The sequence below is a fragment of the Amblyomma maculatum genome, chromosome 6 (genome assembly GCF_055883805.1).
Source record: "Amblyomma maculatum isolate TAMU_Amacu chromosome 6, ASM5588380v1, whole genome shotgun sequence".
Lineage (NCBI taxonomy): Eukaryota > Metazoa > Arthropoda > Arachnida > Ixodida > Ixodidae > Amblyomma > Amblyomma maculatum.
This window is the reverse complement of record NC_139349.1, coordinates 109,306,259-109,378,347: the sequence shown is the minus strand read 5'-3', so window position 1 is coordinate 109,378,347 and position 72,089 is coordinate 109,306,259. Positions and strand designations below refer to the sequence as shown.

The 72,089-nt window shown below is 47.1% G+C and overlaps 1 protein-coding gene across 1 annotated transcript; it reads left to right on the top strand.

Annotated features, from left to right (window-relative positions):
- Positions 1 to 17,697: 17,697 nt before the first annotated feature.
- Positions 17,698 to 51,559, top strand: Np (serine protease notopleural). The gene is made up of 7 exons (XM_084607263.1): positions 17,698 to 17,866; positions 24,746 to 26,539; positions 26,625 to 26,704; positions 27,080 to 27,180; positions 29,501 to 29,769; positions 38,880 to 39,034; positions 49,079 to 51,559. Exons 1-7 carry the CDS (start codon positions 17,776 to 17,778, stop codon positions 49,241 to 49,243), a joined length of 2,655 nt encoding a protein of 884 aa, XP_084463389.1. The 5' UTR covers positions 17,698 to 17,775; the 3' UTR covers positions 49,244 to 51,559.
- The last annotated feature ends 20,530 nt before the right edge of the window (positions 51,560 to 72,089 follow it).

Below are 72,089 nucleotides of genomic sequence, written 5' to 3'. Positions count from 1 at the left end.
GACATCGAGGGATCTAATGATGCTCCAGAACGGGCTGACACACCTGCATACTCATGAGCTCTCTCTTTAATTTCTTGAACTGCCTCACGCCTCGAGCAACGTTTTCGGTCAATAATCCCCAGAATTTGCATTTCATGTGCTCTAGAAGGGCATTCCAAAGAATTTACTGAGTGAAGTCCGCGGCAAAGACAACATTTGACATCTTGATCAGAGCATAAATGTGCTTTATGGGCATCGCCGCATTTGCAACACCGCAAAGTGGATTTGCAACCACCAGCAGTATGACCATAACGCCAGCAGTTGTTGCACTGCAGAGGCTTTGATGGTAAGGGATCCACTCTGAATATTAAAGGCCACGCTTGTGCCTGCAAAGGTAGCAATTACCGACTCTGTCGGCACACGAACATTATTGACCTCCCGGCTACAGCGATAGAGCGCAACAACGCCTGCCGTGGAGAGAAGGTCAAGGGTTTCTTCTGGACTTAATAAGGAACCTACACCTCGGACTAGACCTTTTGTGCAGGCCAGGTGCGAAGGGATAAAACTGCTTACCTGATGAGATGCAAAAGTAGAGCATTTTAGCAGATTCTTTATACATGACAGGTCTGGTGAACGGCAAAGAATCCCGCCGCGACCAAATTGGCGGACCTCGACTATTCCTTCGTAGAAGGAAGTGGTTTCCTTAAGGGCAGCTCGAACAGCTCCTGGGTTGTTCATTTTAATGGTCCTTAGGAACGAGCGCCACAGGGATGTTGCGGACACCGGAGCTCTGAAAAGCTTCCAAGGGCAGATCATCGGTCAGAAGGGAAGCCGACCAAGGGGAGCGCCCTTGACCGTGAGACTGCGTCGACATTACTTTAAAATGACAACGTCACCGCGTGCGTTAGTCAACAGAGAAAAAAAGACGCATAGGGGAAAGACAAAACCAGGACCAGCAACTCAATACTTAGTCGATCATCAAGCGAGCTCAGCACAGCGTAAACCTCGTCTTCGCAGTCATGAGCCCGAGCTCCTCCCTCTTCTTTTCCTTTCTTCTCTATTTTCTCTTCTGTCCGCATGAGGCAGCGGAGGTGGCTCAGCTACAGAGCCATAGCAGGCCCGTGCATTTTCTTTTCCTTCTTCCTACAGCCACAACAACAACAACAACAACAACAACATCGCCGCAGCATCCCGGATCACAAGAAGAGCTCTATGTTTTTCATCTAGTACATATGGATGACCAACGTGTACTCGCTAGAGGCGCTACTTCTGACGCAACTAGCACCACGAACGCCAAGGTTCTGCTTGCATCTCCTCAGGAAAAAGCTGGACATATTTTGTGGGAAAGAGTGCCTAATTTAATATTTTTTCATATATTAAGAAGTTCGCAATAAAATCAGTATATCCGCAGATCTCACTCTACGGACTTTAGTTTCTCGTTAATAACAAAAAGCACATTCCATAGGTTTTCCATGGCTGTCTGACTTATTTTTGGTGAACGCACGGAAAAATTCGGAGGCCAAGTTTGCTACGCATCCGAAGCTTAAACCATTTATAATGCATTCATAAAATAGCTTACAGTAGCCTATAGTTGCCTAAATATTATTGAGAAACGCACTCCAATGGTGTTCTAAGGCCTCGTGCAAAGATCGGTTAATGTATGTTGTATTAATAGAACATATTTGACCTTTCATCGTCAGCAATTGCACAATCCTCATCAATATGTTCTTCCTAATACCGTTGTGCCTTCCGTCTCTACCAGATAATATTTATTTGGACGTTACCCTTCTCATATATTATTATCACATATAAGATATAATCGACGTCAGTGCACATTAATGAACCACAGGTGGTCGAAATTTTCGGAGTCCTCCACTACGGCGTCTCTCATAGCCTGAGTTGCTTTGGGACGTTAAACCCCGCAAACCAGACCAACGAAACCAAACATCGTTAGTGACTCTAATCGCACCCTTAGCTTCTTACGCCGAGAGCTTCCATTAAATGATAGCATACTTGACTTTTGTTCGACATGAAATCAGAATCCGATCCAGCGGCATAGGAACCTTATCTGACAAGCCTTTCTGGTGTCATCGAAAAAAAAAATCAAAATCACGCTACCCCTTCGTTTACTCCGATTACTCACATTATTCTAATGTACTTACCATAAAATCGCGAGCCTCCTTTCCTAATCTTGAATGATGACGGAAAGTGTTTTGATTATGCGCTTTTTTAAGTTTTATCGCTCATCTTTAGGAGTATCGATCATATCACCATGTTTGTGCTAGCGGGCCCAGAAGAACGTCTACCCACCCCTGCTAGAACCTCTGCTCATCTCCGATCAACCTATGTCAAATCATTTATGGATAGGAACGAGCTTCTGGTGGAAGCTGCTCACCTTATCAACCTCATCTAATTCAAGAAAAAAAAATGGCATTTTCTAAATGCCACATTCATTCCTCACGTAATGTCTCTTACTAAGGGCCGTCGAGGTATAGTTAGTTTTCAATGGCAATATTAAATGCTCGCTATGAGCTCATGAAGAACTTTAAAAGCAAATTTGGACACACATCGGAACCTTAGACAATTCCTAACAAAATGTGCGTAACAGGATCTTATAGCATCCCATAGTTATTTCACAAATAAAAAAAAAAAAGTCCCAGAATCCTGGACTTGGAAAGTCTGCAGTTCCCTGCCAAGTGAAAGTCGCCGGCACTGTCAGTGATTATTCAAAGCTACTGTTTGCACTGCGGCATGAAAGAGATGCCAAAACTATAAAGCACACTGTCACGCTATTATCAGTTCTCGTGTATGCTACGACAGCACAATAGATGTACTGTGACTAAAAAAAGCATTGAAAACACTGCAGAGATCTGTTTTGGAGAAATGCGAAAGCATGTGCGTCGGCTGCTCTTTAGTGTTGTGATTGTGACGACTAAGCACTTTTTTGAGAGAGAGAGAGAGAGAGAGAGAGAGAGAGAGAGAGAGAGAGAAATACAGTAGAAAGGCAGGGCTTTTAACCAGGCGATGCCCAGTAGGCTACCCTACACGTGGGGATGGGAACAAAGGGAGAAAAAGGAAAGAAAGAGCGCGAAGGGAGGGAGTCTATAACACGGATCTAGTTAAAAGGGGTAAAGAGCGTGCAGTTAAAATCTTGAACTCAACTTCACTTTCAGCACTTCTGAAAGTCATGACTAGGTTCTTGTCTGGTTATGATTTCGACTGACTTACACAACTCATGGACTGCATAGTCATGCACATTGGATCTCCGATCTGGCTGACCCATGGCAAGTGACTATGACTCCTGACTAAACTATAATGACTGACATGACATGACGGGCATGACATGACATTTATATGAGCATAATGAACATAGAGCAAAACTATAATGACTGACATGACATGACATGACGGGCATGACATGACATTTATATGAGCATAATGAACATAGAGCATAATGTAGGCCAGCGAAGTTGGCATTAGGAATTAAAGAACGTTATCCGAGTCACCGTTATGCTTCAAATGCAATGCAATTGAATGTATTGATGCAGTTGCATATTGTTCTCGATGGCGTGTCATTAATAAATTACTTGACTTCTACTTTTCATCTCCCACGAACCCCTGCTGCGTATCAGCATTAAGTCGGCTGAAAGTTGCTGAATACAAACTTTTTACAAGGCGCAAGCTGCTATCGGTGTTTTGTTCAAGTGAATTCATGCAATACAAAAAATCGTAACGTGCATGGACTCCGCAACTTCGCAGTGTAAAATATGAAACCAATAGCGAAAAGGGCAATCAATCAGTCATTGGCACTACGTTCATGTGGTGCCTGCCCACAAAATCTAGAAGAGAAATTATTTTTGAAGCATTTGGTTTCCAAGACTCCATATTAACGCGACCAAAATACATGGACCCTAATGGTATCTGTGCATTTTCTCCGTGTCCATTGTCCGGACAGCGAGTTTCCATATTAACGAGACGTAGTAAATGCGTGTGAAAAGTTTGGTCCCCCGAAAAACTGTCCATAATTCGAGTCGTCCATATTAATAATAATAATAACGAGGCACGACTTTATACACATAAGTGACTGCAGTCTCATCTTAATACGTGACGTCATATCACACGTTACATTTTTTTCCCGATGTTTTGCGGACACGTTTTCGCAAGCATCGCCAAGTAAGACTTATAATAATGCGCACCAATAAAAAATAAAGTTAGTGGTTCAAATCACTCGCCGTTTTCTATTGCTTGCTGCACGCTTGCGATAAGCCCCTTCGCTTTCAGTGAAGTGGCGATGTCTTCAAATTTCAGCTTGGCCTTGGGATAGAAGCTGATAAACACGATGACATATACAACAGCGACATATACTGACAATTAACACGTGGGATGCTATAGGCTGCGGCGATGGCTATGATCTGATTATTTTAGTCAGGCTACTAAAAAAAAAAAGAAGTCTGTGCAGATATATACTCAAGTTTCCTCCACCATTGTACAGGACCATGTATAGTACAGGTCTTAGGCAAGATGTATTAAAGGGAGTGAAAAAATAAAAAACAAAACAAAGCCGGTAATTTCTGCTAAACCTAAAAACTTCGTTTTTCTGCTACTCAGCAAAACTTTACCTGTTAAAACGTGCTTCCATGTGAAATAATTATTTGTAACGTTGAATTTACACTAATTTTTGTACAAAAAGAATGAAATAACTATTACGCGTTTTCTCGTATTCCTGCGATTAAGCTTTTTCGGGGACCACTGATTGAAGGAATTTAATGGAAAAGAATGCAACTGTGCAGAGAACCCAAACATAAAGCAGCGTTTGCGCAAAGTAAGAATTTGTTTACATTTATGTTTGCAAATGTTTCGTTTGCTATTTCCCCGAATTAATTTTTGTACTATGCTGCGATGCACCGCCTCATCGCATTCGCCTTGTACTGGCCCATCGGCGGCGGTCCAGGTGAATAACCGCAGCTGAAGAACTATACAGACAACTGGATAAGGAGGCGCTGGCATTTGTGTCAAGTGTGCTAAAGCTTCCGCGGAAGGTCATTCCAAATTTTCACCAAATTCGAGCCTTGCTGGGACTGTTCGACGGGAGAGACGCGGCTTCAAACTTCACAAACTTGCTACAAAAAGAAAAAAAATCTGCATAGCAGCGGTGAACTTGGAAATACAGACGATATGCGTCGTTTGCCACTTCCAGCGGCCTTCGCTCTTGGCCTTTGCCGGAAGCACGTACAATGCACACGGGCCGTTTTGTTCTCTCTGACCGTCGTTGTTTGCGCTGGCGTTGTCGGCTCCAGTCATCTTGGGGTATTGAGACGTGTCGTTTTAAGTTCCAAAACTGCTCGTCGGCATCTTTGAGTAAATTCCAGTACCTGTAGATAGCGGTGTCGCAGTCGTTAGGACCCACGACAAATTCATCCAAAGATCCGGCCCAACATGAGACGGGCAAGCAGACTGCCCAAACGGCGCCGATCAAACAAGCCGCGTTTCGGCCGCAAGCCTTTCGGAACACCTAGTCATTCACCGCGCTAAGTTGAAGCCGTCACGCCTGTCCACATGCCTGCGTGCATACCTGTGTCTTGCTCCCATGGGTGCATTGATCTTTCGAAGGCCCGCAGCGGGGTTCTTGATCGCCGGGTCCACCGCTATCCGAGAAGAGCTCTTTTCTTTTTTCCCGCGTTGAGGGTCGACAAAGGAGGCGCAATGAGACAGACGCTGTGGTACCCACACCACAAAAGTACGGTTTGGTTTAACGATAGCTATGATCAGACACCGTGGAGCAAGGATCCCAGTTTCTACCTCCAGAGATTCTTTAAAAGTTCACTGACATGGTAAACGAGCGTTCTTGCCTCTTGCCTCCGTGAAAATGAGTCTGCCGCGGACGCTGTTCTACCCTGCCGCCTGGGCTTAGTAGCCAAACGCCATAGCTCCTAAGCAGCCATGGCAGATCGATCGTTGCTACATTTTTTTTTGAACTGCACACGAAGACAGAAGTCAGAATCTGGCTGCGGTGACAGCATTTCAACGGTGGGAATTGCAAAAACGCTCGCACAATGACATCATTTCGGTTAATGAATTAAGAAATTGTACAATTAGGAATTTCAAATATATCGTGCATTGGCCCCCTCGAAACAAAAGCAAAGCCTGCCGCTAGTGCGTCGCTCATGTTTTGTTCCTATGATTTTGAGTATGCGTGTCATCTTACTGAACAAGAAGTTTGAGAGCACATACACTTCAAGATTTTTTTTTTGTCCGCAGAATCATTCGTGCTATTATTCGTGTACGGTGGATACACTCATGTTCACACACTAGAATTTCTAAAAGGCATATCTACCTCATAATTCGTGTCGGACTGCTCTCAAAACTTATACACATAACAATAACGAACAGGATGATTTTCTGAACAGCTTACAATTGTATTTTACAAACCACGAGAGATGGGATTGTGCGGTATGTACATGCGAGTTTTAAAGAGAGGCGGGCCCAATCTCATGATAGAGAGAGATGATTAGACGATAAAATAACGAAATTTAACGAAACAACTTTGATTTGTTTTACTAATATTGAGAAATTGAAGGGCGTCAGCAGCAGTTGTGAGCCCTGTTTCAAAATTTTATTAGGCATTGGGGTTACAATTATCGAAAGTCAAATGTACGAATTTGAAAACTCGTTTTACTTGGCATTCATTTTCATAAAATGGCGTCTGCCACAGTTATTACAAGAGTATATGAAATACTGACACCTAATATTTTTTTTTTTTCAACCCAACATTTCAGGTCAAACTCGGCTTCTTCTACATGGGTGACTCAAACTTCTCCAACTTTTGTTGCAAAAACCCAGCCAGGTAGATTTCCAGTGAAGATTCTCTCGTTTTCACATTTCTTATATGCATCTGATACAGACGCCGTTTACGCATCAGATAATGTTGGTGGTGGTAGTGGTTTATTATTATTAAATACTCAAAAAGAAAGAAAAGAGTGTTGCCGGCCGATGCAACTGCTGTCTAAATCATCTGAAGCCCCTGAGCGGCGGCCGGAGGGAAAGAAAAGGGGATAGGGAGAGAATAACGAGGGGAAGTATATTGGAAGAAAGGACAGGGGAAGCTTTGTACATTATTTACAAAATACAAAACGGTCATTGAGTTCGCGTCGCTCGCGCGCAACTGTCCGAGCACTGTCCAGATAATGTTGGTCCAAGGCATACGCACGGTAATAATCTGAGCGGATCTCAGGCAGCGCGAATGCCCCCCCCCCCCCCCCCCCCCCAGGTGAATAATCATTGCTTTATATCGGCGTTATCTTTCAAAAAGGAAAAGATTCGCACACACCTTCACATGGAGCGTTGTGAAAGTGGCGTTAGCTGTGTGGAATTCAGCATTTAATATGTGTGCCAGCCATCTTCACGTTTTCCAAGGTCTACGCAGCGGCGAATGTCGTACGGTTTTTAAGCAATTGCTTTCTCTTTAATGTGCGGTGACTATTCCAACGGGAAATCAATAAGCTTTCACGTTATTTCGCGGATTTGTCTTGTTTGTTGTTAATTCAGTAATCGCGTGTGCGTAAATTGTGCTGCCTTTTCACATTTCTTTTGTTTTTTTCGAAAGTTGTTTATTCATTTTGATTATATGATCAAGTTTTACGGCTGATTAGCTCGTGGCTATATGATTTAATATTATTTAAGCGTAAGCAAAATAATATATAGAAGGAGATGACCTAGTGCTGTATGCTAATAAGACATGACACAACAAAATATAACCCAAGATAGAGGACAAAATAGAATAAACATTACTTTCTGTCAGCGCCAGCTTTCTTTCAGCGCAAGGTAACGATTATCAGCTTGCGATGGCAATCGAAAAATCTTCGCAAGAGTTAAAGCGGGAAAAAATTTTGCATGCAGCCAAAGAGGCTGCCTGAAAGGAAAAAACAAACAAACAAACAAAAAAACGATAAGGAGCGATGCGCGCAGTCTCGAACGCAGAAGTGGAACACCTGTGAAGTTTAGTCACCCGTGTAGCTTTGCGAGTCAGAGTGTAACCGGAACGTCTCATTAGGTTAAGTATTCGACTGCCTTCCAGGGGGCAGCAGAAGCGTCAGCGATGTCCCGCATTCCGTAGTATTGAACAACAATGGAAATAAGGCTGAATGATGACAGTGTGAGAAAGGGGAGGGGGGTCGGCGGTGAAGAGGCTAGGGAGTGAGACAGAGAGGAAAGGAAAGGAGATAGCCCAGATGCGTGTTAATAACTTCGCCCAGGGCAGACGAACGGAAAGACTGCCTTCCGTTGTGATGTCGTACATTCTGAAATCAGGTCAGTGTCGTCCATTACACTCTCGGGGGAAACGAACAAGACGGCACACACTCGTACTACGTAGCCGACGAGAAGGAGAACGGGTCAGAGCCGACCTGACCGATACGGAGTATATAACCTGGTGAGGAGATGCGTGCGGGACTCCTATTCAAATTGCCGCGTTGCAAAGAAACGTCGGACCAAGACAGAGACGGCAACGTGTCACGGCTGACCTGGCCCGCTGCACGCGCCGCGGGCAAAACAACCGGTTCTTCAACAATGATCAGTTATTGCCGCTCCCGCGCGCTGCCGATGAGACGCTCGGAGGTGGTGATACGCGGCGAACCTTTTGTTTCTCGGCCCAGGCCGGATCTGGTAACGGTGAACGCGACCAAATGTGGCAGGTAATGCTCTGTACGATGAGGGTTGCCGCTACGTCGTGTGCCTTTCGACGCCTGTTGGCGCGTGTGTCGGCGACGGTTATTTATGAGATCCCGCTATTTATTTTATCTCTGCTAGTAGTAAACTTGCTTTCTCGGCCTTTCTCTCTTTCTTTGTATATGGTTGGGGCCCGATATAGATTGGGTTAGAAGAACGCTTTGTGGTAGTCATGGAATAAGCAGCTGGACTCTAAATGAAGCTGAATGAAGATCATGTTCGTCAAGATTTTTTTTTCTTGAAGTGCCCTAAAGTAGTAACATTTGCACAAGTGCTATGCTGTTGCACTGGGAGAGAACGTTGTGACGAAATAATGTGACAGTAGCAAGTAAACTACTGCTGCTTTTGCGAGCTAAGTACTAAATCAATCAAAAATAAAAAAAAACAAACTTGTTGAGAGCAAATACCGTACCGCGTTGTGGTGGACCTGTTCTTTATTACATGTCTGTAATGATATAATTACTCGTACTGAATAAACATACATGCCCTCAGCAAACCTCGTTCAACTGCGATTGATTTATGCGCCGTTACAACAAAAAAAGTATACTTGCTTGTTTAACTAGCCGATATTTCGGCTACCCCCCCCCCCCCCCCCCTTCCCTCCAAATCTAGTACTATGGATTTTGCCTTCAAGCCCGTCCAAATTTATTCGACGGTTATTCCGTGTTTGAAATTCAATAAAACTGAGGGGCACTAATATTTGATCATCTATGTGTTCGCTCAGCTGCCAGAATGGCTCACTATTTTAACCAAAGTATACGTGCACTGACTCTGGCATGCAGTATGCTTTGATGGTCTTTCAGCTTGGTTATAAAGGGTTTATATTATCGGGGTTTAACGCGGCTGTTCAGCTGAGTGGACTTGTTTTTGATGGATACTGATATAGGTGCGACCTTGCGATAATTTCCCCCCAGTTCCTCCACGGTAGCGAAACTTTAAAATATTTAACCCTGAGAGTTTTGGCACTGACCTACGACCTATCACACCTACACCACCACGCGCACAAATACGCACAGTGTACTCACCAGCTCATGATGCCACCATTTTTAGCCTAGATCAGTGTCTTAATAGAATTTCATGTCTTGAACTGTAGCGTTTACCACTCCTGCCTTTTTCAAGGAGTCAAGCAGGACACATCTCTCCGCGTTGAAATCTGGGTAGCACATAATGCAGTGATATTAACGAGGTTAGGAAGAATTAGGGTCTTTAGATACATATGTTGCCGATTTTAAAGAGAATAATTGGTTACGAAAGTGAACCTTGCAGAAACGACAAATATTTTCCGAGGAAGGCTATAAGCACGAGCTCTGATGACATCAACAATAAAAGGCATAAATACGGATAGGTTTGCAGGGGAGAGTGGGACAAAATGAGAAACTGATCAAAACTCAACATATCATTACTCAGCTCCTCTAACTATCATAAATATATGCGATGCCATACTTGCTGGATATTAACCTGATAGGATACCCTTGTACGTTAAACGTTAAAAAGAAAATTACAATTTTTAAATCTCACTGTCGCTTTGCCACTGCGTTTGAATCTGGAGCTGAAAAATAATTCGCATTTTCTAAGCAGAGAAATAATTACTACATAAACCTCGATGAACGAGAAAGCAGTCGAAAAGGTGCAACGTCCTGCGGATATCATATTTTGCTTATCTGGGCAGCTCATCTGACCAATACTCCAAGAACAACATTTGTATCAATTATTCACCACATTGAGCACACAATTTAAGAATGTTTGCACCACACGCTCTAACCAAGAATTTATATTTGGTGCCAAGGCTGCACATCGGGCAAAATATGACATTGTGGTTTTCCGCATGGTCTTAAACAAACGCAAATATTTTTTTATTCAAATGTATTTTCTTGTTTTCTCGTTCTCTAGGCTGGTCAGAATGTGCAAAAAAAAAAAAAAGAAAGAAGAACACTATTTGCCCTAGGCGAAGCCATTACGAAGCACTGGCGGGCATGAAGTAGCACCGGTTCCTCTATATTTATTAGCTCATACAAGTATACGAATGATCCTCTGCGCTACTTCACCCACGGTAGATTTTTTTGACGACCATTGTTCTACTCTCTCGTCCTGTGTCCTCCACTGGGGCTTGCCCTGTGTCCACCGCGTTGTGCGTGCTTCCCTCTGCGCTTGCATCCTTCTTTCTTTCAGGCATGTTCCAGCTAGCCCCAAAAGAAGTTCCGCTACAGTTTGAAATTGAAAAGTAGCACAAGGCTGAAGGAAGCCAGCGGCAGGCGGAAGTGGGCTGCCCGTTGGGCAGAAGAGGAAGAAAGCGAGAGCACGAGGTCACGGCCGTCAATCCACAGGTGAGCGACCCCGGAGGGCGGCCTTCACCGACCGCGACCTTGCATTGAGCCGCCACCCGACGCCACAACCACAAGAAGCACAAAAACACAGCCACAGGGGCCAGCTGAAAGCTATAGCGGTGGCGGCGAGAGGGAGAGAGACCGCAGAACAAATCGCCACGAATAACGGAGGCGCACAAAAGCAATGACCCAAAGCGCCAACTTCACGTGCGCGAGGAAATCCCCCTCGGCCGTCGTGACGCCAGCATGCGGTAAGAAGGAGGAGGAATGGGAGAGTGGGGCTGCCTTTACAGGCAGTCCCGTTCGGCCAGAGGTCATTTTCCCACTGATGCACAGCCAATGTCCCCTCCGGGGTGTGCAGCCTCTGTTATGGTCTCGTGGTTTAGGCGCGAGGCGTAGAGGCCAATGCCTACGGAAGCAATGTGCCGTCTTCGTAGATTGCTTGCACTGCGACGCGCACATTTCCTTCTTAACGCGTTCATTGTGGCGGAAAGAAGGTACACGGAGAGGGAAAGAGGCTTTGCCCACGGCTTGGCCCGACCTTGGGGAAACACGCTCTGGAAGAGGAGGCATTTTCCGCGGTCGTTTATACAGTGCTCTGTTGTGTGGTTAAGTTCGGTACGCAGTTGGCCGGCCATGATTTCGGCACCATTATTATTAATGACACTCTGTTTTCATGCATTCCAGCGCTTAACTTTTGCAAATGAGGCCCACCACGCACTCCATAGCATGCATTCCCTGATCGACAGTGGTATGCAGTCGGCAGGGATGTCGGCGCAGTTACTATTAACGTCACTCTGTGTGCATGCGCATAAAGCGACGCCCACCACGCATTCCAAGGACATCACTTTCCCGATTGAGGGCATTCTGAAACTACCCAACCATTCCGTCTGCTATGTGAGATCCATGGAATAATTGTTGCCTTATTGCTTTCGCCCCGTTTGATGGCAATGTATGACTGCGAAAAAACCGGTTAGCCAAGATATGCTATCGCGATATAAAGGAGCAGCAGAAGATGCTTGCTTCCTACAGTGCGGGAAAAACTGTGCGATCGTGCAATTCGCTTTAACTGTTTACTTCAGAAGTTTTGATAAGTACTCTTTTAACTTGTTTTATAGCTCGCTTACTTCGCTGCTATCTACATATTTAAATAATAAACTCTAATCTTTGTACCGGTTCTGTCGTTTTCCTACACGTTAGTTAGGTATTCGTAAGTGTGAGCAATTTTGCGGTGAAGCTATAGTATTCTAGTTTAATCTCGCCAAGCGGCATTACTTTTATAAACAGACTTTTTTTTTTTTGCCAATTGCTACTACCGTACAATGTCAGTCATCATTTCCCCTCCCCACTCGCGACGTCAAAGTGTTTGAGCGTCCTTAGGTATATGCACCAAAACACCGCGTATATACCTCGAAGATGTGGAGCAAAGCAGTGCCATGTAAACTACACGTTAGCATCTATGCCAAAACAGAACCACAGCAAGCGTAAATGCCCAAAAATAAATTCTTCATGAGGGCGTTGATAGTTTGCCAGTGTGTTGAGCATAGTGGAAACTTAAATAGTTGGGAAATCGTTTACACGGAGCATAATTCCATAAAAAGCAGAATAGAACACATCATATGGACAATAATTACCTGCACTTCATTTCACAAGTTGCTCGCAGCACGGCAAAAGGGAAGAGAGATCTGGCACAGTCAGGACGACGTGCACCAGCATGACATACCCTCCTGCGCGGGAGCACAGTAATGTAGTGCCTGCCACCCTTATTGGCCCAAATAACCCTTACTTTTTGTATTCCTGCCAGCAACTTGTGAAACTAAGTACAGAGTCGTCATACTCGTAAAAGTTGTAAGTGCAGACAAAGACATCTACGTTTCTATCGATCAGACACCTTTAACTACCGTTCCATTAGTCAAATGAAAAGAAGATTAGTTATTGACCATAGTTTCTCCAACGCAGTGATACATCGTCGAAGACACGCGGTTATACCATGGTCGCCTTACAGCGCTGCATTTGCCTGTGCCGACAGGCGCTACTTGTACAGAGCTTCTGCTCCAGTAGGCACGGTGCAGGAAGCACCGCATGGATGTTACCATTTGGGGGCGTGCTCCGAATGGATTCCAACCGTCAAATATTCTCAGCATGGGCAAGTACAAAATCTCAGTCTGAGCAGTAGGCCAGTAGATTTTGTTTTCCACAAATTATCAAAAGCCGCATGCAGTGATATATCCGTGAAGCCAAGAAGGGGGTAAAGTATGGAAAGGGTAAAGCATGAGACCACTCCTGTAACAAGTGTGTTTTTCTTCTTTATTTCCTTTTGTTTTTCATGGATTGTTTTATTTTCAAATCACGCGCTGGGTTTCTTAGTCTGGCCGCCCTAAAACGGCTTTTCTTCTTCAGACGTCCATCTGAGTGCCGAAGCGAAAAGGGATCGGTACTTTCCCAGCACAAAGCTCCATGAGAGCCTTTCACTCAAGGAAACATGAAAGGCCAAAGCCGGCTTCCAAACAAGGCGGTCCCCGCGAGAGGAGGATGATTCTAAAAGTGGCAAAGGAAGACCAAAGAAGAAACAAGGATCCATAGACAAGAGATCGCCCCGTTCGCCTCTTCAGTGAGCAGGTTCTGTGGTGTCTTGCCGAAGGGCACCACAGAAGAGCTTGTTTTAAACAAGATGTATGTACGCACAAAGAACGAGCAAATGCAGATCTTGTCTGTGCCTCATGCCGAGCCGTGTACCCTGCTAGCGCCGTTTCCCTCACGTTTGTTTTATCTCCTCCTCCCCTATCTCCTGTTCTTTCGGTTCCCGGCAGCGTCTCCTGGAGTCACGTGTGTCTTTGCTGGTCCCTTGCGCGAGAGCGTTCGACAAGCAACTTTACTTTAGAAGAAAGTCTCAAGATCCCGATCGTGAGATGAAGAAGAAAGCCGCCAGCGTCGTTTTCTCTGTTCCTAAAGCCAGACGGCAAGTGCGCCAGTCTTTTGGGACGTTTCCACGGCTTCGGGTACAAACGGCGCTGCCTTGACTTCCCATGATGCCTCACCGAAATTTGAAACATTTTTGGATGCGAAATCTCCAAAACAGACTACATCTGGACATTATACTCATTTATTTTCTTTCTTTTCTTGTCCATTTTTTTTTTCTTTGCCTTCTTCAAAGAGAAATGTTTTGGGCTGCAGTCGAAGGATATGTAACCAAAATCCGTTGCGTACTCCAAAGCGGTCAACACATCTGTCAATCATCGAGGCATACGCGCCACCATCATCCTAACTCGCTGACGCCGTATTTCGCACAAACTGATTTATTCAAGTTTTCATTTTTTCGTCGCCCAGTAACCGACTGGAATGATTCATTATTGCCTTTCTCCACACTTTGACGTTTATTACCTTTGTTATTATTGTTTTGTGGCCATGTTACCACCATGCTTGGACCTGTACAAGGTTCGCAGTATTGAATAAAGAAAGAAAGAAGAAAGAATTACATCTTCACGCCACCCCTTTACTTCTCCCCCTTTCCCAAAGGGGAGCGAAAAAACAAAAGACAACCCAGTCGGTGCATTCTCCTTGCCACACATAGCCACACATGTTCCAAATATTCGTGACGAGGAATGAGAGAGCCACTTTTCTCAATATGAAAAATCTTCCTTCAATGACGATTAACAAAGAAATTTGATATCACAAAAAATTCGCTTTATTTCTACGTGTCATAGAAATGACCATTGTTTTGACTAATAGCCGAATGCTATGGTTCGGAAAAGCAACACATATACAAGCAATGAGACACCTAATTCGTGAAATGAAAACGCAAAGGTCATCCTTCTCTTAAGCATAAGTTATGACAATGGTTGCATGTTTTGGTGAGGTTCCATTTAATGAGCTTGAAGCATGAAAATCCCCCTTTCCGACCTCGGCGCCTCAGTAGTTAAGACATTCGACTGCCGAGCAGAGAGAGCATGCATCAGGGTTCGATTCTGCCGGCCGCGGGTAAGCGCAAGGCGCCCGCGTGGTGTCACGTGCCGAAATTGTCCGGAGTGGCTTACTACGAGGTCTGTCATAGCATGGGTCGCTTTGGGAGTGTAAAACCCTTACACCTAAACCACGGAGTTAACATGAGAGATTGCAGTCTGGATTTCCTTGCGGTGACGAGTAGCTGCTGAACAGATCGCATTGGTACTGAATGGTCTCATATTGCTTTAAGTAGAGCGGCGGAAGAAACGATTGCATCTCGCTGGCTACGTTGTTAAGTTTTGGCTGCTGAAACAAAGCTAATCCTACAGACACAATCTTTGCACACATTTTTGATGCTCCAGCTGTGGAACTGCTGCACGTGCCATGATAACTTTGACGAGTTGGGCGCGCTGTTGGTGGCTGCTGGCGTGCAAAAGTACCGAAGTGTCTAATACCGGCCGACTTCGCAGCCGTCACACAAGCTCAGACGTCCCGCAGTGTTTCGAGCGCTCTCTATAAGACACTGTCCCATGTCGTGAAAGGTAGCTCGTTTGGGCCGCCCGTAGTGTACAACTTCTGAAATAAAACTTGGGTACCTTTACGCGATATTCGCGGTTGTTTCTTTGCGGAAGCTGCAACTATATACTGCTCAACGCTTCCTGCATCGTATGTCAAAACAACGTTACAAAGCACAATAAAATTCTGCTTGCGCCTTCGGTATATACCCTTTTTCCTGTCGCGTTCTTGGGAGTTGTCAGAAATTACGAGGCTTGCGTAAGTATCTACATTTTAGATAACTTTTTTTTTTTTTTCTGTAGTGTAAGTATACTTAGTTCAGTTAGGTGGCCGGCTTATTCCTAATGTAGCTTTTATTCTGCCCGCTTTATAGTGGCTAGACTTTACTAAATAGCAAATTACTAAAATTCGATTTCGAAAAATGCGCCAATATTTCGTTAAAGAGAAGGAGACATAGACGATGGCCTGCCTCGATAAAAACGAGCGTTTTTATCTAAAATAGACCACTCCCACAGAAGAAAAAAAAAACGAGAATTTATAAGCAAGAAAAGAAGAAAGGACGTACGCATTACGTACACGCATCTTCAGCAGCGATCAGCTTCACAAGTATAAAGCACATGCGACGACACCACTTTTTCGGGCGGTGATTCAAGAAATATACATCACCATTGAAGGCGTCCATGGCCACTTACCATGTGTTTCTTAAGGAATCGGTGGGAAGCAACGCAGTCTACATTGTTTCCATCGTGGACTGCAGAAGCTTTGCCGCTCAAAAGAGCTATTGACTGGAGGCAGACTTCGATATCCAATTTTTTCGACAATAAATGCATTTTCTGTGAGCCAGACAAACGTCAGCATAGCCAAAAAATGTCAGAGAAAAATTTGTTACTAAGAATAATAATTTGACAGACTTGTTCGCGGCATGTCTCTAACAAAGATTTAAATAAATAAATAAAGCGTGCAAGCCTCATTAATGTTTTCGCGTGAGACAAGCTGACACTAATAAATAAGGGACGGCCATATGAAGCGCCAGGAGAGAAAATCGCGTAAGATAAACAGAGACACATTATTTATTTGTCAGAAAATAGTTAAATTTAGTAAAACAATTCTGAATCCTGGCACTGCTTGCTCCTATTTCTGTTTCATGTGCTGATTACGCACGCCGCTTACGCGAAGGCGAAACAAACTCAAGAAGTTGTTCCTCGGCCAGTTTATTTAGATGCAGCATGTTCTTGCTCAGCACTTCACTAATCAGGTCACGTTATGCTTTTACGAGTACACTATATGATGTAGCCAAACCAGTGCGACCATGCTTACAGGTCTGCAGCATTTCCAAATGGGTCAACTTCAGCCCGGAAATAATCAAGTTATGGCTTATGTTTGCTTTACGGGATTTTAGGTCCCAAAGCAACATCGGCTATGGGGGATACTGTTGAGGAATCCGAGAATTTCTACCCCCTGGAGTTCTGCAACGTGCAAAGCGTTTCGTCTGCAACGGAATGTCGCTTTGCGCTAGCCAGCGTGGCATCAGAAGTGCCTTGTAGTTACAAGATGATCAACTAAGAAAAGCAAAGTCAGAATAACTGTCATGGCAACCGGTCGACGTCGTTGTCCTTTGAGGGGTCTTTCACGCTTTGTTCTTGAGCAAAGTTGAAGCGCTTAGCTGAATGAGGGCAGACCGCAAAAATCCGCAATATAGCTGTCCTTGCTTTTGCTGGCATACATTTTGCTTCAGGACGCTCATCCTTGCAGTACATCCATATACAGTGACGATGTCACTGTCCTCATGTAAAAGTTCCGAGTGACACGCGAAGGTCAGGAGCCGACACGAGTCGTCACAGTGGACCAGCGCAAGCGAACCCCGCAAGTGAAACGACACATGTTCTTTGAATTGCGTGGATGGGGGAAGAAATGACTGCTTCCATGGAAAAACACCTACAGTCAACATTCCTCACCAATGGCACCCTGTTACAAGCCGAATGCAAGGGCATTGAACAAGGGTGGCTTTCTTGTTTGGGGGCAGTTCGGGGCTGGCGAGGAGTGTTGCAAAGGCAGCTACTGCTGTTACCTGTCCATGAGCATTGTAGCAGTAGGGGGAGAGCGGGATTGACGCAGACACCTGTCGGTAGAGCGAAAGTCGGGGAGCTGTTTCCTCCTCTCCGCGGCAGCAGCGAAGGGTGAGCCACCTACCAATGAGGAGGGGGAGAGAGCGGCGCCGCGACCTGGCCAGGCGCGCGAGCGCGTCGCCGCGCGGCTCTTCGCGAGGAGAGACTCGCCAGCCGCCGCCGCCATGAGAAGCGGGCTCCCAACGCTGCTCGCCGTGGTATCCCTGCACACGTGGACCGCGCTGGCGCTCAGGGTCCTGGACCACAGACTGTTCGGTGAGTGGCGGCGGCTGGCCCGTATCAGCCCTTTGCCGGTGGTGCTTCCGGCCGGTGGCAAAGGTGGCGTCGATCGTCAGTGCTCTTCCGAAAACTACTCGCCTGGCAGAGACGGCTGCTCTTTTGCATGCGACGTCGAATTTGTTTCCGCTCGGTCAGGCTCGTCTTCGCTCGTGGCTGTGATGGGCGGTGAACGATAAACACAGATCAGCGACGCCTCGGAAACTTCGTCAGCTGTGCAATCACACATATTTTGCCTTGACTTCGCATAGTGAACTGGTTCGATCTCGTGATGATCGCATCTTGATATGCGCGTTCTCTTCTTTATTTATTCAGTCAGGACTAGGCTATATATTTGCGTCAGGTTTGACAAAGGGACTTTTAGTTTTCGCCGTTTACCGCGCATGACGCCTGATTGTGCGAAACTTGGCGAGTGCGGAATGGACGTAAATGTGTGCCGTTGCAGCAGTACAGGTCTGTGAAGGGTACACCGCTCTCAGATAGCTACTTACAACGAGCAATGCCCTATCTTTTATTTTCTAGCACGTGTGCTGTCGCACTAATAGTATGGTTTTAGTGCGCCTTTGTTTTTGCTTGTTGGGGAAATAAGATTACGCGCCAACTTAGCGACGCAAAGTGTTCCCGATTCACAAGTTAGTTTCGTTCCTGGGGTCAGCGCGGAATTCGGGTTCTCGAAAGTGTCATTCGTTCCTCTCGCAGCACTGCGCACACTCAACTTAGCAACCGGAATAGTGTCTCTGAAGTGCTTGTTTTGTTCGAATAGCATTAAGAATAAAGCGTGTTTCTGCGTCGCAATTCAGTTCTCTGCCATGCAGAGCATGGTAGTGCCTTTAAAGGGAACGGCTGCACGTGTTAAAAAATTATGCTCCTTCACAAATAGTGAATGTTCTTGCGAACTCTGTTTCTTTTTGCACACTTTCTGTCAAAGACGCGCGCTATCTCTGAGAGTGGCAAGAAAAATATCGGTGTCTATTTCACATAATAAACAGAGGAAATGATGTATGCGTATTTCGTCTCCGCTTGTCTAAGCAATTCAGCTGCCACAAACAGACACGCAACACCGAGCAAGCGGCCCTGCCACACCAGGCTCGTATCCCTACAGCTGAGGTGCTTACACTCGCATTGGTGCGTTCTGGCGTTTACATCGTTCCGAACGGCTGAGCTTGCTAGGCATGTGACCTACGCGCATTATGCAGTTGTTGGCCTTGCTGCAGCGACATGTTCATGAAACTAAACCGAATTTCGACGGAAGAGGTACGCCGTCTTGACGGCTGAGTTTCCGAGCTAAAAGGCATCACTTAAAGAAAAAAAAAATATATATATATATATATATATATATATATATATATATATATATACATATCCACCGAAAAGCAAGGCGCCCGTGTGCTGTGCGATGTCAGTGCACGTTAAAGAACTCCAGGTGGTCGAAATTTCCGGAGTCCTCCACTACGGCGTTTCTCACAGCCTGAGTCGCTTTGGGACGTTATACATCAGAAACCAAACCGAAAAAGCAATGCGAAAATACCGGAGCTGCACCGGCCATCGAGCGAACGTCACGTTTGTAAAAAGCGACAACGGCTTGCTCGGGGTCACAGTCACAATTCCTCGCCGCCTATGTATGACACACACAATAACGTAGGCGACATAAATGATATGCAGTAGTATTATTGATATTTAATTAACACTGCGGTAGCCGTGTGGGCTTACTAGAGAAGCATAGTACGCGGTAGCTCCGCTGGAGCATGATTCCCTTTATTATTCTTCTCGAACTGTGTGCTTCAGTGCTTTAATGACGATTCAAATATTCTGTGACTTTTTCGTGGACTGAACCAGATAAGCATCGCGAATCTCAGACTCCGTTTTTGGCGACGTCCGACCACGACACCGCAAAACGCACGCGAAGGACGTAGTTCATCGCGAAGGCAATGTTTTGTATTTCGTTGTATTTTCGCTGTATATAGAATCTGGCAGTGCTTTAAATAGCAGTACATAATATCGTCAGCTAGAAGGAACTGCTGCAGAGGCGCCCAATTTTCCCCGAGCGCGGGTTGTGGTTTGAGTTCGCAACCGATATGACAGGCATAAGTGTAGCCGGGCGCACGTGCTTTATGTTTCGCCAAGTTCATTTCGTTATTGTACGCGTGGTATTCCTCCCTATCAGACGACGTTGAACGACGTCAAGTAGTGGATAGGACGGCACCGACACACTAGCAAACGTTGCTAGTAGAACTTGCTGCTTGCAAAGCTTAATTAGTCCTGGCATTTAATGTTCCGTTCTCACTTGCGCCGCTCAATGTGATTTTCTGAGAAAGCCATAAAGCTGAGCATATGCCCACCATAATGAGACGCTACAACCACGATGATTCTCTCAGACGGTTTCGTCAAAAGTCGGGAGGCACCAGATTGTATTTGATGATGCGCAAAAGTGAAAGTAGATAAAGTGCAGGTGTGCAAAAGAGGCGTGTACTTCGCAAAGATTTGCACATACATTTAGTAGGCTCCACATCGAAACTTAAGTGAGGCTCTCGGTCGCTACGTAGGACATCTTATCGCTTCTTCTTTAAACGCGGAAACAGAAACGGAGGCGCCGTACGCTGTTGTAGCCGAGAAGAAAAGACAGAAATAAATGCATCACGAAATAAATTGCGGTCTAATGAAGGTATAGGCCCCGGCGGCAGACATAAAGCCGGTAGTTTTCACCCCTAATCACAGCCAGGAAGTCTGGACGGGTTTTCCTTTTGTAGCTTTATATTATTATTACTTTTTTTTTTTTTTTTGGACAGGCCACGAAATCCCATGTGGCCGGCGGCAAATGAAGACCGCCGCGGGAGCGGTCTTCCTTATCTCAGTCGTCTCGGCCCGCTAGAGGACCTTCTCCCCTCTTCTCATTCGAAGCACTGGACCGGCTTCGAATACGGATGCGTCAGACATTACGCTCGGTGCATTCAGGCTGCCGAAATTACGAGCGGGCTACGGTCGATGGTTCGATCTTTTCTTTTTCTTTTTTTTTTTTTCGCTCCATTAGCCGAGGTTGAATTAAGGCCCCCGGTTTTATGAACGTGAAATCATGAAAGCTGGTGCGTCGAGTTCACGGAAATAAGTTTGCCGTATATTGGGCGGTTCGTTCTTGCCTTAGTGTTGTCAAGGTCGTCATCATGACCGCCTGCTGAAGAACCACGAGAGGAGCACACTTCCAAGTTGAAGTTATGTGTTCTTTTCATTTGTGCTGGTCGTGAACACGATCCATTCCTAATTTGTCGGTTCGTAACTGAGGGACAAAGATTTTGAACAACGCGAGCTTCCCCAGTGCGCACACGATTGGTACCAAGGTTATAAACCCATGTAAGAGTAAAACAGGTACAAAACGCTTCATGGACATGCGCTGTTCCCGGATGTAGCCTAATCGCTTTTTTTTTTTCCTTCTGTGTAAGTAAAAATGTCACTGACAAGCGGAAATGCGTTGGTGGCTTGAAGGAATCGTGTTAGCCTGATACATTTTTCTTACTTGCCTTAAGTTATGTATAAAATGTTAGCCGTTTTGGGCCCTTGGGCAGTGCACATTGATATTTACGCTCCCTTCCTCGGCCTGCTCGGGCTAAAGTATTGTGCTTGTAATTCGCTCCGTCTACACTCCTACGGTGCACACGATCTGTGACTACGGTATCAACACAACGCAGTTGTCACTGGCCTTCCATGCACGCACTCCGAAATTCTCTTTCTGTACCTTAACCTGGCTATAGTGGCGTCAAAAAGGCAATCCCAGAAATTTACGAAGGTGTATTATATATGAACTCAGGGCTGTAAACATACGAATAGTGTTCACTTTGCCCTTGTGTTCAGGCTGTGCGATGTAACAGGCTCAGTAAAACTGAAAGGAGAGACACGCGGAAGCTCAGGGAGACCGGCAAGCCAGGAGCTCCCAAAGTAAGATCTAGACAGAGTAAGCCAGCCGAAGAAGCTGTCACGCGTGAGCACCGGTCTCAACGACGTCTGACCAGGCAAAGAAAAGTAAGCTGGAGGGGCTATGGTGCGGCAGGAGTGGCGTCCGGGTTCCGGTTTGGGCAGTAAGTACCGTAAGTGGGCGTGTACCACTCCTCTTCGAAGGACCGTCGAGAGCGCATGCTTACCGCATTCGGTCACGCAGTCTGACGGATCGTGGGCCGTTGGGTGTGTGCGGGGGGGCTGCTCACGTCACCTGCGATGAGGCCGCACTTTCAAGCTAGAACTTTTTGTTATGCGGCGGCACGACTGAAAACGGAAGGCGCGATCACGCACCGATCTAATCCGCGATACGACCTGCAAGAAGCCGCTGTCGCCTTTTTGTGGCGAAAATCCATCCCTACGCGTGACCGTTTGCCGTACCGACCAGCGCGGTAGAAACCGAAGGCCACTGGTGAGAGCTGCGCGGATGACAAACGGGATAGACTCGGATGTCCGCTGACTGTAGAGGACTTGTCTCTTCTGACAACCGCAGAAGGAGGAAGCCTGTTTAAGGCCGAGACAGGGAGAGATCGAGAAGCATAACGAAATTGACACCGTTGTGAGGTGCAAGTCGTGAGTTGTCACAATAATACGGACAGGAAATTGCGAACACAACCTTAGAGAGACATCATTGATTACCACAAGCGATGAATGTAACTGCAACCTGTTGGTACGAAGCGCCGCATCTTGCGAATCCATGACGAAACGGACCAGCAGTTTTATTGCCTCGAGGACATTTTAAAAAAATTCTGACTAGTTTCTTTTTTATTTGTTATTTTTAACGGCTTTACACTACTGCGTTTTCTATGGTCTACAAGACGTCAGCACGAATATATACTCACACAAATTACGGAAGAAACAGCGCGGCTACGACCAGTTTTGGAGTGTCTTCCTGTGTTCAATCTGCTAAGTTGCAGCTGCAGCTCAGATGGAGACAAGTCCCTTATCGAAACGTTGGCTCGGCTTGCGAACTGAAGCTCCCCCAACCCTTCTTCACTGCTTTTTCATGCAGCCGTAAGAGAGCGATGGGGGGCACGAATTTCAGTGTCTGCATTCCAGTAACGGCATAGAGTACAATGAATCAGTAGGCCGTTTACATAATTTGAGAATTGTGTCGGACACGAGCAAAGGAAAATGCGTAAACAAATTAGAGAGAGAACTTTACACGAGGCACCAAAAGCGTCTCCTAATTGATACCGTATCCAGTGTCGAAATTGAAACCAGTTTTCCGCATTGGAGCAGTTAGACTGAAGTCCTTCCTAATGAAACAAACTGACAACAAAGCATGAGTGTCCGCGGCACGCAGCCTATTCAGTCTAGCCTCCGAGAACACGGTGAAGCCAAAAGAAGCGGACCCCGAGCGATTAGCCCGCTTCTGACAAGGCGCATAAGAGAGCCAACAGCCGGTCGGCCCTGAACTTGAACTTGTTCACCGAGCCAGCAGCAAGAGCAGAAACGGTCGCACGCAATCCCTCGGGGACGATCAACAAAGCAAAGAGAAACGACCGCGCCTCGGTAATTGCCTCGTGTCCTAAAAGCAGCCATGATGTATGCGCCGCGTCGTGTCGGCCGCCGAGGACCAAGCCCCCCGGGAAACGCGGCCTTTCCTCTCCTCCGCTGCCGCCCGGGCGTTCGTCTTTTTCTCCCTGCTTAGCCCAATTTCGAAAGAAGCAACAGAGTTAGTCCCTGGGTGCAAATCGAACGACCCAGTAGGTGATTATTGCCACCCGAGGCGCTCCCACCTCCTTTCTGTTCTTTCTCTTGATCCTCGGCGGTGACGCGCCTGGGGCAAAGTGATCAGCCTCCGCGGGGGCCGTTTATTCCGGCCGCTGAGGTAAACGCGGCGGCTGCAACCAGGAGAAGCGCCAGCAGCATCAGCAGCACCCTAGAAAACCGACCTTGGCATTTGCAAAAAAGCAGGCGATGAAGGTGAACGACCGGATGTCCTGCACTCATCTCTGGCTGGTTGGCTCGCTGCGCTCCTACGGGAAAGAAGAAGCCGCTCGACCCTCGCCCAGTTTTGCTTCTTTTTCCTTACCTGGCCACCGTCGGGGTGCTCCTCCTCTTCGTCGGGCTCCACGCGGCGCGCGAGTCTTCCGTGTTTGCCGGTTCCGCCATTTGCCTCTCCCCCTTGCAACCCGTTTCCTCTTCTAACCGATATTTCGACCAGCAAGGTCACGCGGCGACTGTTGCTGCTGCTGCAAAGGAGGGAGACTCGTCTCTGCCGGCCCCCGTTTTCGTCTACCTGGGGAAGCGGGAAAAGAAGGGAGAGGAATGGGGGCTGGTGGGTAGGGGAGGAGGGGGCCGCCAGGGTGAAGGTCAATGTGTTTGCGGTGCTGCGGCGTTCTCTCGCCCGCAAACGAGACCTTATTCCCGCCTCCTCTTGGTGTTCCCTGGCCTGCGTATGTTTGAGCGCAACGACACGTCACGGGACGAGGCACACTTATTTTTATTGTTGTTGTGGTTGTTGCTCTTTCCTCGCCCCCGTGTGACCTGCTTGCATTTCCGAGCAGACCGCTCGGCGCAAATTAATTTTTGTTTTGGGGCACGCGCGGTCTGCTGTTGTTCGGCCACGCCTGCCGTATGCATACTGCTCCTGTTGAGTTTGCAAAGCGCACCTAGCCGTACCAGTGTCAATTTCTTCTTGTTTTTTTTTTTTTTTTTTTGTTATTCTACGCCGTGCATGTCTTTTTCCTCTTGGGTGCGTTCTTGAAAATGTAACTTTATCTGTGGGTGTTCAACCTTGACAGCGGATAATTTCTGAGTTATGCACATTGTCCTGTTCTTCTTCCCACCTCTGTACAAGTGGCTTGTCCTGTTGCTGGTGTCGCACTATAAAAAAATAGCGTTTTTTTTTTTTTTTTTTTTTTTCAGGCGCTACGCGCACGATAAAGCTCAAGCCGTGCCAAAACAGGGTCACCGGCCAGGAAGGCACCTGTATGTTTGCATGGGACTGTTTCAGTGCTGGCGGTACTCACCTTACATACTGCACAGACTCTTTTTACACGGGCAGTTGTTGCAGACTGCCACCGGGTGTCAGCGTGCAACAACATGACACTCCTTCGGAACCTACCAACAGTATAGACTCTATGCCGTACGAGAGCGACGACGGCTATAAAAAGAGAACGAAGCGGCCTCCGCCGAGCACGACCAAAACGACGTCACCGTTGACAACGAAGACGATGACGACGACACCAGGAGCAAGTGTGGCCTACACAACGACAACGACGACCAAGCCAAGCCATAGACCGTTGCCAACAACTACGGAGTCGACGGCGTTCGTCGGACTGTCGACGTTTACGCCAGGCCTCATTACCTGGAGGCCTAACGAGACCACCTTGCCATATGTTTCAGATGAACCGTTCACAACAGTGCCAAATTTTTCCGCCTCAAGTGCGAGCGCGCCCAAAACAACTACCTCTGCCACGACTGCTACAACTACGACAAAAACAACCCGGCCGGCAGTGACGACTACAAGGATACCCATAATGTCGACCACATTTCTCACTACAGAAGGCACGACTGAGAGCCAACCTGCAGAATTCACGTACGAGGCAACGGAAAAGGTCACGACAGATGAACCCGCCCAAGAAACTAGTGAAGTGACGGAGACAACAGTGTCGGAGGCCGCTTCTGAGGTCTACACGAAGTCTACAGAAGTGCCTCCGTCTTCGACACAAACTCGAACCGATGAGAGTACCACAACAGAAGCGACTACGCAGAGGCCCTCCACTTCGTCTGTTCAAAGTCACACGTGGATCGTCAACGAACGTGAAACTACAATGGCTATTCCGCAGTCCGTGCCAACCGAGCACACATGGGTAGTTGTTGACGAGGCTGACCCCGCCGGTCAGCAAACAACTACGCCAGCGCCCAGTGAGCCCGCCAGCCAAAGTACCTCCTCCACGGCGTCAATGGCGGACTGGTCAACCGTGACCGACATGGTGACGTCAATTTCCTGGGTGGACATGACTGAATTCTCTACGACTCAGAAGCCACCACCGGACGTGACCGACTCAACACCACTACCGTCGAAACCTCCCCCACAGGAATCATCCGAGTCTACCAGTGCTCCTTCCACGTTAACCGTGACTTCCGGGGCAACGACCAGCACCGGAAGCGCAGAAACGGATTCAATCTCGGTCCAACCAGAGACAGAGTCGCCATCTGCAGAATTAGTGAGCACTACAGAACCTGTGACGACCACGAAAGGCGAGATTGGTGCCTCGGTGCAGACGACGAGTACTCAACAGAGGAGGCCGACTACCCAGACGACCACTACAATGCCAAGTACATCAATAGTCGAGATAAGTACGGCTACTACTACGCGCCGAAGGCCCATACCTATAACGTTCGCGCCTACTACGAGTCGAACCACGACAACCAGCAGTACTGAAACGACCACAGTGCCGACCACGACTATAACAACCCCTAGGACTACTTGGAAGTACACGACAGTACCGGCGTACAGTGTGTCGGAAGAACGCACCTCTACAACGCAGCCACCGATGACAACAACGACGAGGGAAACGACCACTGTGTCGCCGACTGTTCCATCAACTCTTCCAAAGACGACGCCCCCCAAAACAATGCCCACAACGCCAACCCCAACGACCAGGACGACATTAGGACCAACGACACTATCTCCGGACAGGGACATTCGAAAAAGTAAGGTCACGGTCATCTTCTCCACTCGTCTTGATACAAGGTGAGGCCTGTTTGGATGGCACCTTCTAACGCAAAATTTTTACAGTATGCGGCCGGCCTAGGACTCTGCCAAGTGCAAGGATAGTGGGAGGCGAGCAAACGAAATTCGCGCAATGGCCTTGGATGGTGAGCATACATTTACCTAAGTGGATGTTCCTGATAAAAAAAAGAAGAAAAAAAGAGGCATTTGTAAATATTTCCACACATGATATGCATACACACACATGAATTCATTTCACTGTAGACAACAAGAATTGAATATGCTTCACAATGCCATAACTATTATACGGTCATGTGTCAAAGGAGTCAGCTTCAAAGGTCAACTTGACTCTCGTTCTCATCTTGTCACCACTTCCTGTTGTCACGTTACCCCTTTTGATTGCTCATTTAAGTATTCGTACGCCGTGTTGTAACTTTCCTTTTCAACTTGTTGAAAACAATCTTCGTCTTAGATAACGAGCCTGCTCGCAATTAACATCATGTTCTTTTGCAATACTTCAGATATCCCTGCGGCAGTTCAAGAGAAACAACTTCCTGCACAAGTGCGGAGCTGCGCTGCTCAACGAATACTGGGCCATAAGCGCGGCGCACTGTGTGCACAAGTAAGCTTATTTGTTTCATTCTTCCTGCTTGTGTGTGAACTCGTTGTCCGACTTTTGTACCTACTAGTTTTCTCGAAAGAAGCGGTTCGCCTTGTTTGTGCCTTATTCGCAAGAAAGCACGCATTTTACTTGGACCTGGAGGTGAAAACTGACATACTTCTCTTGTAGTAATTGCCTCCCCGATTTGCACAGTGTTCTATCCCCATTTCTTGTGTCTTTAATGTCTATATCTGCTTTTCATTTCGCAAGATAATACTTTATTAAGGAGCGCCTGCCACCAGATAATTACAGCGGCCATAAAAAGCGCGAGTTCAGCCGTGACATGCCGCTAGTTATAGTAAAGGGCTGACTCTTTCCTAAATAGTTGCATTGCTGTGGTGACTCGCGTGTAGCAACTTTTGAAAACAGCTCCTATTCCAATAGTAAAAAAAGTAAAAGAAAAATATTTTAATATATATTTTCCACCCGTGCAAAACAAAAGCAACCTTTGGGTGATGTTCAGATTGGGACAGAGACTGGGCTATTACGAAGCTTTTTTACTGCTGCAGGACAAGTAAATTTGTATAAGATTGAATAAAAATCAATCAGGAGGATGAAAAGAGCTAATCACCTTGGAGAAAACAGGCAATAGAGCTTTTAACGGTTGAGCTTTTGAAAAAGCTCAATAAAAAGATAAAAAGTTCCCTTGACCATTTTGTTTCTTTCGTGTCGTGTCATTACACTAGTCTCAACAAGCTGGCAAGTGCATGTCCTGAAAAAGCGCCTTTTTTTTTACGGCCCTAAAAGCTTGCAGTTCAGTAACGATATTCGCATTTTGTTCCACTGTGTACAGGCGTGCGACACGTGCGCCGTGAAGCGTGACGTCATCAACCGCTCACTATGGTTGGACCGGTCATGTCTGATGCCATTGCTCTTGTCTTCTTTTGTGTATCTCCGTTTTTTGCTTTATACGCCTTCCACTGTATTACAATGCATAATTGCAAAAAGCTACACCCCGTGCAGTGATTTCGTGCCTTGTGTTGTCTTGTATCTCCTGGAAACAGCCTACGACAAGCAGCGCGTGAAACTGCGGATTCATAGTTTCGATAATTGTCATTTCTATAATCATCAAAAAAGAAACGCATATCGTGAGTAGCCAAGTTAACGTTTAAGCTTCTCATCATCTAAAAACGTGACCAGCCACATTCCCTGGCCCGGTGCGACCAGACATAAGCTTGAACCGTGGCTGTTTACGCAGAGTATAGCCACTGCAAGTAAAAACAAAGAGGTCACTTAGAAACAAAGAGGCACTGACATCAGGTTCCGGTGTTACCGCCAGTCAGATGGCTTGACGTCCGGGAGATGGCGACACTTTCGATGACGACACAAACTTGGAATACGGGTACTGAACCGCGCCGTGAGGGAAGGGAATAAATTGAATTTAACGCTCATAGGTGTTTGTATATAGTGAGATGAGACCTAATGAATGCCCGATGCTCCGGTCATAATCAATTAACATAACGCAGAGGCAAGTAACAAGGGCGATTTGACTCCGAAGCGAGACGGGCCTGCTTCGAAGCCCGCCGCCATGTTGGCAACGTCATTTGAGCATACGCGAGAGTCGCTAACAAGGAACTCGAAAAATAGCGTATGCAACCCGAGTTTACGTCTAAGGTTGAATTTGAAATTGCGTTTTGAGAATGCATGCTTTAAAACATGCCCCATATCCTTATATATGAAAGCTCCATATTGCCACTACGCTCTGCAGCGTGAGAGCTTCGCCTCTGCACTCATCTTAGCTTTGGTAGTGCTGTGAGGAACTAATGAAATAGAGTAGGTGACCGCGCAGAACGACTGTACATAGTATTAACTTAGAAGAATAACGAAGTACAGATTTGATCACACTCGCGGAGGGCGCTCGAGCTGTCGTGTGAGGAATAATTAAAATCTGGTAAAATTAAGGCAGGTAGTGACTTTTACTGATAAAACTTGCACTCTAGGCAGCCGTGAGTTCATGCGATTCGCACAGACTGAAGCGCACTACTCGAGCGCTAAAGTGCAATTGGCTATCTTTGCGATTTTTGTACTTTTGCTGCACATAACTTTGTAAGATGAAATGTCTTGTGTTTTTCATAGGCGAGTTCCGCAATGCTGCATTAAAATCACGTCCTTATTACTTGATGAAGACCGTAGCTTCGCGTGTTAAGTGGGCCATACGCAGCTTCTTGAATGCAACTACAAGACATGTCGCACTTGCTGCCGTGGCGGGGCGCGGCGTCGCGAATAACTCCGTTCATCCGCGGCGAGCGACACCGTGGCTCACTGGCGCGCTGGTGCGCAGCGTGTCGCCGACCGACATCCTCCTGCGGCTGGGCGAGTACGACCTGAAGAGCGACCGCGAGGCGCTGCCGCACGTGGAGCGGCGCGTGCAGATTGTGGCCACGCACCCGCGCTTCGACGCCAGCACGTTCGAGTACGACCTGGCGCTGCTGCGCCTCTACGAGCCCGTGCCCTTCCAGGACAACGTGCTGCCCGTGTGCGTACCCGCCACCAACGACAGCTTCGTCGGCCGCAACGCGGTCGTCACTGGATGGGGACGCCTCTACGAAGGTATGGATCCTTGGTAGCGCTTTCTTAGCTGATGCTATCTCTTTAAGACAAAAAAAAAGAAAAAGAAAAGGCTGCAAGCGCTACAATGGTCAGTACATCCAGGGGGCTAAAAGCGTTGTCACAACCATGGGTCCATCGAATGTAAACCATTCCTCCTTGAAATATCGACTTGAAGATTTCTTTACGGATTAGCCGTTCCTCATAAAGGCAGTCGTATCTATGCCCCTTTTCTTTCTCTAAGATTGATTACATGTCTACTGATGCCCAGCTTTGGCCTAAACGTGTTCTGATCACGATTCCCGTTCGTTCGATATTGTTGGACAAGAGTACGAGCTCTGAAAGTGACCAATGTAGAAGTCGTGTGAATAGTGTACGAAGTATATACATGCGAACTTAGTAATGCGATGCGAATGAATAAGATTTTCCAATTCGTATGCACCTGATCGGGAAATAAAGTTAAAATTCTCTTTTTCACTTGAGTTCGGGGGGCAGTGAGCTTTCGTTATACTGCATTAAAGCGGGAGTACATTGGAGCTGTGCGAAGACACCTCTTGCCAACATGATTTTAAAATATTCTGATGTTATTTCCCTCTGTTACTGCATGCTGAGTGCTACCACTGAATGCTTTCCCAGGAAGTTTACCGGCGCGATACGCATAGAAAGAGAGCGCGTCACAAAGAGGCCTTATTAGCCCTCTTTGCTACAGTCATTGCTTCATTTTACTAGCTCACCAGTGGTTTTACTGCGCTCGACTACTGTTCCCAAGGACGTGGGATCGAATCCCGGCCTCGGCGGCCGCTTTTCAATGGAGGCGAAAAGTAAGGCGCCCGTGTACTGCGCGATGTCAGTGCACGTTAAAGAACCCCAGGTGGTCGAAATTTCCGGAGTCCTCTACTACGGCGTCTCTCATAGCCTGAGTCGCTTTGGGACGTTAAACCCCACAAACCAAACCAAAGCTTAAAAATTTGACTTACCTAAACATTCATGATCACACTCGCGAATTCAAATTATCTGCAGGGGACAATGATTAGTATGTATTCTTCAAAGCATATTCACCCCCCCCCCCCTCCCTCCTTCCCCCTTAATGAATAGTGTGAAAGTTTGTAGGGGCGCTGGAACCGAGGGAGCGGAGGGGGGGGGGGGGGGGGGGGGGGGCTAGCACCCCAAAGTATTCTCCAGTGGAATCTTAGCCCTCGGTGCTCCTCCCACTTGACTTCCTGCCTTATTTACGTCTTTTGTTCTAATTCGGCGGTCCTAGTTTCGATAAAACTGTCTTCTACCTCAATGCAGTAAGGTAATTTTACGTTGATAACGCCCACAAAACACGAAAACAGGCAAGGATTGATTACAGGTGCTCAGCCTCATTTTGGCATCATAGAACAGCTATTTAAACATGGAAGCAGGCTGGCGTGGGTACCACGCTAAGCGCAACTCGCTCGCTGGTATCTTTCTGCGCAAGAGTGCGAGGCAGCACGTTGATTGAGCTAGTACTAAAACCTCGAAGCTTTGGTTTTTCAGGACAGTCTTAACTGCTCGATAGAGACAAAGGGCTAACTTTAAAGCATTTTTTAGGAGTGTAAAGATTCGATCACTGCTGCCAATATTTTCATTACAGTACTACATTATTCCATATTTGTCAAAAAGTTATTGCCTAAAACGCACCTCATTGGTTTTCTATGGCTGTCCTAACTGTTTGGTGTGAGCGAACAACTAATTTGTGAGATCTAATTTTCACTAACTGTGGGAACGGATCGATTACTATTCCATCGCACATATTGCAAATTTATTGTCATCAACGTGTGCGTAAGAGTATTTTGCAATGTTCCAAAGTTGCCTCACAGTTAACGGTGCATGTCCAAGTAAGCCTGGCTTGTTTAATGCAATAAATGCATTAAGGACTCCGAAAGGTTATCGCATTTCTTCTCTCGAAGGGAATAACGCAGCGAACAACAATGATAGAAAGAAGAGTGAAAAAAATTGCCCTTTAATATTTGTCAATATCTGCTAGAATCCGAACTTCTAGTGTGCCAACGTGATAGACGCAAAAACTAACTAGAGCACCCTGTTAGTTGCCGGACATTTTTGGGCCACACCGTTCCCGTGGAAAGTCAGATCATTTTCGCGCAACGTCTGGTAAATGCTTTATTTTTATATACGCACTTGTTGATGCCTGTACAGCTGTGGTGATTCACGGCAAGGTATACTAAGGAAATATCACAAGCACTGCGCCATCGGAGCAGTGATTCCTCGTGCATTTTTTTTTTTTTTGACTATGCATTAGTGGTTTGTTGCATTAGCTTGATTTTATAACAAAGGGTTGTTAGGCAGGCTTGGCGCTTCTCCTGTAACGAAGGAACGACAACAGTTCGTTGAGTATAAAGGCAGGTTTATTTACTAGAGTTGGCGAATAGTCTGTGGATTTCACCGATCAAACAAAAAATTCTTGAAATATTCATTGGATCTCTGTAAAGAAACGACATATTCAAGACAGCTATCAATACCCATATCGTTTCCAATGGACGGCAGAATGTGTCAATGTTCTGTTTTACCTCAGAATGATTGGAATATTCATGGACAGCAATAGCACCGGTTGACAAGAGGTGAATAGCCTAACGAAGTTTGGTTTTCTTCCCTACTGCACTTTTAAAAACTGATGGTACGGAAATCTAACAGCTTACAATGGGCTGGCGGCGCATGCCCGAAACTGCGAATGATGCAGAAACAGTTTTCACAGTGCAGAAGTATAACTTGCTCAGCAATTCAGCGAATTTTCGTCGCCAGTCCTTATACGCAACTTTCGACCAAATGCTTTGTTCATTGGCAGGGCTGAACGGTTCGATTAATAAAATCCCGAGGACCGAACACGAAAACAACTTTCTTCGCATTTTTAAAGCTTTAAGCCTTCAATTTTTCTGCACTTCTAAGAAATGTATTTAAAACTGCAGTTCACCTAAACCTCATTCCCGTGGTCATCGACTTGTGGTGCCCCGACTGTAGGAAATTTAGCATTCGATGCTTCATAACGCTGACACTTTCGTAGTGTGCTGTCCTATGTAACCCCTCAAGCCTACATAACGCCAAAGAAGACTAGCCATGCATAATAATGAGGCCAAGGTAAATGAGAAGCGACATGCTGGTGCTCTGTTGCAAAAGTTTTTATACATTATTCAGTGCAAACGACGTATATTTATCAAGATTTCGTACGAGGAAAAATATAACGAAAAGTGAGCTGTTGCGAGTTTGCAATATTGCGTATCTGGATTGATTGAGGTAAGAGAATCACTCACGCCGTGTGGCTGTCGAATAGACAGAATAAAATGCTAGTGAAGGATGTTATTTATATCTTCTAATAATGCCATACACACACACACACACCTAACTCTAACATCATTATGGGCTACCCTAAGACCGATGTACTACACACTCGGCTAGCGTTGTTGCCCAGAAATTTGAAGCGTGACTTTAGATGATACTGCGTAATCCTGAAATGTGTACGAGTGTTCGTGCGCATCTCTAATGAAGTCTCTTATGAAGTCAATTCGTGGTGAGCCATGTCACGCGCAAGACAAGACTAGTGCACGTAAGCGATCTGATTTCTCTGCCACAAGAGACCTCATTAATTCATACACACCGTGTGCCCTAACCTATGGTGGAATTGCTCACGAATTGTTAATGATGGCCAACCATTATTCTAACCATTTCACCATTCATGCCGATATGCTGAAGGTATAGTATACTTTGTATAAATGGTTAACTAAACAAAAAGGTTGCAAATCACAGCCACAATAAAAGTACCAACAAACTTCCTCAGACACGCCACTGTGCTTTAGCGGATTCTACTAATGAACATAAGGCCGCAGGTTCGATGCCTACCGCTTTCCTATGGAGGCAAAAAGCCAGGCGCCCGTGCGCAGTGTCAACCCTAGCTGTCCAAATTTCTGGAGCCCTCCACACCGGCGTCACTAGCCGGAACCACTTTGGGACGTCGAACGCAGTAAAGCAAACCAAACCGAACATCTTTAGCGCACACCAGACAGTTTTACAAAAGATAGTCATCCACTGTTTTTCATGAGGCAGTGAATTTTAGCGGCGACACTGCATTATAGCTCAGTGGCTTGACACGCCAAGATAACGCCTCAAGTGTTGAAAGCCGCCAACGTACAGCGCAATCTTCGTTTCAAATAAGCACGACTCCTAAAGTTGTCCGCTTCATTCTCTTAATAAATAGCCTACGCTACTAACCCGAAAATCCTGTCTCTAACATCCTCTTATCGGTGCAGTAAGACCGATGCTACTAATAACAACAAAAATTGGCAAAAAACTTTGTCATTCTGGCTACGGCGATAGCGCTTAGAGACAAGCGCTACTGGGGGTCACGAAACAGGGAATTCCCGCAGATAAGAAACGCGGACCTGGCGAGGCCGAGAGGACGCGCGCAAAATGGGGGGCTGATTGCACCACTAGGCGAAATCGCATCTTTCTGGAGCCGCGCATTTGACCCGAGTATCTGGTCTCACCAGCTCCAGAGAAATAGCAGAGCACGCTAGACACCGGCGCGGAAGCTCTCGGACAACGTCACAAAAGAAAAAAGAAAAAGAAAGAAAAAGAAGATCGCAACGAGAAACGACCAAAGCATTCATTCACAGCCCCTAAATGCGGATGCCCCCTGAAAGTGCTGTCCGGATAGCATGTGACCTGTAATTTAAAAACCGTTAAGGATGCCGTCCAAACGAACATAAAGAGTAAAGTGGATGGAGCGGCTATTGAAAGACGAGCTCCCAGTGTTTCTGCATGCATCCACGAGCATCAAAGTGTTATCACCCTGCGTTACCTCACACGCGTTCTTAAAGGGTTATTGGCCATTGCTGGTGGCCAGGACAGGATGAGGAACGCTGATGACAGAGAGCCAAACGACCACTTTAGCCCCCCCTTTTCTCATCGTACTACCCTGACGCGCTGAAATGACCATGTGAAGATCGGCCAACAGCGTTCCCTCTTTGTTATATATACCAGACAATTTTATATGTGCGCTCGTTTCCTTTGTTTTTTTTTTTGTTTTTTTCTCTTCCCAATAACACAGTGGTACTGAAGCGGCCGCCACATAGTCGAAGTTCACACCGAGACTCTTGTGAAGGGTTGGCGATATGATTGCTTTTCTTCAATCGCCAACCTTGGATGCAATAAACTGTTATTTAAAAAAAAAAAATTGCCAAGAATTTTGAAATACTGTGTAAAGCAGAAAATGAAGCTGGAAGTTGGCTGCATGGCTAAAGGCGGCAATCACTTCGAAATAAATTAATTATCGTCAATACTGTCGAGCTTGTGCTGAATGGCTTAGCTTGTACATTCATGAAGTGTCTGCACATAACCCAAGCCTGAATGTATTTTCCCATCAGCAGGCACCAGGCGATGTTTCTTTCACCAAAATAAAACGAAGTTGCGCTAAGTCGTTCAAATTGAGGTGACAAAATGATAAACTTGTGAATCACTGTTTACTGAAATAAGGTGCCACACGGCCGAGAAACTCTGCTTTAAAAAGATAGGAAGTGTGAGGAGAATATACATAAAAATTTTGGGCAAATGTTGAACCCTGAGAAACTCATGGTGTTCTGTTTTTGACTTCGTTTTCTAGTGGCGCAATAACAAAAACGTAGCCTCGTGTGCACATATATTTTTTAAAGGCACAGTAATGACTATTTGACTCTGCTTCTATATGCATATCTGATTTCCGTGAAAAAAAAGAAAAAAGTAGCTTAAGTTGCGCTACTTCAACTCACATTCCCACCGAACGTAACCCGTACCTCATCGAACGCCAAACCTTTAAAATTGCGAAGCAGAGAGAACAATGGATACGGAATTGGAGAGGGGGGGGGGGGGGGGGGGGGGGTAGCTTATATACTGCCGCAACGCTGGACAGGTGCAACAACTGACGTTGCGGTGGTGTTCTCATGTTATTACCGTATCCACAAGCTTTCAAGCAACACTTGAGAAATTTTTGATATGCTTGTGTCGCCGTACAATGCGACAGTATCATGCGGAACAAAACATGAATATTTTTGCTTGTTTATTGTTTACTGGGTACCTGCATCACCCCGCAAAGGGAATGCAACAGGGGGCTACATACGGGAGCATGACCTGATAATTAAACTCAATACATTATATGGAGCATCATTTGATGGTATATGCACGTACAGTTCTAGGCAGCAGGCTGCACCGCTATTGTGCAGTTTTAATGAAACAATCTTTACAGACACAACACCTAGAGGTCAATTCCCATTCAAGTCGGGATCCAGTCGTGTCTTAACATAGGTTGGCGCCCCAGTATATTTTTTCATCGTTCAATCTTGCCCCATAGGATGATAAATGGTGTGAAAAAGTTTTAATCTGACATTTATCGCGCGGTCCTTGATATTTAGGTTCATTCTTATTTTCCGTCATGCTGAGTTTCAGGTATTAATTTACTGGAACAAATATGACTGCCCTATTCTGATTTTTCTTTCAATTTCAATTTACTGTTTAGGTTAGATGTGTGAGATACCCAGCAGATACATCCATCAAAAGTTTACATAAAAGGAATTTTTTATTATTACGTCAAAAGACGTTGTTGGAATGTATCAGTAATGCTAATCCAGGCCGCACTTAAATATAATTTTAAACCTAGAATTGTGCTGCACAGGACGTGTACAGCATACCTTGGATGTAAGTCGGGTCCTGCAAAAAAGCAACAAAAATAATATTGCAAAGCAAACGTCGCATATGTCTCGAGGTGAAGGGACTGTAAGGAGAGGTTTCTCTGGGAATGGCGTAAGTGATATTTCGGCTCCACTCTATGCGCCATACAAGAAAGAATCACGTATTTTTTTAAACTTCCTCTCAATTAATTGTTAATTGATAACATTGTATTACAGCGCAGACAGACAAACGCAGGCAGAAACGAAGTGACAGGACAGAGCGCTAGGCAGCATTACAGTTCACAGATGTGGAGTATACCCAAAACTGGACCCATACGCACCGCTAACATTTTAAAATTGGGTACAAAGGGTGTAGTAAGTACATATTTGCAATTAAAAGTTAACCCTGTAGTAAGCAACCCGAGCCATTCTTTTAATGCTTGCCGCTGACGAAGAACAAACATGTATCCCGACGGGATGGCGCAGTGGTTAGAGCGCTCGACTACTGGGCCCAAGGATGCGGGATCGAATCTCGGCCAGGGCGGCCGCAATCCGTGGAGGCAAAAAGCTAAGCACTCGTGTGCTGCACGATGTTAGTGCAAGTTAAAGAACCTCAGGTGGTAGAAATTTGTAGGGCCGTCTACTATGGCGTCTTCATAGCATAAGTCAAATTGGGACGTTAAATCCCGTAAACCAAACCAAGAAGAAGAATATAAATTATGTTTGAGTGTGAGAGCACCAATTCACCAAGCCTAACTGGCTCACCGTGTTAGTGTGTCACCAAACTGACAGACGCTGCGGACTGAGGCTTCAAAATCCAGTTTTCCAGGAACCTTGGGTCCCGAGTTGGACACGCTTCGCCTATAAGCCACGCAAGAATGTTGGTACTGCATGGTTAAGGAGGGGTTTTATATCTTCATTGCTCCTGACAACATGAACATTATAAATCACGGTCCTCCTCCTGAGCGTGCCTCTGAAAGGTGATTTCGAGAAGACAGCGACGGCGTTGAATACATTATCCATCTATCATGATAATCTGCACTCAACTAGTGCATTCGAGCTTGAAATTTAGCCGCATTAAACCTATGGAATTCATATTTATTGGGATACAATAAAGAAACCTTTTCAGACGATAACCAGGAAAAGACAAGAAAACTAAAGAATAAAATGCACAACACAGCAGCAAGAAAAGAACCATGAGGAAACGGAAGGAATAGACACTTACGTACCGTTTAATGCATTGGGTGACATGCAGCAAGAAGATGCGCAGCAGTGCTTAGTATCAGTATGTTATCTCTATCTCTTACAAGTGAAGCTCATTACTTAAAGAGATTCCAGTAGTTCTCAACACCACTTGAAACCCCCTATTCGTTATACGTGTCGGTCACGCGTTTATTGCTTTTGTTTCACCTTGCCGCAGCAAGCTCGGCCGCCGAAGGACGAGTACGAGCGAAAAATTACTATTGTAATAATTACGTTAGAGTCTTGCTAGTGGCTCAAGATACGCAATTCCTCTTATCAACTTCTGTAATGCGGCTTTTTGGTTTGGATTTGGAGGTTTAACGTCCCCAAGTGACTCAAACCATGAGAAACGCCGTCGGAAATTTCGATTACCAGGGATTCTTTAACGTGCTCTGACATAGCACAGCACTCGGGCGCCTTGCCTTTCGCCGCCATCGAAAAGCGGACACCGAGGCCGGGATTCAACCCCGCACCATTAGGCACAGTTATCAAGTGCCCGAACAGCTGCACTGTATACAGCGGCGGGTGTAATATGGGTTTTTCTCTCCTGCTAAAATACTTCCACCTTAACATTATCGGAGAATTTGTTCAGTAGATTCATGGTTATATAGAATAATGAACTCCGTTCTGCATACCTGCACACGTAGGCAGTGTAAATAGCTACTGCAATTTCTGCCACTTTTTGAGACCGTTGAAACAACGCTTTTAAGCACTACAACGAACGACGCATGTATAGATAGAATCGCACACATTTATTAATAACATTAAGCTCTAATCTTTCATAGAAATGATGGAGGGGGCCGTGGGCAAAAGCTGCAAGACAGCCTGACAATACACCATGGTCCCCTCTACAATGTCACACAGAGGCACACATGAATATACCGAAACTCGTGCAATAATACAACGGGAAATGTTCGGTTCAAAGCTACACAAAATGACTCGAGGGTAAGGAAGGACAAGAGAATCGAAACTTTATATTCGTGACACACATAGTGGCCTCTTTAGCTGTTTCTTGATTATATATTGCTCTATAAGTAGGAGTCTTATTTCGCTTAATTATGACATAGAAATGCATTGCGAACTTTAGCTAGCAGAGTGAAAGCACTTACCCTTCGAACAACCCAAGCTTCGTTAGGCTGAGGCCATCGAAACCTGTGTCGTGACTTCACCTGTTTCTTGCTATCCGTTTCATCGCAGACGGTCCTCTGCCGAGCATTATGCAGAAGGTGAGCGTGCCCATCATCACCAACAAGGAGTGCGAGAGCATGTATCGTAAGGCCGGATTCATCGAGGACATCCCCAACATCTTCATCTGCGCCGGGCTTGCCAAGGGGGGCAAGGACTCCTGTGAGGTGAGATGACATAAGGTTTGGTCGCCTGCGAACACGCTTGGTTGGCGTCACTCCTTCATGTTATCACGTGTTGGGGACAGTGCATTTGACGACAAGTAACAGACAGGCATAGTACTGAAATCAACTCTTTATTGGGCTGACTTGCGCCTACAAATGAACAAAGCAACTCGGTGGAGGCGATGGCAGCAAATATGTTCGCTCCTTGTCGAATTACGAACGCCGATGCTTCCGGAAGCGCTAAATATACACTCGGAGAAGAACATATAGATAAATAGGCCAAAGAGGACCAGATCAGCCTGGAATGAAGTTTAAGCGGGCGCGCGCGATTGCACTCATTCGAGACACATCTCAGCCACCCACCAGTAAAAATGGGTACAAGCGTCCCCCGGCCTGGTGCTCGGCTTTTACAGGGGTGTACGTTTGGGAGAAGCTCCGTAAACCCCGCTGCGCGCCCCTCCTCCGCAGTGGGCCCAAACCCAGTTTCGAACCTCGCAGCCTGCAAAGGTGGTTCTGTTTGTCTTGCAAAGGTACTTCCTTTGACCCTCACCTGAAGTGCTCCCTTAGAGCCTCAGCTGCAGCAGTCCTAAATAAAGTTATAAAGTAGCTCCTAGGCGAGAATGACTGTGAATAAGCAAAGGGAGCGAAAAAACTTGCTGCACCGCCAAGATCGTTCCACTTGTCACAACCAAAGCAATAAGGCCGCATCCTAGCGGTTGTGGGCAGCAACAAATAAATACTACCATGTTTCATGGGAATATCCGGTCAAAATAGCTGTGGGTATGATCTACAACAGAAGATGCCATGGTAGATAACTGCATGGGCTCACCAGGGCATCTGTTATGTACAGGGTCGTCCGCTTTTAGTGCGAACACGCGAGTTGGTGATCGCTAGCTCTTATCAAGCGCCATTGCGTACGACGCGGCCGCGCAACGAAGCAGACTGGTGCAAGCACAGATGGATGGGCCTTGAGGCGGTGCTTCGCACGGCCCGTGAATTATATGAGCGCGGCCGGGTTGGACGCATTGGTGTTTTCGAAAGAGGGCTTCACACGTTTCGCTTGTTCACACTAATATTTCGCGACAATGCACACAGAGATTTGAAGGCTATGGTGCACATTTCACATTATTTCGGCGTATCCTTGCAATCCGTACAAGCGTCTTTGCACCGATTTCTTCGTCAGCGTTGAGTTGATCGGTTTTTGTTCGTTGCAGGAAAAGTTTACGTTGGCCAGTGCTAGTACTGAGATTACTTTTACTGCGCTTGCGTGTTTTAACAGTTTACAAACATCTATATTAAAAAATATGGCAGGTACATCTGTTCAATCTATGCTGATGGAGAGGTATACCAGACACCATAACTCAATATTACGTGGGCTATGGGTTAGACAGCAATAAAACAACTCATTTTCTGTGTAAGCAGAATTAAAAAGTGAATGTTCCAAACTAAAACCTTGTTGCCTATTCTTTATCGTTTCTTCTGCGGACGTGTAATCATTTGATAGCCTGTCGCCATCGCTAACAAGATATAACGAGAAAAATTGAAATGCGCGCGACAAAGTTTCTGTTTTCAACTCATGTTTCAAATTTCTGGTATGATTATTTGTATTCTTTCCGCGCTATGTTCCTTGTTATATTTTATACATTGTTATCTTTTTGACACCAATACCGCATTTTAGAAATTACAATTTGTATCGTTTTTTTTTTCTTCATAAAATACACAGATGCCGCTTGTGTATTTGTTAACCTAATTTTGGGGACATTACCACCCATAGCGATGTCATTACAAAACTACGCCATGTTGGAAAGCCAACTAACGAGCCTTCAAGTGCGTGTTTTTGACGTTTGACATATCTATCTGCACTGACGATTAAGAAAGTTTTGAAACGGGCTCATCTTTGGTGTTTACATTTATTTCCGTTTTACATTTATTTTAAAACATATATTAGAGAGGTTCAGATGCAGACACCCACTCCGATAACGTTTTGATTAAGGGTTCTCTCTACGCAATTTTAGTTTTCATTTTATTCATATCGGCGTGGATCATGAATTAAATTGCAAAATGGATTGAAAAAGGCAGCGTATTATCCGAACGTTACTCGGGGATCTCTTTTGGGGTTTAGGAACCTGTTTCAATATTGCGGCCTTTCTTGGTCGTATCTCTAAGGGGGCAAAAAGTGCCTAGTGGAAAAACATAGCAGATGTCTGAATCCGGGAGTAATTTGAAAATTCGTTCTTTTTTTTGTGAAATTTGTGATGCGATCACCGTAACACAAAGCAAAATCTTTGTGCCCGTTTCGTTTTTCAAGTTCGTGGGACACAGTGCAATAACAATATTAACAGACCTGTGCTGAAGATAGCGGGCTCTGCTTTGACAGACGCAGTCATATTGCCCTAACACAAGGCGGCGTCGAGCACGAGCTATTTCAGAAAAAATTGCGTGCGCCTCCTAATGTAAGCCCAAGACGTACGGCAGACTATGGCTCCTTCGCATGCGCATTACTGCGCTTCATGCTTCTTGGAGGACCAAAATTTTGTTTCTGCAGATCTCAATTACGAGATAGCTGAGAAAAGGTCCTGTCTTCAAAGAATAATCCACTCGCCGAATCTCGCGCCGAAAAAAGGAAACGCTAAGCTGCCACAGAGGCCTTCGATTCTCGATGTTTTTTTAAAAGCACGCTGACGGACTTCAGATTCTCTTTTGTTTTCTTCTATACACGTGGAAAGTAAACGAACCTCCCGCCTTGCTTAATGGGATATATTGTGTGCCTACGTAAGGATGCTCGCCTCAGCAAACGCAAAATAACCCCTAAATGTCCCAAAAAATTACCCACCGGGATATTTTAAATCTCCTTGTCAGGACGTCCTCATTTTTGCAAAACACGTCCAAAAATGTTTCCACAGCTAACAGTTAAAAAAAAAAAAAAACTGTGCATCCCAGAGAAGGCCCCAAAGGGTTACCTCGCGATTTCTCGTCATTGATGCGCCGCGCTCTTTTTTGTTCTACAGTATTAGGTCATCGTATCGGCCATGTGTGCGATATTCGTGCTTTCGGCACGAATGCATCTCAAGTTTTCTCCTCTTAATGTATGTAGTGCGTTGAAGTAAAGCTAAGGAGCAGACGTATGTATGCACCTTTTAAAACGTAATGTAACACTACAAATAATCTCGAGATACAAGATTGGCCACATAATGCAAATACTGCAGATCCCTTGCAGTTATGAAAAATAAGAAAAACAAAAAAACAAATGCAGCAATACAGGAATACAGTGCACGCTGAAAGCAGATCGAGATGGCCTGGGCAATTATTCGAAGGCCTAGAGAAACATACAGGAAAGTGTTGACGCATGTAAAAGAAACTTGTGAAAACAAAAGTCAGAAGAAGCATGCGACTGGCATATATGTTGTAAGCTGTTGCGAGAAGTGGTTATTTGCAAGTCGAAACCTCCCGCGCTATGTTATATATATATATATATATATATATATATTGTAGGGGTTACGAAGGGAAGAACGTGGGTCCCAGTTGGAATGAGCGTCGTTGACGTACATGGCCAGCATGTCACTCAGAGTACGGTTGAAGCGTTCTGTCAAGCCATTCGTCTGAGGGTGGTAAGAAGTAGCGGTGCGATGAATGATGCGACATTCTTTCAGTAGGGCCTCGAGAGCGTCGCACAAGAAAACGCGTCCGCGGTCACTGAGCAGTTCCTTCGGAGTCCCGTGGCGAAGAATCAAGTTGTTGAGAATGAACAAAGCAACGTCTGTTGCAGAGGCAGAGGGTAACGGTGATGTTTCAATGTAGCGAGTAAGATGGTCTACTGCCACAATAATCCACCGGTTTCCAGCAGGAGTAGTAGCAAGAGGGCCATAGAGATCTATGCCAACGCGGTCAAACGGACGAGCAGGACAGGGTAACGGCTGCAACGAAACAGGGGACTTCTGAGGAGTTTTTCAGCGTTGACAAGATTCGCAAGCGCGCACGAAATGTCGTACGAAGCGGTACATTCCACGCCAGTAAAATCGCAGACGTAGGTGCGTGTAGGTTTTCAATACGCCACCGTGAGCACATTGTGGGTCACCATGATACGCAGCACAAATGTCGGCACGGAGATGACGCGGGATGACTAGAAGCCACTTCTGTCCATCAAGCAAATAATTGCGGCGATAGAGAAGACCGTCACGAATGGAGAAGTGGTGGGCTTGGCGGACGAGCGCTTTGGATGAATGACCGGGAGTAGGACTTGAGAGAAAATCCAAAAGTGCATTGATCTAGGGGTCATTCCGCTGCTCGGTAGCCATGTCGATAGTGGTAAGAGTCGACAAATCGTAGGCACAGACGTGGTCAGACGAAGTATCTCTAGGCAATGGAGAGCGGGAAAGAGCATCCGCGTCCGTATGCTTCAGGCCTGATCGATAAATGACATGAATGTCAAACTCCTGGAGACGAAGAGCCCAGCGAGCAAGGCAACCGGATGGGTCTTTCAGAGAGGCAAGCCAGCACAAAGCGTGGTGATCGGTCACAACGTAAAACGGTCGACCATACACATAAGGACGAAATTTTCCGATGGCCCAAATAATGGCCAAACATTCCCTTTCTGTGACTGAATAATTAGATTCTGCCTTTGTCAATGTTCGGCTGGCGTATGCCACAACATACTAGCTGTAACCAGGTTTACGTTGGGTAAGGACAGCACCAAGCCCAATACCGCTGGCATCAGTGTGGATCTCCGTAGGCGCAGCCGGAACAAAGTAGCGTAGAATGGGCGGCGAAACCAAAAGGCGGCGTAAAGTGTCGAAGGCTTTATCGCAGGCTGGAGTCCAGGCGGAAAGGTCGGAGCTGCCGGCAAGGAGCTGGGTCGGAGGAGCGATGATAGAGGCGAAGTTCAAGATGAAACGTCGAAAGTAGTAGCAGAGGCCGATAAAGCTCCGGAGCTGCTTCAGGGAGGTTGGCTTCGGGAACTCTGCAACTGCGCGAAGTTTGGTGGGGTCGGGAAGAATGACTTCCTTAGAGACTACGTGGCCTAAAATTGTGAGTTTTCGAGCGGCAAAGTGGCACTTCTTCAAATTCAACTGAAGCCCAGCGTCGGCCAGACACGTGAGGACATGCTTTAGGCGGAGAAGGTGAGAAGAAAAGTCGGTAGAAAAAACTACGATGTCATCCAGGTAACAAATACAGGTCTGCCACTTGAGTCCACGAAGAACAGTGTCCATCAGGCGCTCGAAAGTAGCTGGGGCATTGCAGAGGCCAAAGGGCATAACGTTGAACTCGTATAATCCATCCGGTGTTATAAAGGCAGTTTTCGAGCGGTCATCATCAGCCATCGGTACCTGCTAGTAGCCGGAGCGCAAATCCAAAGAGGAGAAATACTCGGCTCCCTGTAAACAGTCCAAGGCGTCGTCGATTCGCGGCAGAGGATAGACATCTTTGCGTGTGATTTTGTTAAGCCTGCGGTAATCGACGCAAAACCGGATGGAACCATCTTTCTTGGTGACCAAAACAACCGGAGAAGCCCATGGACTGTTAGATGGCTGTATGACGCCCCGGCGAAGCATGTCGTCCACGTTGTCAGCAATGACTTGGCGCTCAGAGGCCGACACGCGATAAGGACGCTGTCGTAAAGGTTCGTTTGTACCAGTGTCGATTGTGTGCGCAACGACAGACGTGCGACCCAGAGCAGTGTGAGGAAGGTCGAAGGCAGAAGTGAAGTTTTGTAGAAGAGCAGCGAGTTGATCGCGTTGTGCGGGTGGAAGATCTGCGTCAATAGCTTGTTGAAGAACATCGGGTGGTGTCGAAGCGGTCGCTATATCGCAAGAGCTGAGCACATTAACGTCTAATGAAGTAGGCGTTGCAGGAAGAGTATTTACAAGCGCGGGATCAAGTTCTTCAATACGACCGAGACACTCGCCGCGTAGCAGGACGGACGGGAACGAAAATGGGTTTGAGACGTACATTGCACTAAGGCCATCTTCGAACTTGATGACAGCAAATGGAAGCAGGAGGCAGGGATGGCGTGAAGCGGCGTCGGAAGGTGTGAAGAAGACAGTCGAACTAATAACGCTTTCACAGGAGGGTGGAACGAGGGCAGCAGAAAATGGAGGAATCTCTGTGTCATTGGCGACGAGGAGTTTTGCAGGCCGGGTAGGGACGTCACACAAGGCGGTATCACAAAGAGGTAAAAAGGAAACTTCCGCGCGGGCGCAGTCAATAACGGCATGATGAGTGGAAAGGAAATCGTAGCCCAGGATGATGTCGTGTGAGCAGCGAAACAGTACGATAAACTCGATGGTGTATAAGACGTCTTCGATGAGAACACGGGCCGTGCACGCCGCTGAGGGATGAATGCGCTGTGATGAGGCGGTGCGAAGCGAAAAGTCGGAAAGTGCGGTGGTCACCTTACGAAGACGACGGCAAAGAGCTTCACTGATGACGGATACAGCAGCGCCCGTGCCGACAAGAGCGAGTGCTGCGACGCCGTCGACAAGCACTTGAATTACGTTAGTGGGAGAACACCGAGGACTTGAAGAGTTCGAACCAAGTGCAGTTCTTGCCCCGGGAACTGCGACTGTTAGTTTCCCTCAACAGTGCCGGTAGAACGTCGGAGTGGGGACGGGGAACGGCGACGAAGGGAAGGTGATCGGCGAGTTGTGTACGTTTGTCACGAGATACAAAGTCGGAACTGGGCGGATTTCTCGGCGAGGGCTGGTCTGTATTGTAGGAGTAGTTCCATAGTTCAGGTCGAGAAGGTGGAAGGGGTTGGCGGCAAAGTCGTGGGACATGGCCCGGCAGCCCGCAAGAGTAGCAGATTGGCCGGTTGTCCGCGGTACGCCAAGGGTTCGTAGGGCGTTGGCGTACCCTTGGAATAGGGACATGGAATGCAGACCCAGGAAAAGGTGAAGGAAGGTTGGAAGGAGCGGCGTGGTAGGGAAGAGATGCTGATGGCATGAGCGGCCTGGCCGCAACTTGGGCGTAAGTCAGTGGTGCCGTTACTTGCGGCGGCACGGGGCTGGGCGGCGGCACGGGGCTGGGCGGCAGCACAGGGCTGGGCGGGAGCATGGAGCTGGGCGGAAGGACATCAGCGATGTGATCTTGAACGGCACGCCGTATGGTAGGGGCCAAAGACGGAGCCATGTCAGGAGCAAGGCGGCCACTATCCTGTAACTGAGGGACCAGCGATAGCTGGCGGGCGACCTCTTCTCGAACGAAGGCTTTGATTTGCTGAAGTAAAGGGCTGTCCTCTGATGGGGTGGAACCGCCCAGCGCTAGTGTAAAGATGGTGTCGTCTCTAACACCGGACCGCTGGGTAGAAGCGCGCTTCTTACGAAGCACGTCGTAGCTCTGGCAAAGCTTGATCACGTCACTCACCGTGGCAGGATTTTTTACCCAGAGCATTTGGCACGCGTCGTCAGAGATGCCTTTCATGATGTTTTCGATCTTATCCGCTTCGGTCATTAGCGGATCGACACGCTTGCATAGGTCCACGACGTCTTCTATATAACTAGTGAACGACTCTTCGACTTGCTGAGTGCGCTCACGCAAGCGTTGTTCTGCCCGGAGCTTGCGAACTGCAGGGCGGCCGAACACTTCCGCAAAATTCTTTTTAAATGCAGACCAAGATGGCAGGTCTGCCTCATGGTTGCGAAATCAGAGGTTCGCCACGTCAGTCAGATAAAAGATTACATTGCTTAGCTTGATAGCGTCGTCCCATCTGTTGTAGCTACTGACGCGCTCATATGCCGACAACCAATCGTCGACGTCCTGGTCGGCTGTGCCACTGAAGAGGCACGGATCATGCTGCCGTAGAGCTCCAGAACACAGCACGGTGGTTGGGAGGGGCGACGATGTCGAGGCAGTGTCGTCCGGCATGCTGGAAGCAGAGGGTATAGTGCGGCTTCTTAGTTCCAGGGTGGACGGGAACGTACCCAGCACCTCCACCAATTGTAGGGGTGTGCTTATTCGGTAAACCCAGATGGATCCAGCCGCTCAGGAGGGACTCGCAGCGGAGCGTCAGGCGTGGCGAAAGAGCAAGGCAGCGAACTTCTTCGTCCTTGAGAGCGGCAGCACGCGACGCATGTCAGTGGTTATATCGATGAAGATTACCACACTACAATATATATTTTTTTTTCTAATGCAACATACCTTGATAACGCTGGCAACGGAAAGTTAGTGGCGAAAGGTAAAATAAGGGGCAGTAAACATTCGTTTCACATGGCAGCCTGTCCTGCGGGCCTTCGCATACTGCAGAGAACGCTCCAACATTCGCACGACACACTTGTAACCACCCTGCGAGATTATTGCTCGCTTGGACATTGCGGGGGTGCGTCGCCCATTTCCACGAGCTCCACTGTCGCGACGCACCCTGAGAAGCGGCATGGCGGCGCCATGGAGAAGGACCGTGAAGTTGTGGAAAGGAGCTGGGATGCATCACCGCTGCATCAGTTCTGACGGGAGGGGTGTGAGCACTCCTAGGCGCGCTCTCACCTGTAGACGATGTATCCGATGAATCCCCCGACAGCGCAAGAGCCGACGCTTGTGAGGAGTCGCACGCAAACAGCCGAGCGCTGCGCAACACGATGCCTAAGATGGCTGCTTTCCAGCGAAGCCGGGCATCACCGCAGAAGGAACCATTGCAGGCAGGGGCACGCTGAGGACATGACGGACAAAATATTCCACGAGGGTATAAGCGCACTCCTAGACTGACATGAACAGGGAAAGTGGTCGAAAAGGGTTATACCTGCCACCGTCCGTCCACGTGAGACGCCGCGCGTCGATATAATGCTACGCCACCCGTTTACTTCGGCTCGCAGAGAGAAACTGTTAACAAGTGCAAAGGCAATGCCTCCTCGCCTCACCGCGCGAACAGTCTTTGTCTTTAATTTGTAGAAAAGTATTGGTGCCGGATTTTTTTCTTTCTGGAGCATTTATGGGACTATTTTCTTATTGCTTGTGTTTTTTGTCAAACTATTGGCCCCGGGTTTCCCTTTCTGGATTCAAGTTTACGGAACCAATTCTAATTGTTTGCTTTTATGTGCCACCTCTACGGTCTGCAAATGCTCGCAAAAATGTTGCACCGGAACCGGGATATTCCGTCCTTTTTGGGCTCACAAGGGGAGGTTCTTTGCTTGCTGGTTTGCACCCTTAAAAATTGAGTTTCATTTCTGGTAAGTTATGCCATGTGTCATTCTGGTAACAAGAAAATGAAAACTAGTGTTTGCAGATGATATGTCTAAGTACTTTTTTTTTTTTTTTTACCGAACCATGTGGACGACGTAAAACAAAATGGCGAACGTCCTGTCCACGATTTATTTTTCACGCTTGCAGTCGGTGCTGTTATTGCATAAAGTGTTTGTGTTTCCGCGGCGATTTTAAGCGAGCGGACTGCGGTATATTACTATATTCGGGTCATCTATGTCTTCAGCACCTTGCCCGGCTGCGTCTAGTTCGCAGCTGTTTGGTTTTCAATAGTTCGGGTCGCAGCTGTTCATTGTGCAGCCATTAGGCAGACAGGTATTTGATGTGCACCGCTAGGGGCCCCAATGTTCGGTCTGTACTGCGGCATCTAGTTGGTGTAAGTCTAAACTACTCTACTCTTTCTTTCCTCTTTCACCATTCCCTTAATTCCTTCTCTCAAGGAGTGTTTAAGGTGAGCAAGGTGTCATAACGTATTGCACATGCCTAAGCAATAAAACACGTGAAGTGCGTTTTTCACTGGAGAAGAAAAATACATGTTACGTAACAGCTTACATAAACTAGAACACTTCCGTAACTTAAGCAAGGAATTGATCATTTTTTCATTTAGCTTTATACCTGGCTTCTGGCTTTTTTTCTTCTCAAATTTTGAGTAAATGCAAGTGGCATAATAGCACGAGTAAGCGTGAAACAGCAGTTTTTTTCCGCATTGGCAAGCAGGAGCGAACGCTTGAAGAATAAACGCAAATTTCACGGATTCGTAGTGCCTTATTGTGATGCTTATTGCACTAAACAAAAAAAAAAATATGCATAAAAGAAAGGCGGCGGCATCCTTTATAACTTTCTCATCTTTTTATCTTCTAGGGTGACTCTGGTGGCCCGCTGGTGCTGAAGGATCCCAAAACCGGGCAGTGGTCTCTCATCGGCATCATCTCGTGGGGCATCGGCTGCGCTCTGCCAAACCAGCCCGGGGTGTACACAAGGATCACGCACTTTGCCGACTGGATTCGGCAAATAATCGTCTTCTGATCTCGACGCACAATTTTAGACGGCTATTCTACTTCATAATGCGCTCGATTTTGCATCACCTCTCGGCTTTTCCAGTGCTAAAAAGCCTGGCTGGTTTCCGGGCCAAAAGACCTCGCAGTATGTGCCCGATGGGCTAAATCTATAGCCGTGTACCTAAAGTGCGATGCATTGTATTGATTTAGATCGCAACTTACATTTGGTGGAATCAATGTCTCAATGCTTACATGCTTTCCCACAGGTTAAAAAGCTGCTGAACTGAATTTCATGGTAGTAGATGATCAAGCGCATAAGACAGCCCGCTAAAGAAAAAATAATGGTTTAAGAGGACAGAGGAAAAATGTGGGATGGGGAAGGTACACAAAATATCCTACTTGTCACCTTGCAAGATATCCTAAAAGATAACATTTTATGTAGTTTCATAGTTCATGACAGAAGAGCTATTTTCACCTAAATACATCAAAGCAATAATTATCACGGTTTAGCTCTTGGATTGGGATTTCAGATTATTGCAATTTCTACCTTATTACAGATGAACGCTTAAAAAGTCGTGCTTTGCATAGTTGTTTTGCGACGTTGTTACCAGCTCTGAGGTTCTAATTTGATTCAGATTATTTGGGTGTTACTTTGTGGCAATATTTGTTTGGAGGAATGTGGATGAACTGGGCTATATCGATGGCCAAAAAGCATCTCCCTGCATGACGATCTCCGTCTCCGCAATTTTCAAAACTTCAACATGATCCACAAAGGGCGTGAGACAGCCGAGTGACCACAGATGTTCTTTTGTTATGTGTCTTTTAGTGCCGTGAAAGCTCTTTCTGTCTTTCAGCTCTTCGGTGACGAGTTCCCAATTCGCCATTATGCAAGGGTGTAAAGAATGAGCTATTTCAGTCTCTTCTCAGCAGTTCAGCCCCTGTGATAGTTACAACGTGCCTTTATAAATGTCTTGATTTAGCTTTAAAGCTTTAATGCTTTGCGAAATTGAAGAAAACTTCCTATTATAGATATTACCACGCTCTACATAAATCTATTAATACCGTGGTTATTTTTGACCCACGCAAAGTCTCACATGAATTGGGTCAACCTTTTAATTCAACAACCTTTAGTTAATCTAAGACATGACTGGCTTTCGTGATCTAAGATAATAGTTCAAACTTTTTTTTGTGACAATTTGATGCTCCAATGTGCTGCAGCTGATGTGTTATACAACTAATTAAGGTTTATTGGAGCTGTCCTTTTATTCTTTTTCTCTCACACGCCCATTCTCTGGAGAACCTGGTCTTGCTGCACTACTGTGGAACTGATACTACAGCTGTACTTATTGCTGTTTTTTAAACAAAGCATGCCGCATGGGTACAACCTGGAACAGAATCACTGTTAAAACTAGAGCCACGATAAGCCAGACATTGATATTTTTACTAGTGTAGATCCTTGGTATTTCACTTAAACAATGATAAAAAACTTCCTGCATGGCAGGTTCTTTATGAATAACATGCTATGATGTATTTTAGGACTTCTGCTGCTTTTAAGTGGAATTTCTTTCTACTTATTTGTATTCATTCAAAGCATGAGAATTCTCACAAAGCATGAAAGCATCGCAAGCAAGAAACATGCACTTTGGGCGTTGCTGAATTAACTGTTCCTTTTATTCCAGCTGCAAGTTTGTGAGACTCTTGACATGGTGCAATAAGTTGCTGCATCTATTTTTATGTCAAGCACACATTTGTTTGACTGGTTTAAATGCACTAATACCTTCTGTGTGCAATCTTAAGTTTTATCAAAACATTTTAGCAGCATCAGTTCTGTTTTCGACATTGTTTTCCTTTGATGAGCGTGTTCACTTGTTATGCAAATGCATCAGAGGTTTGTATGCCTCAATGCCACATTCATGCTTTTCACATAGAAAAACTATTTTTACACCATGTATGTAGTTATTTATTAAACATACTCATCATCGACTTCCCTGAACTTGCTTGGTGATTGCCTGTTAACATCAGCCATTGCCTATTAGTTCAGCCCCATTGTGCGAAGTTGGTCAAATGGAGCGCAATCCAAGGATTTATATGCATTGTTGGTTGCGTCATTTAAATCTCCTAGTGGTGTCATGTTCTTGGTGAAGTCAGCCAATCTCTGCTTAGGTATCTTGCAATACGATAGAGGTCTAATAAATGTTCTGCTTGTTAGAAGGTGACCGAACAAAGTGAACTCAAGTCTGTTTCAAATGGTATACTTGCTCAGAACACATAAAAGAAGGCTGTTTGGGATGGTTTAAAGAAAACGTAGTTCTGAATGCAAAAATAGCAACACCAATGATTAATTTGTTCGGACGTTTACGAACCTACACATTTTGTTACTTGTTACTAGCGGAAATTTTTGCCATTCTTACATTGCCATCTGCATTCTCAGCAATAATGAAAAGAGAGATTTGCAAGTGCAGTTATTGAACTGTTCATAGATATGGCAATACTATTTAGGAAAAATCAACAACACTGACAAAAGAATTAGTCATTGGAAATGTTGAAGTGTAAATAAATTAACTAGCAGTAAGAACTGCCTTAGTCAGCAGCTCAAGAGTTAACCTGAAATGCATTCATCAATAAATAATTACCTAGGCAAATCAAAATGTTGGGTCTAAAATTATTTTGCAAAGCTATTGTTCAATAATATTCGAAGGAAACAGCCGTTTACAATAGACAGTGTAGCGCTGTATGTAGTAAAGAAACACATTTACCTGGGACTAGCTGTGATTGTAGATACAGACCATATTAGCGAAATAACTATAGAAGAACAAAAGCGTGGTGGAGAGCACCTGTCAGGTATTCTTGGAAAATGAATAGCAGTTCAACAGCATCCTTCATCTAGAGAGAGAGTAGAACTTTATTTGGACCAGGGGATGAAAGAGTTTCGGGATGAATGGCGAAGGGTCCCGCCTCAGACGTAGGCCAGCATACATTGTTGTCCCCGTTTGTTTAGGCCCCTCCCGGGAGGAAAGGAGTAGTCCTAGATGATGTGTTCGAGGGCCCCTCTTGAGTGACATTTCATACAGAATACCGATCTTTCGCCTGGAGCATATGGCTCACCAGGAGCGGGTGTCAGATAAGCGGACAGACGCCCGTGGTATCCTGACCAAGAATGATCCTCTTTAATGTTTCGCCATCCAATATATATACACACAGCCAGAACGGTCACATGACTTCCGTGAGAGCTGGGTGAGGGAATGGAAAGGGAAAAGATGGGCGCGCACAGTGCGTCTTAGGATGACGCCACAGTGGGTATGGGAATGTACTAGTCTGGAGGCAGCGCCAGGAGACGGCCTGCCTGCAGTTTAGGGCAGAAGCTGGCACAGCAACCATCTGCCTATAGTGCCTCTATAATTTCGCTGTAAGATTTGCTGCGCGCTACACTCTCCGCTCCAGGAGATGGAAAGTAAAATGCCGTGTAACGTTATGAGACATGAAGAGAGCTGAGTGGATCAGGGAACAAAAACGAGTTAAAGACGTTATGTTAGAAATCAAAAAGAAGAGATTAGCATGGGTAGAACATGTTATGAGAAAGCAAGATAGCCATTTGCCGCCAAAGATAACGCAAACGACTAAGAGGAGCGTAGCAGTGGGTGGCAGAAAGTTGTGTGGGCGGTTGATATTGGGACCTTCGCGGGGTTAAGAGGAGTGCAGCTGGCACAAGACAGGGTTAATTGCAGAGGCATTTGCCCTGCATTGGACGCAGTTAGGCTTATGATGATGCTGATGAGAAATAATATTGATTTTTGTCATTTTGTTGCGTACATACAACCACTCTAGTTTGTTCTAAAAGCTGCTGAGGTTGACTGTGACTGTCCAATACAAAAGCAAAACAAAAGGAAAGCAGCTATTTCATATTGCTAGATTTACCGCATCTATTATGATTTGCCAATTATCTTTTTCTTTGTTCCTTCCCTCATTCTCTTCATCTTTCCTCTTTCATCCTCCTTTCATTGCTTTCTCTCGGCACCGGGAATCAACAGAAGGCTGACATGGTGGAATGAGCTGGTAAGTTTTTAAATGGTAAGGATTTTTGGTAAGGCTGTAGTTAAAGGTACAGCCTTTGTCAAAAGTTTAGAGTCCAAAGGGTTTTTTTTTTTTTTTTTGGAACCACGTGTGGTTCGTAATGCATTCTCAGTGTCCCAGATCTTCTGATGGTAAGATTTTTGTCTTACCCTATCCAACGGGAAGGACTCCTTCGAATGCAAAGCAGACCCTATGGGCTCTAAACTTTTGACAAAGACCGTGCATCGGACGCACCCAGTACACTTTTTCGGGTATGTCGGAAGGATCTGATAGGCTGTGGCTAAAGGTACCGCCGTGCGAATCCAGTACGTGCTTTTTTTCCCGTGCATGGCGCTTTCCAACTCCGACGTATTCGACGTGTCTCGCAAGGCCTTCTCATAGGTTCGGTAACAGGCGGAATGGTACATGTGTTTCGGTTCATGATGCTGATGGGTTCATATTGTCACGGTGTGAAGTCTCTGATCAGAAGTCACCGCGGGACACAGGAGTAACAGAAGTCACAGTGCGGCAGGAAACTAGCAGGCCCGCTTCGACAGAAGAACTTCAGTTTCTTCGCCTCGAGGAGACGAACGTCGGTTTCTTCGCCTCGAGGAGGCACACGCTCGCGATCAGCAAAGAGGGAAAATAAAGAATGCAGCGTGTCATTGCCCCCCGGGTACAAGAAGCATCGTCCCGATGCTGGGAGTGTTTGGTAGAGATAAAGAAAAAACCATTGCACGAAGGGCAGTTGCTCACGCACAGAAAGAGTCAACACTATCGGTCGTAATACGGTTTCAGGCGGACCACGTGGACCACGTCCGGGAGCGTGGAGCGTCGGGACTTTTTAAATCCATCAGGAACAACCTCATAGTTTAGGTCCCCGACTTGGCTTACCACTTTGTACGGGCCAAAGTAACGACACAGCAGTTTCTCGCTGAGGCCTCGTCGACGTACAGGAAACCAAACCCAGACACGGTCTCCAGCTGTGTACCGGGCGTCACGGTGTCGGAGGTTGTATCGCTGGGCATCGCGGCGTTGCTGATTCTGAATTCGCAGCCTGGCCAGCTGACGGGCCTCTTCGGCGAGGTGCAGAAAGGTGTGAACATCTGGTTGTTGGTTGCTGTCGTCTAGATGTGGTAACATGGCATCAAGCATTGTGGTCACTTCGCGGCCATGGACCAGACGGAAAGGTGTCATGCTCGTTGTTTCCTGGACCGCTGTATTGTATGCAAAGGTAACGTACGGGAGCACTTCATCCCACGTTTTGTGCTCTACGTCGACGTACATTGAGAGCATGTCAGCGAGTGTTTTGTTGAAGCGTTCGGTCAAGCCGTTCGTTTGAGGATGGTAAGGTGTTGCCTTCCTGTGTTCAGTATGACTGTGAATTAAAATCTGCTGCAGCAATTCGGCTGTAAATGCGGCTCCTCTGTCAGTAATCAAAATCTCCGGTGCGCCATGGCGCAGGACAACGCAATTGATGAAAAACTTTGCAACCTCTAAGGCAGTACCGTTGGGTAGAGCGGAGGTTTCCGCGTATCGTGTAAGGTAATCCGTGGCAATAATGACCCACCGGTTACCGGAGTGTGAAAGGGGAAATGGTCCCAGCATGTCCATGCCAATCTGCTGGAAAGGCCTCGACGGTGGGTCTATTGGCTTCAAGAGTCCGGTGGGCTTAGTCGGCGGCACCTTACGACGCTGACAGTTGCGACACGTTTTCACATAGTGTGAAACGTCTGAGTGAAGTCGAGGCCAGTAGTACTTTTCCTTGAGCCTTGCAAGCGTGCGGGTGACTCCCAAATGTCCAGAGGTTGGTTCATCGTGGCAAGCTTGTAAGATTTCATCACGTAGACACATAGGTACAACCATCAGGTACGGCGTTTGGCTGGCGGAAAAGTTTTTCTTCATGAGGACACCATTGCGCACACATAACGATGACAGAGCACGCTTGAAAGCTCTCGGAGCGGTTGTACATGCACCGTTTAGATAGTCCATGATGTGACGAAGTTCGGGATCTGCAGATTGTCTTTCAGCGAGGCACTCTGTGCTGATGGCATTTAGCAGTATGGCCTCATCAGGAATTTCATCTGCGGGGGGATCTACAGGGGCCCGTGAGAGGCAGTCTGCGTCCGAATGCTGACGGCCAGATTTGTACGTGACAGTTATGTCGAATTCCTGTAATCGTAGACTCCATCTTACAAGACGGGTTGAAGGGTCCTTTAGGGTTGCAAGCCAGCATAGGGCATGGTGGTCAGTTACTAACTTGAATGATTACCCGTAAAGGTATGGCCGGAACTTCGACGTCGCCCACACAATGGCTAGACATTCTTTCTCTGTTGCGGAATAGTTCGATTCCGCTTTAGATAGACAGCGACTGGCGTAAGCGATTACACGTTCTTGGCCGCCCTGGATTTGAACTAGAACGGCGCCCAGGCCTATGTTGCTTGCATCGGTGTGAAGCTCCGTGTCGGCGTTTTCGTCGAAGTGAGCCAATATGGGAGGTGTTTGTAGGCGGCGTTGAAGCTCTTTGAATGCTTGTTCCTGTGGTGCGTCCCAAGTGAAAGGCGTGTCTGTCTTTGTCAGACGTGTTAGGGGCTCGGCGAGTCGAGCGAAATCTTTGACGTAGCGCCGGTAGTAGGCACATAAGCCAAGAAATCGTCGAACAGCTTTCTGGTCTTTGGGTGGAGGGAAGTTGGCAATAGCTGTCGTTTTCTCTGGATACGGCAAGACACCAGCGTGGCTTACGACGTGCCCCAAGAACTTGAGCTCCGTATAAGCAAAATGACATTTCTCGTTCTTTAACGTAAGGCCAGAGGATGTTATGGCTTGCAAAATAGTTTCAAGGCGCCGAAGGTGCTCCTCGAACGTCAAGGTAAACGAGACATGTCTGCCACTTGAGATCTGCAAGTACGGTGTCCATAAGCCGTTGGAAAGTAGCCGGAGCAGAGCAGAGACCAAAGGGCATAGCCTTGAACTCGTAGAGCCCATCCGGAGTAATAAACGCCGTTTTCTCGCGGTCCCTCTCATCTACCTCTATTTGCCAGTATCCGGATTTCAAGTCCATTGAAGAGAAATATTTCGCGGAGCAGAGACGATCCAAAGCATCGTCGATGCGTGGCAGGGGATAGACGTCTTTCTTTGTAACTTTGTTTAGCCGGCGGTAATCCACACAAAACCTCAGCGTACCATCCTTTTTCTTCACAAGAACGACAGGTGCAGCCCATGGACTCCGCGAGGGCTGGATGACATCGTCGCGAAGCATCTCTTTCACTTGGCGGGTGATAGCGGCGCGTTCAGTCGGAGACACTCGGTAAGGTGACTGTCTGAGAGGTGGCACGGTATCATCCGTAATAATGCGATGCTTGGCGAGATCGGTTCTGCCAACACGTGAAGAGTTGGAGAAGGTCGCCCGATAGCGCTGGAGGAGCTGGTTCACTTGGCGATGCTGCAGTTGAGAAAGCGCAGGGTTAATGTCGAAGTGTAAATCGGTGGTAGGCCTCTCCATTTCGGTCAATGACAGGGTCGCAAGTCCAGAGGCTTTTCGAACATGCGTGATACCGCAAATATGGGCCACTACAGTCCCAGTGCTTAAATGCTGGTGCTCACCGCCAAAATTTGTGAGTAGAACGTCTGCTTTGCCGTCTTCAAGGCGAACGACTCCTCTGGCTACAGCAAGACTGCGTTCGAAAAGTAAGGTCTGTTTACTCTCCACGACACCTTCAAAGTTTCGCAGTGTATTCGCAGCCACAGACGTCATCACGCTGGAACGGGGCGGAATAGTGACGTGATCATCAAGGATGTGCAGTGCTGTCGGTCGCTCTGAAGCACTGTGTATTGCGGTCGATAACGGCTCCATTCTCTGCTAAGAAATCCATGCCAAGGATGACGTCGCGGGAACACTGGACAAGTACGACGAAGGTTGCTAAGTACGTTTCTTCTTGCACAGTTACCCTAGAAGTGCAGGTACCGGTCGGCGTTATCAAGTGGCCTCCGGCGGTACGAATTTGTGGGCCTGTCCAGGGTGTAGTCACCTTTTTCAGAGTGGCGGCGAAAGGCCCACTCATCACAGAATAATCGGCGCCGGTATCCACAAGCGCTGTCACGTCGGTTCCGTCCACTGAAATGTTCAGGTCGGCGGTTACGGCTGTGGTGTTACCGGAACGTCGCGGGGTCCGGTCACGGCTGCGGTGTGGTACTAGCTGATTTCGTGTCGTCGGAGAACTGGAGCGCCGAGGCAGCGGATCATTGTGGGGCGCGTCGTGTCGTCGTGAAACGGAGTGGCCATCCGGTTGCAGCGGTGGAGGAGCTTGAGAATTTCGTCGATGAGCAACCTTCCCTCCAAAGGTTGCCGCGTCTAGTTTTCCCGATGGGGGCTAGGGGAGCGGACCCGCGTCAGGCCGGCATTACCACGTGTCTGCGAGGAGTATTGACCCGGTGAAGGCGACCGCGAGTAGTCATAGGGCGTTCCGGATGATTCAGCCAAGTACGCGTCAATGGCAGGGGGTCGTTCACCACGCTGCGGCTTTCGCGCGTCGGCGCTAAATCCCGGCAGACCCACTCGTCGGTAATAGCAACCGCGGAACAGGTGACCAGCTTCGCCACTGTGGAAGCACAGCGGGCGATTATCGCGAGTGCGCCAGACGTCGCTTTTGCGTGGACGCACCTGAGAAATTCGAGCGGGAGGTGCTTGACGAGTGTATGCAGGGGCTGCTTGGTGCTGACAGGGAGGTTGATGCTGACTGGGAGGTGGACAGGCACGACGAGTGACTGCGGCGTAGGTCATGGCCTGCTGTGGTGGCATTGTCGGGAGTGGCTCGGGTGGGTTGAGTGCCTGGTTGACCTCTTCCCGAACCATCTGAGAAAGGCTGGATACTTGAGGGGGTGCTGCCGTCGAAAATAGTTTTTGCAGCTCCTCGCGTACGATGGCCCGTATGGTCTCACGGAGCACGTCAGTGCTACCAGTGTCCGCGATGGCGGCAGCAATAGGGATGGACGGCCGCTCGTAGTGCTTAGCTCGCATCTCTAGAGCCCTCTCAATGGTAGTGGCCTCGGATACAAATTCCCCGATGGTCTTGGGGGGACATCGCACTAATCCAACGAAGATCTGTTCCTTAATTCCCTTCATGAGATATCGAAGTTTTTTTTCTTCGGACATGTTCGGATCAGCGCGACGGAATAGCCTCGTCATGTCCTCGAAGTAAACGAGGACGCTCTCGTTAGGGAGCTGAACTCTCGTCTGTAGGAGCAGCTCGGCGCGTTCTTTCCGAAAAACGGTGGTGAAAGCTTGCAGAAACTGGTCCTTGAAGGAACTCCACGTTGTGATTGTATTCTCATGATTTTCAAACCATGTACGAGCTGAACCGTCGAGCGAAAAAAATACATGTTGCAGTTTCTGGTCGTCGCCCCAGCGATTGTACTGGGCTACTCGCTCAAATTTATCTAGCCAGTCTTCCGGGTCGTCGCCGGGAAAGGCTTGGAAGATGGGTATCTCCCGCGGCTGCTGCAACACGAAGGAGGGGGCAGTGGTGTCTACCTGCGTCATTACGGGTGGTTGTGTTGTCTCCGAAGGTGGTGCTGGAGAAGATGGTAGCGGCCTCGCAGTACGAGAAAATTGTAGAGGCGCGAATTCAGGATCAAGCCCTCGAAGCCGTCGGCTACTCTGATGGGTAGGCGTAATCTCGATGGTAGGAGATCCTTGAGGGCTGGAGTCTCGGCTGGTTGGAGGTGTTCGGAGCATGGGTTGCGTTACCCAGCACCTCCACCAGATGTCACGGTGTGAAGTCTCTGATCAGAAGTCACCGCGGGACACAGGAGTAACAGAAGTCACAGTGCGGCAGGAAACTAGCAGGCCCTCTTCGACAGAAGAACTTCAGTTTCTTCGCCTCGAAGAGACGAACGTCGGTTTCTTCGCCTCGAGGAGGCACACGCTCGCGATCAGCAAAGAGGGAAAATAAAGAATGCAGCGTGTCAATATCAGTTTTCATGTCCGCTGTTACGTTTCTCCACCGAGAAGTGGGACAGCTGACGCGGCCACCGCATAGCAACAGGCAGAACCGCGAGCGGATCGGCCATTTCGACGCCGTTCATCGGCCGCGCAACGCTTCCTCCCGCCGACAAGTCTCAGCGTGTTCCTGCCACGCGCCAAATGTGTGTGCGTGCGTGTGTGTGGGCAAACGCCGGCCAAGCCTGGAGCTCGTGAGAGAGGGCGCCGCCCTCGCCCGTCTGCAGGAGGTGGAGGAGATGAGTTCGGACCATCTGCGATTGAGTCATTCGTCCTGAACCAACATGTTTGGCTCTCCCTTTCCTGTGAGGGTTTACCCTTTCCCTGTGAACGGGAAAAACCTATAAAAAGCAGCGGCCGACTCCGCTGGGATAGAGACTACTTTGACGCGCCGTTGGCACGACGCTAGACACCAGCTGTGTGAGAGTGTCTGTATTCTCTCCGGGTCAGCTTCTCTGCCCGTATCTTCACGATGTTGTAGTAAAGGTTGTTGTTTCGTTAGAAGACTCCTCGTCTTTGCTGGCACCTTTGATGCCGTCCGCCGTCCACGGAACGCCAGGCCAACGCTACCGAGAGGCCGCGCGCCGCAGCGGTACGCTACCCCGGCACTCGCGACCCCAAACCTAACAATTGGTGAACAGCGGTGGGACGACGACGACCAAGCCGTAACCGTGGTTGGAGGGACGAGCCAGGCGATACCGTCGTCCAACAACTGGTGAACAGCGGAGAGACGAGGACGACCAAGCAGTGACCGTGGTCGGTGAAACGAGCCAGGCCTGACCGAGGTGCAACATCTGGTGGGAAGAGCGGAGATGTCACAGGCGTGACCCGTGAGTCAAAGCAGCTCAGCGGAAAGGCGGGAGCAGTGCAACGAGCCCTGTGTGATGACTGGTTGCCTGCAGCGGAACGACTGCGTTGGATTCTTGGCTGCGAGGTTTGGTGAGTGCGGGACTTTCTTCTACCGAGTTTTGCCAGGCTTTTGTTAAGTAGAGAACAGAGCTGGTAATTGTGTTGTCGTTGTTGCTGGGTTAATTGCAACAAGGCAATAGTGGGCAGTAGAGAAGGCAGCATTCGGAACAGCCATGAATTTGGATTTGAAGTCGTTGCGCAAACCGAAATTGCTGGAGCTTGCGGAGGAGTTGGGTCTGAATTTGTCAGACAAACTCAGAAAACTAGAAGTGTTAAAGGCTATTCTTGAGTTGGAAGCTGAAGATGACGAGCTTTTGGAATGCCTTGAGATCATTGACGAACGTCAAGAGGAACGTGAACGTCACGAGAAAGAGGAACGTGAACGTAGAGAACGTCACGAGAAAGAGATGCGTGAACGTAGGGAACGTTTCGAGAAAGAGGACGCCCGCGTAAGGAAACTGATGCAGCTGGAGATTTCAGCACATCGAATGAGCGTGGAAAAGCTTGACGCTTTCAGTGCCATTCAGCGTAACGGTTCGATACCGCGAGACGGTACGCCACCGTTCCTCATCGCCGAGGATATGGTAGATTATTTGGCAGACTTCGAGAATGTCTGCAGAAGTAAACGTTTCGAGCGAGATAGTTGGGCGCAGATGTTGGTAGCTCTTCTCTCCGCTGAAGCGTCGGAAGAAATCAAGCGATTGGTTGGCGACCGCTTGAAAAATTACGATGAACTAAAAGAGTCATTGCTGATACGATATCAGATAACGCCTCAGGATCTTCGGAAGAGATATGAGAGCGAGAAACATTGTAACGAGGCATACTTTGATTTGGCCTATCAGTTGAAAGCCGCTGTAAGCGAATGGCTAGACAGTGCGGAAGTTCCGGAGCAAATCGAACTTGCACCGGAGTGTGAGAAACAGCTTGGGGAAGCGGCCGAGCAAGGTGACCGCAGTAGCGAGCCGACCGAGCCTCGAACAGAAGAGTATCCTGTTACCTTGGTCGAGCCACTAGCTGAGACGGTTAGCGTATGCTTAATCGGCGAGAAGTCCGAAGTGACGCCGTTAAGCGAGGTGAAGTGCATGCCGACCCAAGTAGCTGCAGGAGATACAGTTCCATCAAATGAGAGTGGGGAACTGGTAGTAACTGAACCGCCTCTCGAGTCGAAAGCAGAAGCTTGTGTAGAGCGCGACGGAGCTAAAAACGAGCTAGGAGAGGAGAAACTTTCAGTCTCCGAAATCGACTGTGTTGTAGAGCAGGGCGCGCAGAAAAGCGAATTGCCAATCAGGGAAGCTGCGCAGCCCGCGAGTTGTGATCAGCCAGGGCAGACCGACGAGGAGTGCGCGTCCGCTGTAAAGAGCGAGACTTGCGAAGGCGACAGCGAGCGACTAGAGCAGAGTCAGAATCGTTCGTGCCCTGATACCACGCTAGGTTGTATTCGCGAAAGCAACCCCAGTGCGAACGCGGACGTAGCACACATGACCCTCACGCAATCCGAAGCGCCCCAGCTGTCAAATGAGCTTGATCGTGCGCCGGTTAGCGCTGAGCGATGCGGCTCATCGGAGGACCCGTGTAACGTGAGTGGCGAGCCAGTGGAAATGCCTAGCTTGAGGGCTGGCATAAGCGGTTGTTCGGATTTGACTGAAAGTGAGTCATGCGCTGCTGGCCTCGAATCAGACGCGGCGCCGCACTTTGACCACTTTGACGACACCGGTGTCCTACTAGCTCCGGTTACCGCTAGCTTGCCAGAGCTCGCGCCGAAAGAAAGTAGGACTGGAGTATTCAAGCGCTGCCACCGAAAAACGCGGAAGGGCAGGCACGAGAAAGATTGCTGCCGTCGTAAGGAGAGCAAACTCAAACGGTTGCAAAAAGAAAGCCGAAGGCTAGTATTCCAGCGCTGCCGACGAAAAACGCGAAAGGGCAGGCGCGAGAAAGAATGCTGCCATCGTAAGGAGAGCAAACTCCAAAGATTGCGAAAAGAAACCACAAAGCATGTGTTTCAGTGCTGCCGTAGAAAAAAACGGAAAGGCAGGCGCGAGAAAGAAGCGAGAAAGTTGAAGCTATCGCGAAAGAGAAAGCGACTATCCCAAAGGCACAAATGCGCCCGTGCAAAGAAAATGCGTGTTTGGTGCGCCACACGTAAGGAGAGGGATAGGTTGTTTAGGAAAGTGAGTGACTTATGCTCATGTGTTTCTTTGCACAGACACAGGAAGGTACGGTTGTTCCGTGAAACGGACAGCCGAAGCTTTAGTGAAAAGGGTGATCTCAACGGTAACGCCGATGGCTTAAGTCGGAGCCAATAACGGGAGAAGAAGCCCCTGTTTTCACTTCTTGGTGTTTTTCTTCCTGACATAGGATTTTGAACATTATTGTATTGTATTATCTTTGTTTGAGAATGATGTCTTTGAAAGCGCAATTTTCAAATTTGTGGACGCGTTCCAAGTGCTGCTGAGCTGCCCTTTAATATAGAAGGGGGCATAAGAGCGAAAGAGTCTGGCGGAACTTAGTGAAGTTTGTGCCGTGCTTGCTGGCTGACCGGTTGAGTTTTTAGCATGGTTGTGATGCTGTAGGTTGTCAGAAATCTCTCCTGAAGACAAGTTGCAGAGTGCCTTGGAAACCCGGACTTGCCCAGGAATTCTTCAGGCTGACTGGCTCAAGAGAAACAGAGTCGGATGATCCCGGCTAGCAGCAACATCCCGATCCCTCCGGACAGCGGATGCAGTCCCCTGCCCTTCGGGATCTCCCTTCCCCGGCGGGGCAGTCTGTTACGTTTCTCCACCGAGAAGTGGGACAGCTGACGCGGCCACCGCATAGCAACAGGCAGAACCGCGAGCGGATCGGCCATTTCGACGCCGTTCATCGGCCGCGCAACGCTTCCTCCCGCCGACAAGTCTCAGCGTGTTCCTGCCACGCGCCAAATGTGTGTGCGTGCGTGTGTGTGGGCAAACGCCGGCCAAGCCTGGAGCTCTTGAGAGAGGGCGCCGCCCTCGCCCGTCTGCAGGAGGTGGAGGAGATGAGTTCGGACCATCTGCGATTGAGTCATTCGTCGTGAACCAACATGTTTGGCTCTCCCTTTCCTGTGAGGGTTTACCCTTTCCCTGTGAACGGGAAAACCTATAAAAAGCAGCGGCCGACTCCGCTGGGATAGAGACTACTTTGACGCGCCGTTGGCACGACGCTAGACACCAGCTGTGTGAGAGTGTCTGTATTCTCTCCGGGTCAGCTTCTCTGCCCGTATCTTCACGATGTTGTAGTAAAGGTTGTTGTTTCGTTAGAAGACTCCTCGTCTTTGCTGGCACCTTTGATGCCGTCCGCCGTCCACGGAACGCCAGGCCAACGCTACCGAGGGGTACGCGACCCCAGGCCCACGCGCGCCAAACCTAACACCGCCCACTGCCAGGAACAGGGTGATTGGCGTTCGGTGAGCGTACTTAGAGTGCCCCAGCAAGCTTTCTGTGCTGCTATGTGCACGACTGACACAATATGTCTTTCGATTGTGTATTGGTTGGTACAAACCTTTGGGTAGCAGCGTTGAACTGCAGTTACTCCTGGCCATTTCCATGCAAACATGAGGCACAAGTGATTGTCTGATGTGACGGCTGAGCGGGGGCCGATCGATCAGCTTACGCGAACTTTAAACCCACGAGAGTTTAAACTGCATGTGCGTGGGCATTTACGGGAGTACAAAGCTTCAGGTTAAACACCTGACTAATTTGCCACAATTCTCAGGACAAGGACTGAAAGAATGTCTACTTAGGTATGGATTTCTAAGAACCTGGAGCCGGTGATCCCGTGAACAGAAAAATAAAATAAAAAGCGGCAGCTGCATGAAAAACTACAATGTGAGGAGGATAATGAGTCGCCACCTAAACCAGGTCCAATGCTGAAACGTGTTTCTTGAAAGGGGGCAGGCTTTCCAAAGAGAATAGTTATCAAGAGTCCATATCAAGTCCAAATCAACCATTTATATCAGGTCTATATTATAACATTAAAATATTTATTCTGAGCGTTCTTGTCATGCACGAATTGACAACGGTAAAGAATGTCGCCGCGTATCACCCCCGAACCGTGCTTCGCGCAGTCTTCTCCTTGCTTCGTTGCTCAATGTGATCGAAACGGAAGCAAGAATGGAATAGCAAGTGTCTCATTACTTTTGCTGTTCTCAAAGCGGGTGATACCAGTTTCATTGATGATGCGGAGAGAGGTGCGGTGGTTGCACTATTTTTTTTTTTTTTTTTTTTAGTGGAAATATTGTAGGCGAGTAAGATATAGTTCCTGCGAAACAGTGGCGAGGAATGGTGGTTTGAATTGATGCAGAGCACGTATGTCTATCACAGCGCATTGTGGAACCCAAAGGACCCCAGTACCCAACATGTTAGTTTTTCTCACGTGAGCAGTTGATGGGGTGTCAGTATGGGGCCTTAGTAAAGCCTTTGAAGGTTTGAATTTGATGCAAGGCGCTTTACAGTCCCTCCAATGTCTTCAAAAATGCTCTTGCAATGGGGGTATAGCGAAAAAGTTTTACTCAACTGCCAGATGAAGATCCTCTTCTCGTCGACAGAAGTTAATGAAGTTCTTTTTGTTCTCATATTGGAATCACGTACCATTAGAGAACTAGTGAATTTTTTCCTTTCAGCAAATCTGTATTACATTTCTTCAATACTTCACTTCGAAAAGTTGACACAGCCGCTGTACTGTGTTCGATAGAGTCTGAAATGGCCACATTGGGCACTACATGGTGTGATGCGTACTCAGCCACTGCGAATAAGCCGTCGCGACAGTAGTCGTGGCGCCGTGGACCGATGCCTGAAAACTTTGCTCAGGACACTTTTTTTAGTTCGATATTTATTTTCTGACAAATAATGTGTTGTATTATGCATTAAAACATTTAAAGGGATAGCATATATTATAGAGAAGCGAACAAGCATATCATGCTCCTCGCCAATGTTGCGAAAGAGTAGCAAAAGACTAACACAAAAACTTCACGTTACAAATTTTTTTGTTGTGCGATTATCAACCTTAATGCTTGTCCATTATCTGTAAGGAATTTTTAAGCACAAAAGTAAAACATTTGATCTGTTGTACATTATTTAGCGATACCAACTTTCGCACTTTGAGAAATTTGAAGGTCTGTCACAGGAAATTTTTTTTTTCGCTAAAGTTATTCAGAGTAATTGCTTTAGCAGGTTCAATCAATAGCCACAAGTTTTATCGACAAGATCGGAGGGGGTCGAGCGGAAACTGGTACGTTTGCATGGAATGACCCAGACATGAATCGGTTATGGTTCAGGCTTTCCGGTTGTTCTTCCATGTCTTGCGGTTCAGCACGCTTTGCTCCGTAGGCTCGCCGGTCTGCATGGTCACTGCCGTTACACCAGCGTGGACCAAGGTATACTTTTCCTCACTGCTGTGAGGTAGACCTTAAGGATGTTTAATGATGAGCATGATAGTTCCTCTGTTTGCAGGTAAAGTAGAGGCAGTATAACAGTTAAGTTCTACGGACTGTACGGTGAGCAGCAGTGCTGGCTACAGTCGGGCGCTCGATCCCCATTACGTATTCCTGCGTTTTGGAGGATGGTGCAGGATCAAAGAAGCCGCAAGTGCTAGCAGTAACTTAAATTCTAAGCAAGTTGCGGTGACACATTACAAGAATACCTGCAAAGGCGAGGCAAAGGCAGAGAGTCGATATGCATATGCACAGCTCTGCTGGAGTACAATACATTGCTTCGCCCGCCGTTGTCGCTTGCATCAACTGCATGGCTGACAACGATGCTCGCTACGTGCCTCAGGGAGTGACGGCATCGTTTGCGCCAGTGTGAGCACGTACGCACGTGCATGGCAATCAGAATGAAGGGATATATGTTGGCAGTGACTTTAACAGCGACGTCCTCCATATCTTTAATGAGAATTGGCTAGGGACATATACCTACCCCCCCCCCCCCCCTCCTTTCGCCTTAATAAAAATAAAGCGGGCTACTGAGTTTTGGATATGAGATGGGGAAGGGGGAGTGTATTGGGGATCACGAATGAGGTCACGCCGGGCGCCTTGTTGCAGTATGCCAGGGAGACATTGCATGCAGTCTACTGTTATTACGTGAAACTGCGTGTTACTTAGCTCTGGTGAACGTCAAAGAGTATGCTGCTTATCGAATAATTTTTTTTTTATACAGGGGATCCAAAAATAGGTACAAAGCTCGTTTCATGCAATTGCTACATATTTCGCCAAAATTAACAAAGGTACCGACAACTTTCTGCCTAAACATACCTAAAATACAAGTGCTGTAGGTGATTGATGCCCTGAAAATGTTTATAAACTGACATTCTCGCTTACCGCGGCACTTACATGATAAAAACGGCTGGGATGTTCAATATTTTAATAGTGACTGAAAGTGGCCGGCCCTGCGGTTTCTTGTAGAGGTAAGTTCGATGGCATGTCTGGAAATACAGAAGAAAGACATATGACTTTTGAAAAGACACTCCTTCGGTACAAAGCTACAAAGCTGTAGCGGTCCTTGCGAGGATCACGTGGACACTATAAGCACATCTTCGAGAACGTTCATCCCAAAGCCCACGCGACAACATCCTTATGGCTAACAGGTGAAATGCGAGAGTTCTTAAGATTTGCTAGCTACCTTCCTGGTTTCGTGGTCTATCAATTCTCCGGCGAGGCGTGTAGGTGATAGCCTTTCACGCAAGACGCACTCCGCTCACTCAGGATGCCCATCCTGATTAGAGTAAAGGTTTGAGAAAGTTGGTGCTATACGCTATGGGAAGAATGGCGTGGCAGGGAACGACGTGGATTACACAACACGCACACACGCGCTTGCGCATTTGTGTTCTTTTGTGCACTTTTTTCCAACCACGGCCGGTTTCGAAGGCAGCTCGCCCTCCCCTCGAGGCCAGCCGTGCCATCACGAAACTGAAGGTAATTAAGAGCCATGAAAACACCGTTATTCGAAGTCATGGTTTGATTTAATTTTGTAAAAGACGGGAGCTTGCAGGTATGCATCTAGCGGCCGGCTCGAACTCTTCTCTTCAGTACAGTATAAACAGACCAGTTAAGTCGAATGGCTTTGGTCCGGTTAGCTAGTGGTTGCCAGAATTTTTTAGGTTTGCCAGTATAGGGCTACGAGAAGAAGGGTGTGGGCTCACGGCGACGCAAAGGACTAGAAGAGAAAACAGCAAGTATAAAAGGAAACAAGGACGGGGAAGTAAAGAGCTTTAAATGGGAGGCTAAAAAAAGAGTGGTGTGAAGAGGTTCTATGAATGGAGACAAAAAGTAAACACACGAGGCGGCGGCCTTTGAAAAAAAAAAAACAATTCTAATTTAATAATGAAGCAAAAACCACGTACAAGCAAGAAAAGACAAAGAAACATGCGCAATGAAAAGGAAAACAATGTACAAACGAAAAGTAAAGGTGACGGAAAATAAACGACACCGACCAAAAGAAGAAAGATGGAATGACGTTTCGATTCCCACACGGGAGCCTTGTTCACAATGAGGCGAAGCGGGAAACCGTTGCCTTAAATACGGCGCATCACAGAACCCAGACATCTTGCGTGCACAGGGGGCAGATTACCATGATTACGGTTTATCGTATTTACTGTAGTCTGAATGATCAGCGACTCAAGATAGAGCCGTGATGCTCTGTTCCTTTCTTTCGCTATCACACGTGCCTGTACCCAGTCAATGTTGTGTTTGGCAGATACCGAATGTTCGGCCAGCGCGTTCGAAGCCACCCGCTGTTTCCTCACGTCGTTTTGATGATCGCGCAATCTTCTTTCAAAATCCCCTGACTCGCCAATGTAGACAGCTGCGCAGTCGGCACATGGGATTGCGTATACGACGCCTGGGAACTTTTCCTTTCTGAGTGGGTCCTTCACTTGCACCAATTCTCCCCTGAGCTTGTGGGCTGGCACATGCGCAGTCTGCACGTCGTAGCGACGCAGTATACGGGCCAGCGTTTCACTAACGCCTGGGACATACGGAATCTTTCTTCTTTTGGTCGGTGTCGTTTATTTTCCGTCATGTCCCATCCCGACCAGACGGGCTTCCGTCAAACTCTTGACTTCAAAAGTAAAGGTGTACTCATGTGTTCACGGAAATTGCGCCTCTAACATTGTTTGCGCACGCCTGTCCTTCTTTCGCTATCATGCATGTCTCGGCGCTTGCTCCCCTGGGATCCGCCTTAGATAATCGTTGCTGCCGCTGAATCGCCGTGTCGTTACCGTTGCATAGAACGATGTGCGGAAGGCGCCGCCGAACTCCTTCCATCGCGCATGCCCAAGTGGACCGGCTGCGAATGTCAAACAGAGGCTTGGCTGCTACCGTGAATCTGATCAACGCGTCACAGAAAAGCGAGCGACGAGGCATGCTTGACAGCCAAGAAAGGGCAGGCTTGCGCAAAACCTGTTTCGGACGCAATTTCCTTTAGCCTCATCATCGAGCACAAGTGCGCCAGATGGCGCAGCATTGCAGGTTTCCGTAAGTTTTCCGTCGCTCTGCCACTCGCTGGAGATCCCGAAAACTTTTGCTGCTGACAGTAGATCGTGCTTTCATGCTTTTTTGTATGGTATTACCTATATGCCACTCCTGCCTGGGCGCTCAACGTACAGGATGTTGTAAATAAATAAATTATAGCACCTACTTGTTCATTTTGGACTATTCTGTTCACTTCGGAAATAGGGAAAGGAAGTTTCTCGTTTGTGCCTGCTTCGACGCACACTGCAAATCCATTGTTTACGTGGCCTAACTGAAAAATACTGCCGTTAACATCGCGCACGCATGCGGTGGCCCCACGGCCTAATGTGTTCCCTTGACGCATGGGTAGTAAAATATGTTTCATGTCTGTCTTAGTACATTTCATGACTTCTGTTTTGTTTTGTTTATGTTCGTTTACTGCTGAAGTTTTATGCCTTTGTCAAGCTGTTTGCACAACATTCAGCCGACGCCACCAATCACTTGGAATATGACTTTTTATTTTATTTCAAAAGCAAGGCGGGGACGTAGGGACGCAAGTTCAGGATTAAGAAACTGCTCAAATGTAAAAGTAAACGTGACACAGCCAAGCGTCAGCATTCATTGTGGGTACATAGGAAAAAGGGGCTTGAGCTATTCGCGCTTGCTAGGTGAACAGCATCTATGGAGGCCGTTGGAATGGCAAGCGTATAAAGGGGAAATGCACCTGCTGAGAGGAAGTCGTTTCAGCAACAATAGCAAAGGTGATGGCCTCTGACGGTCACTTATCCAAAAGGGTGAAACGACAACGCCAAATTAGTGTTGTCAACTGTGAAGGTGGGGTGACCAGGTGCACAGTGCCAACGTGTAGGCGACAAGGGGTTACGAATGGAAGCGTTGCTAGGATCGGGTGTTTGGTTGTTTGCTGTTCCCCCTCTCTGTGTACAAGTTAAGGCTGTGGGGCAGAGACCCGGATTTGGCAGGCTAATATGATCGCTCGGGTCCCTGCCACTTGTATGTTCTGACTTTTTATTGCGAAAGCAATACTGCTCGCAGTTTGAGCCGTCAGCGTGGCCCAGCGGTGACCACCATTGACCTTTGATCTTTAGACGACCCCCGTAGACGACCCCAAGCTGGCAGGAGCTGCCAACTTGGGTCTCTCGTTTCACATGGGACGGTTATGTCAGAATCAGCCTGCCAGGACCCTGGCATTCAAGTTACTCCTAGAGCCCAATAAGGCACGTTCATACGGCTTGGTTAAAGAGGGGCTTTATGTGTGGGCTGGCAGGAGCTGCCAACTTGGGTCTCTCGTTTCACATAGGACGCTTATGTTAGAATCAGCCTGCCAGGACCTTGGCATTTCGTTACCCCTCTTTTGGTATGCCTAGAGTCATTAAAACTGAGCCCCAGGGCCCAGTCGAGTGTTCTGTGCTATGGCTTAACTCATCTCCGTCTAATCCGAGCTAGCCAGATCCATGTGTTTTCCAACCTTGCTTCACGGAACGCTGGAAAGGGAGTCCTCATGATATACGCAACACTCGGAACTCCAAGCGCTGCTGCTAGGAAAGTAGAGCAAAGTTCAGCCCAGAGGCCGGCTGCCGGTATACTTGGGACGAGAATTTACGAGGAAAGTCAGCGTGACCAGCTGCCGTCGTTTTCTTTCGTCTTTCTTGCAATACACTGCAATAGTAATACGGAAACACTCGTATTCAACCGAAAGAATGAGTCCATAAAGAAGGGCCAGTTTTGTCATAGGGAAACAAACAATGCAGCTACCGCAAAATTGTGCTTCACGCAGTGTGGCCTGCGATGTCCGGCTGGGGAAAGAACAAATGGCAGAACATATCACGCAAGAAACGGTACGCAGTCTAAGGAAACACCACAGGCACAGCAATTATGGTAAGTGAGAGGGGACCAACAAAACATCGTGGTTTGATTTTGCAACCCGCATAACTCGTGAGCGATTGCTTACTGCATACAACACGCTTACGCATGGCTTCATTTCTTTCGCCTTGCGCGGCGAATTGCAGGCAGCTGGCTTACGACGACCGTGCATTTAACGAGGCACATGCAATGCCGGTTTCCACGAAACCTTTCTTTACAACTATAGTTTGCGATTGAATCCAATGTGATTCACATGTGACGACAATGCACTTTTTATTATGTTAGCATTGGTTAGCAGAAAAAAAAAAGTAGGGTAATAAATTCTGCTATTGCCATATAATTTCACTGACCGTTACTAACGTCACGCTGCTTTCTCACCACCTCACAGGAAGCAAATGTAGTCAATGCATCCGTTAGCATTCCTTACTACCTTCGATGGGAATTGCGGCCGATAACATGTTTCAATGCTATATCCGAACAATAATGGCTGCTGCACTCCTGATGACATGCGCTGCTACCAGATAACGTGTATTTTGTACAGCCCGTAATGTGCAGCTATCAGTTATTTCTAGCTGGGTCAAGTCATGTGCAATAAAAAGATGACACCCACTTCATTATTTCTGCACCTACCTGCATTCCTTCGCATGTATTTCATAAGGGAGAAACGCATACCATATCATATGATTTGCGGTTGCCAGCGCAGCTCTTTAAATACACCTGGTTCCACATTGTTTCGACCACTGCCAAAATACGATTTCAAAAGTGGTTATCAAGTCTTGCTGCAGACTGTTTCAAATGCCTATAATAAAGAAATCCCAGTGCTATACTTAAAAATATGTGTTCTGCATAGCGAAGCGATATTTCTGGTTTGTATATCGAACTATCCTTTCTCTTGCCTGGATTGCGCTTGCAAATTTATAGGGCCAGCGAATCCAAGTTCTGGTTAGTTATAGTCCGTTAATTGCAGAGTTCATTTGTCTTGAAATACGTGATTACTGGCATCAAGTTTTACGTCACATAAAAATGCACTGGAAATGACACTTCATATTTACAAAACTGCAGCCCATAAATAGGCAAGGGATGCCGAACGAAATGAACACACACAGTGGTGTCAATGTAGATCATCTTTCGTCGTTCTACAGTTTGTAAATAAGAGCCAACGATCCCAATATTTGATTTTTTTCATGTCTGTTTCTTTTTAACGGCGGTTTCTGCAGATTCCATTGCACGAATTAAGTTTTTTTTTTTTTTTTTTTTTTTTTGCATTTAGTCCCGAAAGGCCGGGCAAACAGTTGCGACAAACCAATTGAACCTCAAAAGGGCCAACCTCTCCGCGATTTTGGTCCATTGTTTTTTGGAATGTATAGTAATTGTTAGTAAAAGTAGTTCCAGTTAATTACTACTTCCTAGAGTTATTACTCGTTGATAATGGTAATCCTTGTTGCTACCTTCAAGAGTAGTAAATATTACTACATATCATAGCCATAGTGACGACATATGTGTGGCGAACATGTATACCCAAAACATTACTAACGAAGGCTGCATTCTTTTTTCAAAAGTGCGCATCATTCCATT

Bases quoted from the DNA above. Each gene is read 5' to 3' on its own strand.
- Np (XM_084607263.1), top strand. From the start codon at position 17,776: ATGAGAAGCGGGCTCCCAACGCTGCTCGCCGTGGTATCCCTGCACACG. The intron at 26,705-27,079 runs GTGAGCATACAT...GCAATACTTCAG, and splicing joins TCGCGCAATGGCCTTGGATG to ATATCCCTGCGGCAGTTCAA. The intron at 27,181-29,500 runs GTAAGCTTATTT...GCTGGTGCGCAG, and splicing joins GCGGCGCACTGTGTGCACAA to CGTGTCGCCGACCGACATCC.